The sequence below is a fragment of the Mesoplodon densirostris genome, chromosome 8 (genome assembly GCF_025265405.1).
Source record: "Mesoplodon densirostris isolate mMesDen1 chromosome 8, mMesDen1 primary haplotype, whole genome shotgun sequence".
NCBI classification, from domain to species: domain Eukaryota; kingdom Metazoa; phylum Chordata; class Mammalia; order Artiodactyla; family Ziphiidae; genus Mesoplodon; species Mesoplodon densirostris.
The window spans coordinates 105,793,424-105,865,512 of record NC_082668.1 but is presented as its reverse complement, the minus strand read 5'-3'; positions in this window follow the sequence as shown (position 1 = coordinate 105,865,512).

Here is a 72,089-nt window from a genome sequence, read left to right as displayed (position 1 = left end):
GGCTAATTTCAGTATTGTTTTATCTAAGGGAAGAGGAATGCCTTAGCAGAGGGAGAGAGACAGGGGAATAGCCAATCAGTGGAACATTCAGAACACACACAATGTTTATAGATTAAGTCTGCCATCTTATATGGATGTGGTTTGTGGGGCCCCAAAATAATTGCATAAGTAACATCAAAGATCACTGATCACACATAATAAATAACAATAATATAGTAATAATGAGAAACTTTGAAATATTACCAAAATGACCAAACTATGACACAGAGACACAAAGGGAGCAAATGCTTTTCAAGAAATGGCACCAACAGACATCCTTGAAGTAGGGTTGCCACATATTTTCAATTTTTTAAAAAACACAGTGTCTGCAAAACACAATAAAAGTAAAGTGCAATGAAAAGAGGTAAGCCTATAAATTCTCTTCCAGGTAAGAGTTGACAACTAACTCGGAAAAAGAAAAAAAAAAAAAAAAAAGAATAGTAAATGCAATGGCAGGTTAGGTAACCTCTAAGAAAAAGTCTGCAATTCTGAGGATTTAGGCATGAAGAAAAGGGGAGAAATAAGAGGGAGGTGAAAAGTTGCCAAATAAAGATGATTTACTTTATCTTTATAACTGTGCCAATGGTGAAACCTGGAATGTTGGGATTTGCATACCCATTAGGAGACTCCTAACAGCCTGTCTTGTAAAAATGGATCTCAACATCTGGTTGTCACCCATTTAACACCCAAATATGCAGAAATACTTTCGCTAAGAATTTTGATGCTGCCAACAAACACATGAAAAGATACTCAACATCACTAATTATTAGAGAAATGCAAATCAAAACTACAATGAGGTATCACCTCACACTAGTCAGAATGGCCATCAGCAATATATCCACAAACAATAAATGCTGGAGAGAGTGTGGAGAAAAAGGAAACCTTTTGCCCTGTTGGTGGGAATGTAAATTGATACAGCCACTGTGGAGAACAGTATGAACAGAACAGGTAGTTCTAAAAATAGAACTACCATATTACCCAACAATCCCACTCCTGGGTTCTCAATCCCCCTACCTGGAGAAAACCATAATTCAAAATATACATGCACCCCAATATTCATTGCAGCACTATTTACAATAGCCAGCCGAAATAGAAACTTAAATGTTCATCAGTAGAAGAATTGATAAAGAAGATATGGTACATATATACAATGGAATATTACTCAGCCATAAAAAGGAATCAAAAATTGTGCAATTTACAGAGACGTGGAGACTGTCATACAGAGTGAAGTAAGTCAGAAAAAAATATCGTATAATATCACTTATATGTGGAATCTAGAAAAATGATACAGATGAACTTATTTGCAGAGCAGAAATACAGACACAGACATAGGGAATGGACATGGATACCAAGGTGGGGGAGGAGTGATGGGATGGATTGGGAAATTGAGATTGAAACATGTACACTACTATGTATAAAATAGACAACTAAGGAGAATCTACTGTATAGCACAAGGAACTCTACTGAATTCTCTATGGTTACCTACATGGGAAGGAAATCCAAAAAAGAGGAGATATATGTATATGTATAGCTGACTCACTATGCTGTACAGCAGAAACTAACACAACATTGTAAAGCAACTATACTCCAAAAAAATTAATTTAAAAAATATCACTGATCTAACACACATTTAATTTACTACTAGGAAGACACAAGGACATATAAAACAGTGTTTTATATTTCCATAAACATTGAATATACATAAAATAAAATAAAAAGAATAAAATTTGTACCAAAAAAAAAAAGAATTTTGATGCCATCTCTCTCACTTATTTTTCTCCCGGCCAACGGTTAAAGTGTCTTATAAGCATGGTATTGAAAAGGAGTCTGCAAACTCTGGCCCCTCTCTTATACTGTATAAGCTGTGCTAAATGATGGTTTTTACCAGGTTGTTTTTTATCTGTTACCAAAGTATAACACATCGTAAGACGTATGTGAGGCATTCAAGATTAGTGAAAATGTAATCAGTGTCCTCTTGCCCCTGGCCTTCCACAGGATCAGAGCACTCCAGCTCTGCCTTGGAGAGACACAAATGCAACTGAAGGAAAGGCTTAAATAGTTTTATGTATGTAAAGATATTATAGCTGATTTCATCTGCTACTGAAACATCATTTGTTTCGTATCTTGCTTGCTCCTGGTTGCTCAGAGTACAAATTAATTCCCTATGGAGAAAGGCTGATATTATTTAATACTGAGCACCTATCAATAACTCACATTGGGATACATAATTAATTATCTAACTCATTTGGGGGGGTAATAAAATTGTTTACTTTTAAATGTCCTTTGGTAAACTATGAGTATAACTTCACCATGTTTTTAATGGCCCTCAGTATTAGAGGCGATCATTTAAAAGTTCTATTTTTTTCCTATATCATACAAGTAAAAGGGTTTCTTAATTTTAATATTTTATAAACATATGATTTAAGACTTTAGCTGAATTATCTAAAAAGGGGAAGACTTGACTACATCAAAACGTTGGAAAGAGAATATCTTGATTGTATTTCTAATGTTGTTACATATGATTATTAATAGCTTCTCCTCATCAGATGCTGGGTTTACCTAGTTAACTAAGAGTGAAATGAGTGTGCTATTCTACTGTTCATCAGGTGTAAAACTCTTGGTTACTGCGTTCTCGAAACAGTAATGCTCCTCATTGTACATAAACGACCATGAGTAGAATTCAGTTTTGCAAATAAACCAGAAACACTCCTGATTTGAGTTTCTTAGCTTTCCCATTTTATTCTTAGTAACAGCTCATCCTGGATTCCACTACTCCCTCTTCTACCCAACCTTTTAAATTTCACTATGAACCTCTACCACTGTTGCATGCTGAGAGACCCTGGGCTGGGAAAGACCTCCTGGAGAAATTAAACACTGACCACTCTTTTCTTAAATATTCTCTTTCTGCCCTTTCTTGTCTTTCCTCTCCTTCTTGGGCTCCCATTATGGTATGTTGATATGCTTGACGGCACCCCACACAATTCTGAAGATTATTCAGTTCATTTTTCTTTATTATTTTTTCCTTATGTTCTTCAGAATGGTTGATCTCTGCTGACATACCTTCAAGTTTACGGATTTTCTTTTTCTTCTAACTGCTCAAAGTCCCGCAGGTGATATTTTTTTCAGTATTGTACTTTTCAATTCCAGAATTTCTATTTGGTTCTTTTTATAATAACCTATATATTTTTTTATCTATAGTCTCTATTTGCAGAGACATTTTTGTATTTCTCTTTTGTTATTTAGACATGATTTCCCTTGATTCTTTGAATGTACTTAATATAACTGATTTATAGGTATTTTCGATTAAGTCCAAATTTTACCTTTCTCAGGGACAGTTTCTGTTAATAAATTTTGTTTTCTGTATGTGACCTTGCAGTTTGTGGGTGTATGTGCAGGTCTGTGTGTTCGCATATCTCATAATTTTTGTTGAAATCTAAACCTTTTACAATGTATTGTGAATTAAATATGAAACTAAAATTCTTCCCTCGTCCCAGGGATTGTTGCTGTTACTATTTGTTTTTTTTTTTTTTTTGCTTTATAACAAATTTAATCAGTTATACATATACATATGTTCCCATATCCCCTCCCTTTTGCATCTCCCTCCCACCCTCCCTATCCCACCCCTCCAGGCGGTCACAAACCACCAAGCTGATCTCCCTGTGCTATGCGGCTGCTTCCCACTAGCTATCTACCTTACGTTTGGTATTGTATATATGTCCATGCCGCTCTTTCACTTTGTCATAGCTTACCCTTCCCCCTCCCCGTATCCTCAAGTCCATTCTCTAGTAGGTCTGTGTCTTTATTCCTGTCTTACCCCTATGTTCTTCATGACATTTTTTTTTCTTAAATTCCATATATATCTGTCAGCATACAGTATTTATCTTTCTCTTTCTGACTTACTTCACTCTGTATGACAGACTCTAGGTCCATCCACCTCATTACAAATAGCTCAATTTCATTTCTTTTTATGGCTGAGTAATATTCCATTGTATATATATGCCACATCTTCTTTACCCATTCATCCGATGATGGACACTTAGGTTGTTTCCATCTCTGGGCTATTGTAAATAGGGCTGCTATGAACATTTTGGTACATGTCTCTTTTTGAATTATGGTTTTCTCAGGGTATATGCCCAGTAGTGGGATTGCTGGGTCATATGGTAGTTCTATTTGTAGTTTTTTAAGGAACCTCCATACCGTTCTCCATAGCGGCTGTACCAATTCACATTCCCACCAGCAGTGCAAGAGTGTTCCCTTTTTTCCACACCCTCTCCAGCATTTATTGTTTCTAGATTTTTTGATGATGGCCATTCTGACTGGTGTGAGATGATATCTCATTGTAGTTTTGATTTGCATTTCTCTAATGAGCAAAGATGTTGAGCATCCTTTCATGTGTTTGTTGGCAGTCTGTATATCTTCTGTGGAGTAATGTCTATTTAGGTCTTCTGCCCATTTTTGGATTCGGTTGTTTGTTTTTTTGTTACTGAGCTGCATAAGCTGCTTATAAATTTTGGAGATTAATCCTTTGTCAGTTGCTTCATTTGCAAATATTTTCTCCCATTCTGAGGGTTGTCTTTTGGTCTTGTTTCTGGATTCCTTTGCTGTGCAAAAGCTTTGAAGTTTCATTAGGTCCCATGTGTTTATTTTTGTCTTTATTTCCATTTCTCTAGGAGGTGGGTCAAAAAGGATCTTGCTGTGATTTACATCATAGAGTGTTCTGCCTATGTTTTCCTCTAAGAGTTTGATAGTGTCTGGACTTACATTTAGGTCTTTAATCCATTTTGAGCTTATTTTTGTGTATGGTGTTAGGGAGTGATCTAATCTCATACTTTTACATGTCCCTATCCAGTTTTCCCAGCATCAATTATTGAAGAGACTGTCCTTTCTGCACTGTACATTCCTGCCTCCTTTATCAAAGATAAGGTGACCATATGTCCGTGGGTTTATCTCTGGGCTTTCTATCCTGTTCCATTGATCTATCTTTCTGTTTTTATGCCAGTACCATACTGTCTTGATTACTGTAGCTTTGTAGTATAGTCTGAAGTCAGGGAGCCTGATTCCTCCAGCTCCATTTTTCGTTCTCAAGATTGCTTTGGCTATTCAGGGTCTTTTGTGTTTCCATAGAAATTGTGAAATTTTTTGTTCTAGTTCTGTGAAAAATGCCACTGGTATTTTGATAGGGATTGCATTGAATCTGTAGATTGCTTTGGGTAGTAGAGTCATTTTCACAATGTTGATTCTTCCAATCCAAGAACATGGTACATCTCTCCATCTATTTGTATCATCTTTAATTTCTTTCATCAGTGTCTTATAATTTTCTGCATACAGGTCTTTTGTCTCCTTAGGTAGGTTTATTGCTAGATATTTTATTCTTTTTGTTGCAATGGTAAATGGGAGTGTTTCCTTGATTTCACTTTCAGACTTTTCATCATTAGTATATAGGAATGCCAGAGATTTCTGTTCATTAACTTTGTATCCTGCAACTTTACCAAATTCATTGATTAGCTCTAGTCGTTTTCTGGTAGCATCTTTAGGATTCTCTATGTATAGTATCATGTCATCTGCAAACAGTGACAGCTTTACTTCTTCTTTTACAATTTGGATTCCTTTTATTTCCTTTTCTTCTCTGATTGCTGTAGCTAAAACTTCCAAAACTATGTTGAATAAGAGTGGTGAGAGTGGGCAACCTTGTCTTGTTCCTGATCTTAGTGGAAATGGTTTCAGTTTTTCACCATTGAGGATGATGCTGGCTGTGGGTTTGTCATATATGGCCTTTATTATGTTGAGGAAAGTTCCCTCTATGCCTACTTTCTGCAGGGTTTTTATTATAAATGGGTGTTGAATTTTGTCAAAAGCTTTCTCTGCATCTATTGAGATGATCACATGGGTTTTCTCCTTCAATTTGTTAATATGGTGTATCACGTTGATTGATTTGCGTATATTGAAGAATCCTTGCATTCCTGGAATAAATCCCACTTGATCATGGTGTATGATCCTTCTAATGTGCTGTTGGATTCTCTTTGCTAGTATTTTGTTGAGGATTTTTACATCTATGTTCATCAGTGATATTGGCCTGTAGTTTTCTTTCTTTGTGGCATCCTTGTCTGGTTTTGGTATCAAGGTGATGGTGGCCTCATAGAATGAGTTTGGGAGTGTTCCTCGCTCTGCTATATTTTGGAAGAGTTTCAGAAGGATAGGTGTTAGCTCTTCTCTAAATGCTTGATAGAATTCGCCTGTGAAGCCATCTGGTCCTGGGCTTTTGTTTGTTGGAATATTTTTTTATCACAGTTTCAATTTCAGTGCTTGTGATTGGTCTGTTCATATTTTCTATTTCTTCCTGATTCAGTCTTGGCAGGTTGTGTATTTCTAAGAATTTGTCCATTTCTTCCAGGTTGTCCATTTTATTGGCATAGAGTTGCTTATAGTAATCTCTCATGATCTTTTGTATTTCTGCAGTGTCAGTTGTTACTTCTCCTTTTTTATTTCTAATTCTATTGATTTGAGTGTTCTCCCTTTTTCTGTTAATGAGTCTGGCTAATGGTTTATCAATTTTGTTTATCTTCTCAAAGAACCAGCTTTTAGTTTTATTGATCTTTGTTATCGTTTCCTTCATTTCTTTTTCATTTATTTCTGATCTGATTTTTATGATTTCTTTCCTTCTGCTAACTTTGGGATGTTTTTGTTCTTCTTTCTCTAATTGCTTTAGGTGCAAGGTTAGGTTGTTTATTCGAGATGTTTCCTGTTTCTTAAGGTGGGATTGTATTGCTATAAACTTCCCCCTTAGAACTGCTTTTGCTGCATCCCATAGATTTTGAGTCGTCGTGTCTCCATTGTCATTTGTTTCTAGGTATTTTTTAATTTCCTCTTTGATTTCTTCAGTGATCACTTCATTATTAAGTATTGTATTGTTTAGCCTCCATGTGTTTGTATATTTTACAGCTCTTTTCCTGTAATTGATATCTAGTCTCATAGCATTGTGGTCAGAAAAGATACTTGATACAATTTCAATTTTCTTAAATTTACCAAGGCTTGATTTGTGACCCAAGATATGATCTATCCTGGAGAATGTTCCATGAGAACTTGAGAAAAATGTGTATTCTGTTGTTTTTGGATGGAATGTCCTATAAATATCAATTAAGTCCATCTTGTTTAATGTATCATTTAAAGCTTGTGTTTCCTTATTTATTTTCATTTTGGATGATCTGTCCATTGGTGAAAGTGGAGTGTTAAAGTCCCCTACTATGATTGTGTTACTGTCGATTTTTCCTTTTATGGCTGTTAGTATTTGCCTTATGTATTGAGGTGCTCCTATGTTGGGTGCATAAATATTTACAATTGTTATATCTTCTTCTTGGATCGATCCCTTGATCATTATGTAGTGTCCTTCTTTGTCTCTTCTAGTAGTCTTTATTTTAAAGTCTATTTTGTCTGATATGAGAATTGCTACTCCAGCTTCCTTTTGGTTTCCATTTGCATGGAATATCTTTTTCCATCCCCTTACTTTCAGTCTGTATGTGTCTCTAGGTCTGAAGTGGGTCTCTTGTACACAGCATATATATGGGTCTTGTTTTTGTATCCATTCAGCCAATCTGTGTCTTTTGGTGGGAGCATTTAGTCCATTTACATTTAAGGTAATTATTGATATGTATGTTCCTATTCCCATTTCCTTAATTGCTTTGGGTTCGTTATTGTAGGTCTTTTCCTTCTGTTGTGTTTCTTGCCTAGAGAAGTTCCTTTAGCATTTGTTGTAAAGCTGGTTTGGTGGTGCTGAACTCTCTCAGCTTTTGCTTGTCTGTAAACGTTTTAATTTCTCCATCAAATCTGAATGAGATCCTTGCTGGGTAGAGTAATCTTGGTTGCAGGGTTTTCTCCTTCATCACTTTAAATATGTCCTGCCACTCCCTTCTGGCTTGTAGAGTTTCTGCTGAGAGATCAGCTGTTAACCTGATGGGGATTCCCTTGTGTGTTATTTGTTGTTTTTGCCTTGCTGCTTGTAATATGATTTCTTTGTGTTTAATTTTTGACAGTTTGATTAATATGTGTCTTGGCGTATTTCTCCTTGGATTTATTCTGTATGGGACTCTCTGTGCCTCCTGGACTTGATTAACTATTTCCTTTCCCATATTAGGGAAGTTTTCAACCATAATCTCTTCAAATATTTTCTCAGTCCCTTTCTTTTTCTCTTCTTCTTCTGGAACCCCTATAATTCGAATGTTGGTGCATTTAATGTTGTCCCAGACGTCTCTGAGACTGTCCTCTGTTCTTTTCATTCTTTTTTCTTTATTTTGCTCTGCAGCAGTTATTGCCACTCTTTTATCTTCCACCTCACTTATCCGTTCTTCTGCCTCAGTTATTCTGCTATTGATCCCATCTAGAGTATTTTTTATTTCATTTATTGTGTTTTTAATCGATGCTTGATTCATCTTTAGTTCTTCTAGGTCCTTGTTAACTGTTTCTTGCATTTTGTCTATTCTATTTCCAAGATTTTGGATCTTGGAAATAGAATCTTGGATCATCTTTACCATCATTTTTCTGAATTCTTTTTCAGGTAGACTGCCTATTACCTCTTCATTTGTTAGGTCTGGTGGGTTTTTATCTTGCTCCTTCTCCTGCTGTGTGTTTTTCTGTCTTCTCATTTTGCTTATGTTATTGTGTTTGGGGTCTCCTTTTTGCAGGCTGCAGGTTCGTAGTTCCCGTTGATTTTGGTGTCTTTCCCCAGTGGCTAAGGTTGGTTTAGTGGGTTGTGTAGGCTTCTTGGTGGAGGGGACTAGTGCCTGTGTTTTGGTGGACGAGGCTGGATCTTGTCTTTCTGGTGGGCAGGTCCACGTCTGGTGGTGTGTTTTGGGGTGTCTGCAGATTTTTTATGATTTTAGGCCATCTCTCTGCTAATGGGTGGCGTTGTGTTCCTCTCTTGCTAGTTGTTTGGCATAGGGTGTCCAGCACTGTAGCTTGCTGGTCGTTGAGTGAAGCTGGGTGCTGGTGTTGAGATGGAGATCTCTGGAAGATTTTCGCCGTTTGATATTATGTGGAGCTGGGAGGTCTCTTGTGGACCAGTGTCCTGAAGTTGGCTCTCCCACCTCAGAGGCACAGCACTGACTCCTGGCTCCTCAATTTGGGATGATTTGTTGTCTATTCATGTATTCCACAGATGCAGGGTACATCAAGTTGATTGTGGAGCTTTAATCCACTGTTTCTGAGGCTGCTGGGAGAGGTTTCCCTTTCTCTTCTTTGTTCTCACAGCTCCTGGATCTCAACTGTGGATGTGGCCCCGCCTCTGCATGTAGGTCGCCAGAGGGCATCTGTTCTTCACTCAGACAGTACAGGGTTAAAGGAGCAGCCTCTTCGGGGACTCTGGCTCACTCAGGCCGGGCGGGAGGGAGGTGCACGGAGTGCGGGGCGAGCCTGTAGCGGCAGAGGTCTGCGTGACGTTGCACCAGCCTGAGGCGTGCCGTGCATTCTCCCAGGGAAGCCGCCCCTGGATCCCGGGACCCCGGCAGTGGCGGGCTGCACAGGCTCCCGGAAGGGCGGTGTGGACAATGACCTGCGCTCACACACAGGTTTCTTGGCGGCGGCAGCAGCAGCCCCAGCGTCCCACGCCCGTCACTGGGCTCCGCGCTTTCAGTCGCGACTCACGCCCGTCTGTGGAGCCCCTTTAAGCAGCACTCTTAATCCCCTCTCCTCGCACACCAGGAAACCAAGAGGGAAGAAAAAGTCTCTTGCCTCTTCGGCAGCTCCAGAGTTTTCCCGGACTCCCTCCTGGCTAGCTGTGGCTCATTAGCCCCCTTCAGGCTGAGTTCTCGCTGCCAGCCCCAGTCCTCTCCCTGTGCTCTGACCAAAGCCGAAGCCTCAGCTTCCAGCACTTCCCACCCCGGCGGGCGAGCAGACAAGCCTCTCGGGCTGGTGAGTGCCGCTTGGCACCGATCCTCTGTGCGGGGATCTCTCCGCTTTGCCCTACCCAGGTGTGGGGAGTTTCTTGCCTTTTGGGAGGTCTGGGGTCTTCTGCCAGCGATCAGTAGGTGTTCTGTAGGAGTTGTTCCACGTGTAGCTGTATTTCTGGTGTATCCGTGGGGAGGAAGGTGATCTCCACGTCTTACTCTTCCGCCATCTTACCCGGAAGTCTACTATTCTTTTTTGATGTTATTGATACTGTAGTTTCTTTGTTTAGTGGATATTCTGAATTAATTCTATAATATATGTAGTCTTAATCATGTGTGGCCACTGAAATTTCTGCTCAGTTAACTTAGTGGTCAGAGAGAGATTTCCTTAAACTCCTGGAATCAGTGAGTCTCCTTGCTTTTGCTGAGGAGTTCTATGTGCATGTTGGACACACCTTCACCAATGACACAAGCAGTTTACCACTCTTCCTTAACCTTCTCACTCTGTTTACATAGAAACTCAGAATCACACAGGATTAAGAGCTTAGATATCTCCTAGCTGTTTAATGGTTATGCATACAGCCCTACACATGTGTGTGGCTTTCTAGATTACAAGGAATACATTGGAAATGTTCCAACCTTCTACAAACAGCTTGTTGCTCAGATTTTAAACATTTTGGTTAATGTATTGTTCTTCCCAACTGTTATGCCCTGCCTTGAGCATCTGTGAAGTTAAGATTTCTGTTTCAGTTGCTAACAAACATTCCTGGGAAAAAGGCTTTTCTCACTGAGCAAGTTCCAAGTGAGGTAAGATAAAGGTAATCTTGAAAATGTGCTCTTCCAGTGAAAAATCACCCAGGGTAAATAATGACAATTCTCTGAGAATGAGGCTATAAAGGAGCTCCAAACTCAGTTTTCCTGCTCTGGTTGGCTGCTGCTGGTTTTTTCCATGGTGCATTTGTTGGTTTGCAAGGTTACCTTGCAGTTGAAAAGAAAAGGGTGAGAAGACAGCAAGTTAAAATGCCATAAACTTACTCTCCTTACCAAGATTTAGCTGTTTTCCTTGAACAAATGCTGCAAACCTGTAGTTGGCATGTTTAGTTGACATCCTACAGGCTCTCATGCTCATTGAAATGTTTCCAGCCAGTGGTTTGTGTGCACAGGGGTGTGCAAAGCACTGTGCATTCATGGCCCTTGATCTATCCACCATTCATACATTTATTCATCTTGTCTACAACAAGACAACAACAAGATCTGACCCGTCAGGCCCCAGGTTTCACAGCAAGGAGGGCTGGGCTCCCAGTAGGCCCATGATTCAGGCCTTAGCCTTCACCCAGGTGCCTCCAAGAATAACGACATCTTTTTCTAAGGCAACAGAAGCTGGGACTAAGTGGGTAATTAACCTTTAAGTCTCTAACCTCAGGTGGACAGGGCAAGCCTAAACCTCAGCCTTTGAATACCCTGAGACAGGCAAAAAAAAAAAAAGACAAATTTTAGAATGCTGAAATGCTGATTGTTTAAATTTTTGCAAGTTTTCTCATTGCTTTTATGAAGAAGAGATTTTCTGGAGGTCTTTATCATTTCCAATTATATTCCCTAGGATTTAATTATAAAGAAGGGAAAAGAAGAAAGCAATACAGGTGAAGGCATCTGCCTAGGTGTAAGCATAAAAGCAGGAATTAACATAGAATATGCTAATTAATGAAACAAGTAGTTGGGTAGAAGCAGTGGGAACTTGTGGTATGTTAAGGTAAGTTGGTTATAGCCAGTGACTGAGGGTTTTGAAAAACAGGATGGGGAGTCCAGCTATCATATTGAGACAATAAGAATCTCTTTTTTGGTTTATAAGAATTCCACTCAAGCAATCCCATCATGAAATCCCAAAGTCTAATCTCTCACATATAGTGAATTAAACCACTTCTCTCAAACAGGCTTTCTTGGTAAATTATAAACAAAATACTATCATTTTTCCATTGTTGTTTCCTCGTCTTCATTATAAACAAAGATTGTTGAGATCCACTTTATTCAGGATAGGCAGGTTGAATTGGGGTAACAATAATAATAGCAACAACAATAATAGGAAAAATAGGGAATTTAAATAAAGATTTGATCCTTATTCATGTCATAAGAACATAATGGTTTAGGAGGTCTACTTTGCCATCATCTTGAAGTTCTCCAGTTTCTTTCATAGTGAGAAGAGAGTTCCCTGGAGAGCATTACACCAGGAATTATATGATGTTTGTCACAGTTACTCAAAACTCCTTGACCCAAACTGGTCAAATAACTTCTCCCTCACGTGGGATCCCAAACATGAAATACTGCCATCTACCAGGGAGGCAGAGAGAAAGAGATTCAGAGAATATCCCAAGTGGTTACCACAAGCTTCTCAGGCATGCATGCTTCCAGGCACTGATCTTAGCAAGGCTGTTGTTGTGTTAACTTTACGATAATGGCTATAGGATCAGAACAGACCACCCTGATCCTTTCATTCCTATTACACCTTTGGGACACGTCCTGTAGGGAGACTTACTGACACTTTAACTGAAATCCTTTGATTACTATTGCTGAGAACTTGGCACCTGTTAGACAAATGTGTGTCTGTAAATTTTCACCAACGTGGACCAGGATTTAAACCATAAAGTTTTTGTGCAGAACATGTTATAATATTTCCTCCTCTAAGAAAAAGATACAGTTTTTTCTTTCTTGGAAATGGAAGTAAAACAGAACAAACAAACAAAAAATATGAAGGTAGCAACAAAAGTCAAACAACAATATTTACAAAAAAGAATGAAGAGATAATTTAGTTCAGTAAAGCAAAGAAGTAGTATTTGATTTGTGTCTCTGTGGTGGTAGTAGTGGGAAATATATTTCAAAAATTAAGCGGTATAGTGTCATTCTTAATCCTACATCCATCTTTATAGTTCCAGCAGTGCCCCTCTAAACACACACAAAAATCCAACCTAGATTCTACCCTTGGAACAACCAAGAAACATGTAAAATTTCCTAGTTTTTCCAAACAATGTGATCTTGGTTTAAATATGTGGTAGCATTTACAAAACAAAGAAGACCAAAGGATGTTAAAGGAGAAACTCACACGGTAAAACTGGTTCAAAACAATTTAATAAACTTTTATTGAGGCTCTATTCTGTACAAGACTTTTGGTAGGCTTTGCAATATTTACAAAGCTCAATAAGATAGTTTTTCTTTCAAACTCAAGTTCCCTTTATTTGTTACTGGGACCAATAGTTGTCCCCATATTCTCTTCTTCTGCTTTAGGAATGGAACCCTAAATTGTACTCATGCACATTGTTACCAAATAAAGAGTCTGAGCATATAGTGTACCTAGGTGAGGTGCTACAACTCGGATCTGATGAAAGAGATATATAACTAGAAGAGTTACATGAGATTTTTAAGAAATATCTTTAAAAAGGAGGAAAATGGTGTATCCTTTTTTTTTCCATTTCTCCTCATTCCTTTGTTAGCCTAGAAAATAGACACAAAAATTTAAATTCCTGCACTGACTCTTAACTATAAGGTGACCTCATAGCTGGAAACAGCTTACAGAAGGGCTAAGTGAAACAGAAAAGGCATAGATCTCTGATGAAATCGTTGTTGAACCCAAGTTTGTATCCGTGACCCCCAGTGAGGCCAAACAAACCAAAATGTCAGAGTTTGGAGCAGAGAAAGGTTTACTGCAGGGCCAAGCAAGAAGAATGGGTGGCTTGTGCTCAAGAGACCCAAATTCTCTCATGGGTTTTGGGGAAAAGTTTTAAAAGGCAAATTTGGGGGGAAGGGCTGTCGGGTGTGCGACTTTCTTCTGATTGGTTAGTGGTGAGGTAATAGGATGGTGTTCCAGGAATCTCAGTCATCAGCCTTCTTGTTCCAACCAGTTTGAGGACTACATTCTCATGGTCATCGGGAAGTTAAATTTTTCCACCTGGTGAGGGTTTTAGTATCTGCAGAACAACTCAGGAATGTGCATTATTATCATTGTTCCTCCTTCAGAGAGGGACTAAAGACTCTGTAACTGCTATGTGGCTGATTTATTATTTAAATTTTTACCAGTTTTCCTGGCCCAACTGCTATTTTTGTTACTACATTTTTACATTCTTTCAATTATCAACTCTTGAGCCAAACTTTAGTGACTCAGGGGAGGCCTGGGAGACTAAAGCTTTTCTACAAACAAGAGGCAAGCAGAGGCCATCAAGAGGCCTGTCCCAGAAAGACCCCACAGAGTCTTGCTTTGTTACAATTTCTTGGATCTATTATACGTGTCATGAACTCTAAATGTGGAAATCTTTTATGTAAAGAGAAAACAACATATATTTGCCAATGTCCTCAAATATTTGTTCATAGAAGATGAACATAATCCTTTACTAGTAGACTTCTAAACACACTAAAGATTTCACACTGCCACCCGAGCCAGAAACCTAGAATCAATATTGATTATTTTCTATTCCTCATTCACATCACCTAACTGATCAAGTTACTCTCCTTCTCTATTACCGAATTGTCTGTAATCCATTCCCATTTTTCAATCTCTGGAGTCTTCATCATCTCCCACTTGACTATATCAATAGCTTTCTTTTTTTAAATTTTTTTATTCTTTTCAAATTCTTTTCCCATTTCAGTTGTTACATAATATTGAACAGAGTTACCTGTGTTATACAGTAGGTCCTAGTGGGTTATCCATTTTAAATATAGTAGTGAGTACCTGTCAATCCCAAATTGACACATCCCCCATCCCTTCCCCCCAGTAACCATAGTTTGTTCTCTAAGTCTGTGAGTCTGTTTCTGTTTTGTAAATTAGTGAACAAAAATTTAGCTTCATCTCCCACAGAGCCTTCTCAAAAAGTAATACTCAAATTACTTTTTTAAAGTAATTATGTGAGTAAAAGAGAAAATGGTTTGAGCAGGGTAAAAGAACTTAATTATAGAACCTAAAAAAACATTGTGGTAATCCTAAATAATACCTATCTTAACTTCCCACCCAGACAAAATCTCAGGCGGCAGTTGCTAGAATAACTTTAGGAAGTGGAACCTGACCACTCAGGAAAGACAGGGTAGTAAAGTGGTTAATAGCCCAGGCTCTAAATCTTGATTTTGTGTGTCCCAGTCCTAGTGCCAATATTTACTGGTTCTGTGACTTTGGAAAAAATACTTAATTGTATTGTGTTTCTCTAGACCATCTGCAATACCAGAAAGAAAAGTACATCTCCCTTCTGAAGTGTGTATGAGGATCGAGTTAATACATACGAGCACATGCCCCATATAGACCAAGTGCTTGGTAACTACTAGTATTGTAATGACATAGTCAATTCCACTGATTTACTTTCTAACAGTTCACCCTTATACTCTATTTTTTAATTGAAGTAGAGTTGATTTATAATGTTGTGATAGTTTCTGGTGTACAGCAATGTGATTCAGTTACGCTTATATATACATATTCTTTTTCATATTCTTTTCCATTTTGGTTTATTACATGATATTGAATATAGTTCCCTGTGTTATACAGTAGGGCCTTGTTATTTATCCATTTTATGTACAGTAGTGTGTATCTCTTAATCCCAAACTCCTAATTTATCCCTCCATCACCCCCTCTCCCTTTTGGTACCACAGGTTTGTTTTCTATGTCTGTTAGTCTGTTTGTTTCATAAATAAGTTCGTTTGTGTCATATTTTAGATTCCACATATAAGTGATATCATATGGTATTTGTCTTTCTCTTTCTGACTTACTTCACTTAGTATGATAATCTCCAGGTCCACACATGTTCCTCCAAATGGCATTGTTTCATTCTTTTAAATGACTGAGTAGTATTCCATTGTATATATGTACCACATCTTCTTTATCCATTCACTTGTTGATGGACATTTAGGTTGCTTATATGACTTGGCTATTGTGAATGGTGCTGCTATGAACAGAGGGGTGAATGAATCTTTTTTAATTATAGATTTGTCCAGGTATATGCCCAGGAGTGAGATTGCTGGATCACATGGCAACTCTATTTTTAGGTTTTTTTAAGGAACCTCCATACTGTTTTCCATAGTGTCTGCACCCTTATACTATTACTATTTCTTATAATGGAAATATACATTATCATAAGAATATTCCTTATAATGGGGACACTTATTTAGCCTACTCTAAACACTCACCATGCATTAGCTTTCCTTCACTGTACCTCTATTTTATTAATGAGAAAGTTATGGTACAGACAGTTTAGGTTATTTTCTCAAGACCACATCACCATACAAGGCAGGACTCAGATTTCAACATCAGATCATTTGGCCCACACTCTTGATTAAATATAACATCTCTTGATGTTCTGAGTTCAGCCTTCTGGAAAACAGAGGCAGTGTCATTTACTTCTCCCTTTTCATCCTTTTCTCCATCCAGTGCCTCTTAGTTATGAGGGCTTCCAGAACCACCACACCCAAACTGTGTTCTACTGTATGTTCCCTGTACTTTAATCAGAGGAAACACAATTAGGATTCATCCTCCTTCCAAAAACCCTGGAGAATCAGGTCAAAACTTGATCTTTACTTTTTAATGTGTTCTGGTCCTTCTCATGTATCTACTCTTTGTTGGTACTTACTATATGCCACACACAGTGCTATACCAAATACTTGCAACTAGTCAGAGAATAAAATGAAACAAAAAAAGAAAATTGCAATATAGTGTGGTAGAAAATGCAGTAAAACTATTTAAAGTATATTATGGATATGTATATGGAAGAGTTTCAAATGCAGGGAAAGCTTCCTGGAAGAGGTGATCATTTGTTGTACAACTAAAGGATATCCAGGTGTAGAACCAAGTAAAGAGGAGTGAGTATTGGAGTGAAACAGGGTATCCTGAGCAGAGGTGTAGCAGGAGGTTTCCCACTGATTTTTAGGAATAAAGAAATGAAATCATATTTGGGGAAGGCTCAATTGTGGTAGTAATTGCTGCCTAGAAAATACTCAAAGTTTTGCAGCTTAAGACAATACATACTTATGTCATTGTTTCTGTAGATCAGTACTATGGGCACGGCTTAGCTGGTCTCTGAATCAGGGTGGCTATAATACAGGTGTTGAGCAGGGATGCAATCATCTAAGTCTTGTGTGGGGAAGTATCACTTCCAAGCTCACTCACATGACTATTTCCAGGCCTCTCTTTCTTGGGCAGAGACACCACTTAGTTATTTTCCAAAAGAGTCTCTTTGTAGGAGAGCTCAGAATAGGACCACTGGCTTCTGTTGAGTACCAGAGGGCACCAAACTTGATGAGCCCTTGACTCATTTCTAAACACTGGTCAATTCTTGACATAAGACTTGAGGTTCTCAGGTGTATTCCAGTATTCAAGATAGATCCCTGATTTTCCAATTAGGAAAAGTAAAATCCAAAATGTTAGCAAAACAACGGGCAATATTAAATGTTTGTTTTATAGATTATATTCTATGGCTGTTTGTAATTTCTCTCTTTTTTTCTTCTTTTTTATTTGGTGCCGAATATGTCCTTGTAGACCTGTTTTAAGAAAACAATATGTGAGAAATGATTTAATTTTTCTTGTTGCTCTTCCTTGTGGAAAATAAAAGTGTTTCACTTTTTTCTTTTTAGTAAAAAAAGAGGGGGGGGGGCACCCAGGATGGAAGCCAGCATATTTTTGTAACAATCTTGGAAGTGATATTTCATTCTTTTTTTTTTACATTCTAATTGAACTAGTCTAGGTTTGTCAGATAAAATACAGCATACCCATTTAAATTTAAATTTTAGATAATACTTTTTAAAGAATATTACATGGGGCATGCTTATACAAAACAAAAAACAAAAAACAAAAAAACTGTTGTTTATCTGAAACAAGTTTAACTGAGCATCCTGAAGTTTTGCTTGCTAAATCTGGCAAACCCAAGCTAGTGACATCCTATGACTTTCATCACATTCTATTCACTAGGAGCAAATCCTTAGGCTCAACTTGCACTCAAAGGGGTGGAGGATTATAGAAGAACATGGGGATTAGTATGTGGGGATCATTGGAGAGCTTCTTAAAGGCTGAATACAGCAGTGACCAAAGAAAGATATTTAATTATGTCCTTTCTGGTACTTTCCTGGTCTTTGTAGAGGCATTCCAACATATTTTTCTTACATTGTCTTATACTTGCCCTCCCTACCCCCCACCAAAGAGTTCTATATTAGTCTGCTAGGAATACCATTAAAAAAAAAAAGACTAAAGCCTAGATGGCTTAAATAACAGACATTTATTTTCTCACAGTACAAGAGGTTTGAAGTCCAAGATCAAGGTGCCAATGAGGTTGGTTTCTGGTGGGTCTCCTCTTCCTGGGCTGTAGACAACCACTTTCTTGCTGACCCCTCACATGATCCCTCTGTGCTGGTTTGGAGAGAGAGAGTAATCTTGGTATCTCTTCCTCTTATAAGGACACTAATACTATAGGATTAGAGTCCTACACTTATGACTTCATTTAACCTTAATTACCTCTTTAAAGATCCTATCTTGAAATACAACCTCATTGGGGGGTAAGAGCTTCAGCATATGAATTTTGGAGTGGATATGGTTCAGACCATAACATGGTCTTTAACAATAAAAGGACAAATCAGTGCAGTTCAGGCTGCAATGTCAGAGCCCAGCCTATCTTACTATTTAAAAGCAGATAGTGTTTCCTCTCCCCATTCTGGGTTTGGAGGCTGCAATATAGGAAAGAAAACTTTAGCTTGCCTTTTGCCTAAAATCAAGCCCAGGTGCAAAATCACATGATATATATTTTAGCACCTTTGCAATATAAAGCATGTTCATGGGGAATTCTCTCTTCATGCTTCACAAGGGGTGCAATCATGTTTAAAGTCTGTTTGTTTATTTATATTTTATGGTGCATAATTTATGCAATATGATAACCTAAAGCTATTTTGTGGTACTTAATTTAGGCAATTTGATAGCCTAAAAATTAGTGTTGAAAGTCAGGCATAAAGAAAACTCCCAGCAACTTAGCACTCTCTTAGGAACTCTGTAATAAAGCAAGCATACAAAACAGAAGTATAAAAGTGATGTTGCTTGAGTTGGGAGTTAGAGCATTTTGGTTTACACCTAAGGGAGTTTAATATCATAAGCTTATTGGCTGTGCTTAGGGTTCAGGAAGGTCCATCAATACTGTTCTCTCAGTCACTCACTGCTGAATCTGAAATGAGGCTCTTCTTTTATCCCCTCCCCTTATTTAAATATACTAGCTTAACATCTTTTTAGGCAAAGCTTCCTAGAGTAATGCTTTCTCTCTGCTGAAACTCCAAATGGAACATTTGTTATGAATGTTAACTGCATGCTTGGCATTTTATTCTGAAAGAACATCACAGTCTCATTCCCTCTGGCCATCTACAAAAAATTGGGGAAAATAAACACTGCTAGGGAAGAATGATGAATAGTAAAGGTTGGAGGTCGGACTTATGGGGCTTGAAGAGTGGGATCTCATGAGACTTTGTAAAATCATACAGTTAAGTGGGTAAAAATTCTCCTTCAGGATAATTCAACATTTGAGATGACACATAGCCCATCATGATGTCAATTTTGCCTAACTCCAGTCGGTCTCCCTCCTTCTCCTTATGTATCAAACATAACTATTTTGTTAGTTTATTTTCTGGAAGTACCATATATTCTTTCTCACCTCTGTGCCTTTGAAGATAACTTTCCACTGCTAGGAATGTAGTACTCCTTTTTAATTGGCTAACTCCAAGCAACCCTCTACAATTCAGCTGACTTTTCAATATCTCTAAGAGGAATTTCTTGGTTGACACCCCTCCACCTCCCTGGGTTAAAAAAAAACAAAAACAAAAACAAAAACAAAAAAAAAACATTTATTCTCCCATAGAAATCTGTTCCTACTTAAATTTAGCATATATTATTTTTTATGATTATTTGTCTACTTGCTTATCCATCACTCCCAAATAAAATAATACATAGCCCTTTGAACACAGGGATAATTCTTCTTACGGTTGCATTCCTAACTTATAACTGCTAATGCAGTGTGTAGTACATATACATGCTCAAATTCTTTTTTTAATTTACCTCTTTATTATTTATTTATTTATTTTTGGCTGTGTGGGATCTTCATTGCTCCTCGTGGGCTTTCTCTAGTTACAGCAAACGGGGACTATTCTTCATTGCGGTACGTGGGCTTCTCATTGTGGTGGCTTCTTTTGTTGCAGAGCACAGGCTCTAAGGGCATGGGCTTCAGTAGTTGTGGTGTGTTGGCTCAACAGTTGTGGCTCATGGGCTCTAGAGCACAGGCTCAGTAGCTGTGGCACAAGGGTTAGTTGCTCCATGGCATGTGGGAATCTTCCCGGACCAGGGATCGAACCGGTGTCTGCTGCATCAGCAGGTGGATTCTTAACCACTACACCACCAGGGAAGCCCTCAAACATTTTCTTAATAAAGATATGAATAAAGGATGAAAACTTTTTTTTACATTTGATTTAATTTTTTTCTTTTTTATTAGTTATCAATTTTATACATATTAGTATATATATATATATATATATATATATATCCCAGCCTCCTAATTCAAAAGGATGAAGCTTTTAAAATTCCCAGTTCTTTGTAGTTGCAATCAAATATTATCAGATCAGTTACGTTAGTCATGATAGTAAATTGCATCATGCAATTGTATAGAAATATGTCAGTCAGAACAATTTATTGGTCTCCTAAAAAATAGTCCTCTATGTTTTGTGCTAAAAAGCTTAAGAGATTATTCTGGCCTTTAAAGCACTTACACTACATTTGAAGGTAGCCAACACATATTTAACTAGAATTATAATTAAAATATAACAGTAAAGATTTACTGATTTCCTAAATTGTACAAGTACTGTGCTAGGCAGAAAATAAACTAAATGTAACATAGGCATTGCCCTTAAGATTTTAACATTCTAGTCTGAGACATAAACAAGATGCAGATGATTAAAGTATTTTTCAAGAACTGCTTTATAGAAGTGTAAACCTTATACTAAAGGATCAAATCTAATGGCAAGGAAGGAGAGGGTTCATATTTTTCCTTGATTCCTATAGCCTAAATTCAAATGATTTGATCAGTAATTAAATACTTTTTCTTTCTAGGCAAACAGTTGCAGATATAGCCACACTTCTGTGATCTCTTCCATATTTGAAAGAACACAAATGAAGAAATTATTTTTTTCTCTACCCTTCATGGTTCTTTGCTTAGACCCCTGTAATAATAGACATATTAACAAGAGAAAAACAAACAGGGCTACATCATTTTATATTCCCATTGATAATGTATGAAAATTCGAATTTCTCCACATCCTCACCAGCATGTGTTATTTTCCTTTAAAAAAAAAACAAATTTATTCTAGTGAATCTAAAATCGTACCTCATTGTAGTTTTTACTTGTATTTCCCTAGTGACTAATAACTTTGAACATCTATTCATGTGATTTTTAGCTGCCATTTGTATATCTTTGGAGAAACGTCATTTATTTTTTCATCCTTTGTTAAATTTGAAAGTTAACATTTTATTTTATTTTATTGTTAATTTTTATTGGAGTACAGTTATTTTACAAATTTGTGTTAGATTCTGCTGAACAGCAAAGTGAATCATTTATACATATACATATATCCTCTCTTTTTTATATTTTCTTCCCATTTAGGTCACCACAGAGCATTGAGTAGAGTTCCCTGTGCTATACTGTAGGTTCTCATTAGTTATCTATTTTATACACAGTAGTGTGTATATGTCAATCCCAATCTCCCAATTCATCCCACCTCCCCTCCCCACCTTGGTATCCATAAGTTGTTCTCTACATCTGTGTCTCTATTTCTGCTTTGCAAATAAGCTCCTCTGTACCATTTTTCTAGATTCTACACATAAGTGATCTTTGTCTATTTTTAAATTGAATTGTTGGCTTTTTATTGTTCAGTTGTGAGAGTTACTCATAGTTTGGACACTAGATACTTATCAGATATATGATTTGCAAGTATTTCTTCCCATTATGTAGAATTTATTTTCACAATATTTTATTTTTCTTTTTTCTCTTAACCATTTTTTTTTACATCTTTATTGGGGAATAATTGCTTTACAATAGTGTGTTAGTTTCTGTTTATAACAAAGTGAATCAGTTATACATATACATATGTTCCCACATCTCCTCCCTCTTGCGTCTCCCTCCCTCCCACCATCCCTATCCACCCATCCAGGTGGTCACAAAGCACTGAGATAATCTCCCTGTGCTATGCGTCTGCTTCCCACTAGCTACCTATTTTACATATGGTAGTGTATATATGTCCATGACACTCTCTCACTTTGTCACAGCTTACCCATCCCCTTCCCCATATCCTCACGTCCATTCTCTAGTAGGTCTGTGCCTTTATTCCCATCTTACCCCTATAGTCTTCATGACATTTTTTTTCTTAAATTCCATATATATGTGTCAGCATACAGTATTTGTCTTTCTCTTTCTGACTTACTTCACTCTGTATGACACATTCTAGATTCATCCACCTCACTACAAATAACTCAATTTTGTTTTTTTTATATGGCTGAGTAATATTCCATTGTATATATGTGCCACATCTTCTTTATCCATTCATCCAATGATGGACACTTAGGTTGTTTCCATCTCCTGCCTATTGTAAATAGAGCTGCAATGAACATTTCGGTACATGACTCTTTTTGAATTATGGTTTTCTCAGGGTATATGCCTAGTAATGGGATTGCTGGGTCATATGGTAGTTCTATTTGTAGTTTTTAGGGAACCTCCATACTGTTCTCCTTAGTGGCTGTATCAATTCACATTCACACCTGCAGTGCAAGAGTGTTCCCTTTTCTCCACACCCTCTCCAGCATTTATTGTTTCTAGATTTTTTGATCATGGCCATTCTAACTAGTGTGAGATGATATCTCACTGTAGTTTTGATTTGCATTTCTCTAATGATTAATGATGTTGAGCATTCTTTCATGTGTTTGTTGGCAGTCTGTATATCTTCTGTGGAGAAATGTCTATTTAGGTTGCCTGCCCATTTTTGGATTGGGTTGTTTGTTTTTTTGTTATTGAGCTGCATGAGCTGCTTGTAAATTTTGGAGATTAATCCTTTGTCAGTTGCTTAATTTGAAAATATATTCTCCCATTCTGAGGGTTGTCTTTTGGTCTTGTTAATGGTTTCCTTTGCTGTGCAAAAGCTTTGCAGTTTCATTAGGCCCCATTTGTTTATTTTTATTTCCATTTCTCTAGGAGGTGGGTCCAAAAGGATCTTGCTGTGATTTATGTCATAGAGTGTTCTGCCTATGTTTTCCTCTAGGAGGTTGATAGTTTCTGGCCTTACATTTAGGTCTTTAATCCATTTTGAGTTGTTTTTTGTGTATGCTGTTAGGGAGTGTTCTAACCCCATACTTTTACATGCACCTCTCCAGTTTTCCCAGCACCACTTATTGAAGAGGCTGTCCTTTCTCCACTGTACATTCCTGCCTCCTTTATCAAAGTTAAGTTGGCCATATGTGTATGGGTTTATCTCTGGGCTTTCTATCCTGTTCCGTTGATCTATCTTTCTGTTTTTGTGCCAGTACCACACTGTCTTGATTACTGTAGCTTTGTAGTATAGTCTGAAGTCAGGGAGCCTGATTCCTCCAGCTCCGTTTTTCGTTCTCAAGATTGCTTTGGCTATTCGGGGTGTTTTGTGTTTCCATACAAATTGTGAAATTTTTTGTTTTAGTTCTGTGAAAAATGCAAGTGGTAGTTTGATAGGGATTGCATTGAATCTGTAGATTGCTTTGGGTCATAGAGTCATTTTCACAATATTGATTCTTCCTATCCAAGAACATGGTATATCTCTGCATCTATTTGTATCATCTTTAATTTCTTTCATCAGTGTCTTATAATTTTCTGCATACAGGTCTTTTGTCTCCTTAGGTAGGTTTATTCCTAGATATTTTATTTTATTTTTTGCAATGATAAAGGGGTGTGTTTTATTGATTTCACTTTCAGATATTTCATCATTAGTATATAGGAATGCCAGAGATTTCTGTGAATTAATTTTGTACCCTGCTACTTTACCAAATTCATTGATTAGCTCTAGTCGTTTTCTGGAGGCATCTTTAGGATTCTCTATGTATAGTATCATGTCATCTGCAAACAGTGACAGCTTTAATTCTTCTTTTCAGATTTGGATTTCTTTTACTTCTTTTTCTTCTCTGATTGCTGTGGCTAAAACTTCCAAAACTATGTTGAATAAGAGTGGTGAGAGTGCTCAACCTTGTCTTGTTCCTGATCTTAGTGGAAATGCTTTCAGTTTTTCACCATTGAGGATGATGTTGGCTGTGGGTTTGTCATAGATGGCCTTTATTATGTTGAGGAAAGTTCCCTCTATGCCTACTTTCTGCAGGGTTTTTATCATGGGTATTGAATTTTGTCGAAAGCTTTCTCTGCCTCTATTGAGATGATCATATGGTTTTTCTCCTTCCATTTGTTAATATGGTGTATCAGGTTTATTGATTTGTGTATATTGAAGAATCCTTGCACTTCTTGAATAAACTCCACGTGATCATGGTGTATGATCCTTTTAATATGGTGTTGGTTTCTGTTTGCTAGTATTTTGTTGAGGATTTTTACATCTATGTTCATCAGTGATATTGGCCTGTAGTTATCTTTCTTTGTGACATCCTTGTCTGGTTTTGGTATCAGGGTGATGGTGGTCTTGTAGAATGAGTTTGGGAGTGTTCCTCCCTCTGCTATATTTTGGAAGAGTTTGAGAAGAATAGGTGTTAAATCTTCTCTAAATGTTTGATAGAATGCTCCTGTAAAGCCATCTGGTCCTGGGCGTTTGTTTGTTGGAAGAATTTTAATCACAGTTTCAATTTCAGTGCTTGTGATTGGTCTGTTCATATTTTCTATTTTTTCCTGATTCAGTCTTGGCAGGTTGTGCATTTCTAAGAATTTGTCCATTTCTTGCAGGTTGTCCATTTTATTGGCATAGAGCTGCTTGTAGTAATCTTATAATCTTTTCTATTTCTGTAGTGTCAGTTGTTACTTCTCCTTTTTCATTTCTAATTCTATTGATTTGAGTCTTCTCCCTTTTTTTCTTGATGAGTCTGGCTAATGCTTTATCAATTTTGTTTATCTTCTCAAAGAACCAGCTTTTAGTTTTAATGATCTTTGCTATCGTTTCCTTCATTTCTTTTTCATTTATTTCTGATCTGATCTTTATGATTACTTTCCTTCTGGTAGCTTTGTGATACTTTCGTTCTTCTGTCTCTAATTGCTTTAGGTGCAAGGTTAGGTGGTTTATTTGGGATGTTTCTGGTTTCTTAAGGTGGGATTGTATTTCTATAAACTTCCCTCTTAGAACTGCTTTTGATTCATCCCATAGGTTTTGGGCCATCCTGTCTCCATTTTCATTTGTTTCTAGGTATATTTGATTTCCTCTTTGATTTCTTCAGTGATCACTTCGTTTTTAAGTAGTGTATTGTTTAGTCTCCATGTGTTTTTATTTTTTATAGAACTTTTCCTGTAATTGATATCTTGTCTCATAGTGTTGTGGTTGGAAAAGATACCTGATACAATTTCAATTTTCTTAAATTTACCAAGGCTTCATTTGTTACCCAAGATATGATCTACCCTGGAGAATGTTCCATGAGCACTTGAGAAAATATGTATTCTGTTGTTTTTGGATGGAATGTTCTATAAATATCAATTAAGTCCATCTTGTTTAATGTATCATTTAAAGCTTGTGTTTCCTTATTTATTTTCATTTTGGATGATCTGTCCATTGGTGAAAGTGGGGTGTTAAAGTCCCCTACTATGAATGTGTTACTCTCGATTTCTCCTTTTATGGCTGTTAGTATTTGCCTTATGTATTGAGGTGCTCCTATGTTGGGTGCATAAATATTTACAATTGTTATATCTTCTTCTTGGATCGATCCCTTGATCATTATGTAGTGTCTTCCTTTGTCTCTTCTAATAGTCTTTATTTTAAAGTCTATTTTGTCTGATATGAGAATTGTTACTCTTGTTTTCTTTTGGTTTCCATTTTCATAGACTATCTTTTTCATTCCCCTTACTTTCAGTCTGTATGTGTCTCTAGGTCTGAGGTGGGTCTCTTGTAGACAGCATGTATTTGGGTCTTGTTTTTATATCCATTCAGCCAATCTGTGTCTTTTGGTGGGAGCATTTAATCCATTTACATTTAAGGTAATTATTTATATGTATGTTACTGTTCCCATTTTCTTAATTGTTTTGGGTTTGTTATTGTAGGTCTTTTCCTTCTGTTGTGTTTCTTGCCTATAGAAATTCCTTTAGCATTTGTTGTTAAGCTTGGTGTGGTGGTGCTGAACTTTCTCAGCTTTTGCTTGTCTGTTATAGTTTTAATTTCTCCATCAAATCTGAATGAGATCCTTGCTGGGTAGAGTAATCTTGGTTGTAGGTTTTTCTCCTTCATCACTTTAAATATGTCCTGCCACTCCCTTATGGTTTGCAGAGTTTCTGCTGCAAGATCAGCTATTAACCTTATGGGGATTCCCTTGTGTGTTATTTGTTGTTTTTCCCTTGCTGTTTTTAATATGTTTTCTTCGTATTTAGTTTTTGACAGTTTGATTAATATGTGTCTTGGTGTGTTTCTCCTTGGATTTATCCTATATGGGACTCTCTGTGCTTCCTGGACTTGATGAACTATTTCCTTTCCCATATTAGGGAAGTTTTCAACTAAATATTATTATATATTTATAATAATAAATACATAATATTTATTATTATATATTTATATAATATATATTAATATTATATAAATATAATATTTATATTATAAATATATAATATTTATATATATTATATATATATATATATATATATATATATTATATATATATATATAATCTTCAAATATTTTCTCAATCCCTTTCTTTTTCTCTTCTTCTTCTGGAACCCCTATAATACAATTGTTGGTGTGTTAATGTTGTCCCAGAGGTCTCTGAGACTGTCCTGAGTTCTTTTCATTCTTTTTTCTTTGTTCTGCTCTGCAGTATTTTTTTTCCACCATTTTATCTTCCACATGACTTATTCGTTCTTCTGCCTCAGTTATTCTGCTATTGATCCCATCTAGAGTACTTTTAATTTCATTTATTGTGTTGTTCATCATTGCTTGTTTCATCTCTAGTTCTTCTAGTTCATTGTTAAATGTTTCTTGCATTTTGTCTAGTCTATTTCCAAGATTTTAGATCATTTTTACTCTCATTATTCTGAATTATTTTTCAGATAGACTGCCTATTTCCTCTTCATTTGTTAAGTCTGGTGGCTTTTTATCTTGCTCCTTCCTCTGCTGTGTGTTTTTCTGTCTTTTCATTTTGCTTATCTTACTGTGTTTGGGGTCTCCTTTTTGCAGGCTGCAGGTATGTTGTTCCCATTGTTTTTGGTGTCTGTCCCCAGTAGCTAAAGTTGGTTCAGTGGGTTGTGTAGGCTTCCTGGCAGAAGGGACTTTTGCCTGTGTTCTGGTGGATGAGGCTGGATCTTGTCTTTCTGGTGGGCAGTTCCATGTCTGGTGGTGTGTTTTGGGGTGTCTGTGGACTTTTTATGATTTTAGGCAGACTCTCTGCTAGTGGGTGGCATTGTGTTCCTGTCTTGCTAGTTGTTTGACATAGGGTGTCCAGCACCATAGCTTGCTTGTCATTGAGTGAAGCTGGGTGCTGGTGTTGAGATGGCGATCTCTGGGAGATTTTCATCATTTCATATTATGTGGAGCTGGGAGATCTCTTGTGGACCAGTGTCCTGAAGTTGGCTCTCCCACTTCAGAGGCACAGCAGTGACTCCATGCTGCAGCACCAAAAGCCTTTCATTCACACAGCTCAGAGTAAAAGGGAGAAAAACTAGAAGGAAAGAAAGAAAGAAAGAAAGAAAGAGGATAAAATGAAATAAAATAAAGTAAGATAAAATAAAATAAAATTATTAAAATAAAAAATAATTAAGAAAAAAAAATGGACAGAGAGAACCCTAGGACAAATGGTGAAAGCAAAGCTATACAGACAAAATCTCTCACAGAAGCATACACATACACACTCACAAAAAGAGGAAAAGGGGAAAAATAATAAATCTTGCTCTCAAAGTCCACCTCCTCAATATGGAATGGTTTGTTGTCTATTCATGTATTCCACAGATTCAGGGTACATCAAGTTGATTGTGGTGATTTAATCAGCTGCTCCTGAAGCTGCTGAGAGGGATTTCCCTTTCTCTTCTTTGTTCACACAGCTCCTGGGGCTCAGCTTTGGATTTGACCCCACCTCTGCGTGTAGGTCGCCTGAGGGCGTCTGTTCTTAGCTCAGACAGGAGGGGGTTAAAGGAGCCGATGATTCAGGGCTTCTGGCTCACTCAGGCCAGGGGGAGGGAGGAATGCGGTTGTGGAACGAGCCTCAAGTAGCAGAGACCAATAGGACGTTGCACCAGCCTGAGGCGCGCTTTGCATTCTCCTAGGGAAGCCATCCCTGGATCACGGGACACTGGCAGTGGCGGACTGCACAGGCTCCCGGGAGGGGAGCTGTGGATAGTGACCTGTGCTCGCACACACCCTCTTGGTGGCAGCAGCAGCAGCCCCAGCTTCCCACACCCGTCTCTGGGGTCCGCGCTGTTAGCTGCAGCTCGCGCCTGTCTCTGGAGCTCCTTTAAGCAGCGCTCTTAATCCTCTCTCCTTGTGCACCAGGAAACAAAGAGGGAAGAAAAAGTCTCTTGCCTCTTCGGCAGATCCAGAATTTTTCCCGGACTCCCTCCTGACCAGCCATGGTGCACTAACCCCTTCAGGCTGTGTTCATGCCGCCAACCCCTGTCCTCTCCCTGTGCTCCTACTGAAGCCCGAGCCTCAGCTCCCAGCCCTGCCCGCCCCGGCAGGTGAGTGGACAAGCCTCTCGGGCTGGTGAGTGCCGGTCGGCACTGATCCTCTGTGCAGGAATATCTCTGCTTTGTCCTCCACACCCCTGTGGCTGCGTTCTCCTCCGTGTCTCTGAAGCTCCCCTCCTCCACCACCCGCAGTCTCCGCCCGCGAAGGGGCTCCTAGAGTGTGGAAACCTTTCCTCCTTCACAGCTTCCTCCCACTGGTGCAGGTCCTGTCCCTATTCTTTTGTCTCTGTTTATTCATTTTTCTTTTGCCCTACCCATGTATGTGGGGAATTTCTTGCCTTTTGGGAGGTCTGAGGTCTTCTGCTAACGTTCAGTAGGTGTCTATAGGTGTTGTTCCACGTGTAGATGTATTTCTGATGTATCTGTGGGGAGGAAGGTGATCTCTGCGTCTTACTCTTCCACCATCTTCCCCAAATCCCCTATTTTCACAATCTTGATAATGTCCTTCAATAAGCAAAAGTTGCTTACTTTTGAAGTTCAATTTATGTATTTTTGTTGTTGTTGCCTGTGCTCTTATCATATGTAATAGCACATTTCTTAATCCAAGTTCATGAAGATTTACTCTTGTATTTTCTCCTTAACAGTTTTGTATATTTTGTGTCTTGTGCTATGTCTCTGGTACATTTTGAGTTAGTTTTTGTAAAGGTGTAAGGTAATGGTCCAAGTTCATTATTTTGCATGTAGATCTATTTCTAAGCTCTCAGCTCTAATCCATTGATCTATATTTCCAGTCTCATGACAGCACACTTTTCTGATTATTGTAGCTTTCTTATACATTTAGAAATCAGGAAGTGTGAATATTTACAACTTTGTAAATATTTTTAAAGAATCTTTAGGCTATTCTGGTCCTTTCAAATCCATAAGAACCTTAGAAGGTGCTTTTCCACTTGCCAAAAAAAATGCTATTGGGATTTTAGTAGATGTGTTAAATATGGAGATCACTTTAAGGAGTATAATTATTCAAAAAGATTAACTCTTTCAGTCCATGAACATGTGATATAGTCCATTTATTTTGGTCTTCTTTAATTTATTTCAGCAATGTCTTGTGTAATTTTTAGTGTAAAAGTTTTGTACCTCTTCAGTGAAATTAATTTCCAAGTATCTTATATCTTGATGTTGCTGTAAATAAAATTGTTTACTTAATTACATTTTCAGCTTGCCTGCTGCTAGAATACAGAATTATTGCTAATTTTTTGCATGCATCTTGTACTGTGCAACTTTGCTGAATATTTATTTATTTAGTTCTAACAGTTTTATTAGAGGCCAAAACAAAAGAATATTATTTTCCAGACTTAAAATATAATAGAATTTGTCCTGCTAGATTTCAGACTTGCTTGGGACCCATGAGTTCCTTCTTCCAACTTGCCTCTTTTGGAATAGGAATGTCTATCCAATGCTTGTCCCATAATTGTATTTTGGAAGCAGATAACTTCTTGTCTAGGTTTATAGTTTCACAGATAGAGAGGAATTTTGCACAGAATGAGTTGTACCTGGAGTCTCAAAAACTGGGAAGCAACACAAATGCCCATCAATAGCTGAGTTGTTAAACAAATTATGATATACATGTACAATAAAATACTACTTAGCAACCTAAAAGAAGGATTTACTTATACATACAATAACATGGATGAATCTCAAAATAATTAGACTGAGTAAAAGAAGCAGGGTTAAAAAATAATGTGTATTGGACAATTTCTTTCATATCAAATTCTAGGAAGTACAAAGTAATGTATGGTGACAAAAAAGCAAATTGATGGTTATATGTGGAGTAGTGGGACATGGAAGAAGGAGAGGCAGGGAATGGAAAGGTCAATAAGGAAACTTTTAGGGGTAATGTATCTTGGCAATGGCTTCGTGAGTGTATGCATATATCAAAACATCAAATTGTATATTTTAAATATGTGCAGTTTATTGTATGCAAATCATTCCCCAACAAAGATGTTACATTTTTTTTCATTCAGTGTACTTTGTGAATAAATAATAAAATAAAATAATAATAATAATAATAAATAATAATAAAAGAATAAATACAATCAATTCTATCTTTGTACACTATCAGCAAAAAAATAGAAAATAAAATAAAAACACATTTTATGACATCAAAAGCATAAGGTACTTAAAATACATGTAACAAAAGGTTTGTAAAATTGTACATGAAAAACAACAAAGTATTTTGAGTAAATATGAAAATCTAAATAAATGAAGATATAAACTTATTAAGATGTAGTTCTTCCTAAATTCAATGCAATCCCTATCAACACTCAGCAGAGTGTGGTTTGTTTGGTTGATTTCTTTGTTTGCTTGTTTTGATGACAGTTAACAATGTAATTCTAAAAATTTACAGGAAAATACAATAGAAATAGGTTAGCCAAAACAATGAAGAAAAATAAGAATAACATTAAGAGGACTTACACTACCTGATTACAGCACTTACTACAAAGCTACAACAATGAAGATAGAAATAAAGACTAATGAAACAGAATAGAGAATCCCAACAGACCAATTTATTTTCAACAAAAGTGTCAAGATAAATCAATGGGGAAATTCTTTTTAACATATAATATTGAACAACTAAATAAATGTGTGGAAAATAATGAACCTTAACTTTTACTTTACACCATTCACAAAAATTAATTTGAAATGGATTGTAAACTTAAATGTGAAAGCTTGGATTATAAACCTTCTTGTATAAAACAGAGTATAATGTCCTTATACCTTTGAGGTAGAAAAATGCAAAACACTAACTAAAATTAACACACTAACATCAGCAAATATTGGTACAGATATAGAGAATCTTAAAGTCTCAGATATCACTGGTGGGAATATGTACAATTCCTTTTGAAAATGGTTTGTACTTTCTTATACAATTAAACACAACATACAGTCAGTTGCACCTCAACCCAGATATTCCCCTTTTTAAATTTATTCAAGGGTAATAAAAGCATATTTTAAAATCACACACATACAATTTTGGTAGTGGCTTATTTCACAATAGTCAAAACATGAAATAACCAAGAGTAGAATGGATAACTAAATTGAAGTATAGTCATACAATGAAATGTTACTCAGCAATGGAAAAAAAAATAAGGAACTGCATAGGTAATAACATGAATGAGCTTCATAAACATGATAAATGAAAGAAGTCAGGCACAAGGGTACCTACTCTGATTTTATTTATAAAATATTTAAATATAGATGGAAATGATTTATACTGGTAGATATCAGAAGAGTGGCTCTCCATCAAGGGGGAATTGATTGAAAGGGTACACAAGAAACTTTCAGGACTGATGAAATGTTCTATATTACAACTGAGGTGTTGGTTCTGTGGGGTGCACATTTGTCAAAGTTATTTGAATAATACACTTAAGATCTGCTCATTTAATTTCACCTGTAAGTGAAAAATAGACAAAACTATGGCAGCAATATTTATATTTTAGCAATGACCAAAAACTAGATACAATTCAGATGTTTATCATGGTAAAATAAATAAATTGAAATATACTCATTCAATGTATATTCATACAAAAATAAAAGTGAGCAAAGTACATTTCCAAAGTATAAGAATGAATGAATCTTAAAAATAAAGGTGAATAATAGAAGCCAGTCATGAGATAAAAACATGTGCTACAAATATTTTTATTAAGTTAAAAAAAGAAGGAAAAACTAATATTTGATGTTAAAAATAAGCATAGTGATTCCCCATGAAGGGGATACTGAATGGAATGAAAAACAAAAGGAGCTGCGAGGTTCTGATCCTGTTTTGTTTCTTGAACTGAGTGGTGATGGCATCGGTGAGTTTACAAAAATTTAATGAGACGTGTATACTAATATTTTGTATAATTTTCTGTTTGTTAGTTATCCTTCAAAATCAGTTTGCTTTAAAAATAGAAAAATAAATGTTTATTTTCTAATTTAAAGCAAATGACAAATTTGTAAATAAATTGTCATGAAAATTAATGAATTTTAAAAATGCCAAGTAAGATTCACTGAAGGAACAGAAAATAGTGGTTTACCATTTAAAAATATATTAATGTAAAGCCACATCAATATACTTATGAGGAATAATTATACAAGTATTTCAATGGATATATAAAAATAATTCAATAAGAGCCAACACCCATTCACAGTAAAAATTATCCTTAGCTAAGTGGGAATTGAAGAGAAAAATCTAAACCTACTTAATTTCAAACTTCTGAATGTTCTTTAAGTAAATAAACAAAGAAAAACAAGAGATATAAAAATGGAAATGAAGAAGCTATATCACTTTACCTTTACTATACCTAATATAATATTTACATTAAAAATCTGATAGAATTTATAATCGATTAGAAATAATCAAGGAGTTCATGAGAATTGTTATATAAAATCCACATTTAAAAATTTGGGCTTCCCTGGTGGTGCAGTGGTTGGGAGTCTGCCTGCCGATGAAGGGGACACGGGTTCGTGTCCCAGTCCGGGGGGATCCCACATGCCACAGAGCAGCTGGGCCCGTGAGCCATGGCTGCTGAGCCTGTGCATCCGGAACTTGTGCTCCGCAACGGGGGAGGCCACAACAGTGTGAGGCCCGCGTACCACAAAAAAAAAAATTAATAAAAATAAATAAATAAAATTTTAAACAATTAATGCCATCTGTATACAATACCGCAAAGGGAGTAAAATCTCATTATAAAAAGGTAAACTATTCAAAATAGCAACAAAACTTTAGTATTTAAAACCAATCTGAAAAGATAGAAACAAGATGTTCTTAGAGATGATGGTACAACCTGTTGAAAAAAATAAAAGAACACCTGCATAAGTGAAATAGTAGGCAATGTGTATGAATAGAAAGGCTCAGTGTTGCAAAGATGTCAATTAATCTACAAATCCAGTGGCATTCCTATTAAAATCCTAATAGCACAGTGCAGTGAAAATGAGAAATTGACCTTGCATTCATATGAAAAATTAAAGGCTCAAGAATTGAAAAGGTAATTTTGAAGGTGAAGACTCTATTGATGATATATGCTATCAGGCATCTTAAACCTACAGTAATTAAAACAGTGTCACATTTGTGACAAGAAAAACATGTAGATAGATGGATCCACACATATATGGGAGCTTGGTATATGATATATATATATATATATATATATATATATCAGTGGTTTAAATTTTTATTCTTCAATAGACTAAGTCCTATAGATTGTTTTACGTTCAGGAAAAGTAATAAAATAAGATTTGTACTTGGTGAAGACATTGTTATTACTCTGCCCAAATCCCCTATGATCCTTTTATCATTCCTGTACATGCTTCCTGAGTGCCTGTGTAGTTTTGTTCCCTATAGCCAGCATCTGTGACTCTTCTAGGTGTACTGACCTTGGCCTCCTGAAGACGCTTTGCCTTTTTCACCTCCTCCCACAGCTACCAAAATTGTGCCTGGTCATTTCTGCTTTGAGACAAAGGCAAAAACAAAAACAAGTGTGCTTAAAGTCCAACCTACTGGGAGGATTTCTTTTCATTTCTGTCCTTCAGGGATGTCAAAGAAATGGGCACCACTTTGGGGTGGTGCTGACCTATAGTGCAGAACCATCTGTAAATAAAACCCATGTTCTCTTCCTCTGTCAACAGACTGTGGGAAACTCCTCATGAGGCCTTAGGACAGGCTGGGAGAGAGAAGATAAGGGGAAATTGTGCCACTTCTTCATGAAATTTAACAGGTAACTCAGTGTCTGTTCAAGTGCTATTGGAGTGCTGATGTGCATGCCCAAACTGATAGTTTGGTGGATCAGACAACACCCTGTTCATGAAGGGCAACTCAGATCACACAGTTACTTGGTGGCCCATGGTTAAGTGTTCAATCACTACAATGGTCCAGTAGGAACCCAAGAGCTGTTTCTCAAAAGGAGAGTAGTTATCCAGAGTATGTCAAGGCTTTGATCCAAAATACTAAAGGAGTATGCTGTTGTTCACCCATAGGGACCTGCAGAAAGCACCATGCAATATCCCTAACTGTCATTGTCCCTTCAAACACCATATGACCATATGATCTACTGGATCATATGACCCAAGTAGAGGCCATCTCTATCATATACCAAGTGGCTCCATTAAAAACTAGCAGGTTTTTGAGTTACTTGGTAATGGACCAGAGTCACACACCCTAATGAGAAATATGGTGCCTCTAAAATCCAAAGAGTTTCACTAGATGTTTTGTCTTGTTTTGACCTTTAGAAGGGGCCAGATGCCAGAAGATTTCTTCTTCACCTTAGAAGAAATACCTTGGCGTGCTCTACCTCACTGGATCCTTAGAAATTTCACTGAGGAGGAAGCCCCTTGAATTTTTATGGAATTTATTTCCCACTTTCTTAGAAGCAAATATCTTACCACTATGTCTAGAAGTGTTACTGCTTTCTGCTCACCAGGTTCAATCAGCCTAATATCACCAAGGTGATGAACCAGCATGATGTATTGTAGAAGGAAAAGGAAATCAAATTTCTGTGGACTGTATTATTACAGAGGACTGACGAGTTGATATACCCTAAGGTAGAAAGTCTGAGAGCTAAAGAGAAAAGATACTACTGAAAGAGAGAATACTGTGTCATAAAGTTGGGGAATGTTAATACCTATACTAGGTAGGGAAAATAAGTTTGAATTACCAAAGAGGAAGAGCATGAGGAATTAGAGAAGTAGAAGGAAATATAAGAGAACACTGCTTTATAAAATGTAGCAGTGTAAAAAATATCAACAAAGGGGTGTGAATAAGCATTTTGGTGCCTAAGGTGAAGGGGGCTGTTAGAAAGGTGGAGGAGTGGGGGATGGTGAGGGGTCTCAAAGAACTTGAGAATTAGTTGATGAAAAATCTTAACAAATTTTTTAATGTAAGTAATCATAATTTTAATTTCTCATTCTCTGATTTTTCATAGAAGATTATTTTTCTTCTGTTTATTTTAATAAATTTATTTATTTATTATTTATTTATTTTTGGCTGCTTTGGGTCTTCGTTGCTGCATGCGGGTTTTCTCTAGTTGTGGCTAGTGGGGGCTACTCTTCGCTGCAGTGCACGGGCTTCTCATTGCAGTGCGTTCTCTTGTTGTGGAGCACGGGGTCTAGGCACACGGGCTTCAGTAGTTGTGGCACGTGGGCTCAGTCATTGTGGCTTATGGGCTCTAAAGCACAGGCTCTGTCGTTGTGGCTCACAGGCTTAGTGGCTCCGCGGCATGTGGGATTTTCCTGGACCAGGGATCAAACAAATGTCCCCGGCATTGGCAGGTGGATTCTTAACCACTGTGCCACCAGGGAAGCCCCTTTTCTTCTGTTTTTAAAGTTTTATTTTACTATCTAGAAAATAGTAAAATAAAGACTTTTGAATCTTTCTGAAGGTATAATTTGATTTTTATAAGTGTTCTTATGTTCCCTGGATTTTCTTTCTTTGTTCTTGTTATGTTTATCTGTTGTGTTGCTTTACTTATGATTTTCCATATCTACATGTTTCTGTAGTTCTATCATAAAAAATAAATATATTTTAAATAACTTGGAACATAATATTTAATTTTAAAGCACATACGTATAATTTATATCTTCTTTATTAGAAAAGTTACTCTGAATTACATTCCAGAGATATTAACTAGAGGATATTTTAGTTACCAAACAATTGTGTAAGCTGCTCTTTTTAGGAAACCACCCTCAGCAGGAAACCCCTTTTCTTGTCATTTTAAGCAAAGATACATTGTAACTTTTAAATCAGGCACCCCCTTGCTCTACTCATCTCTGGCCCTAGTACACCTTTTACATCTTTTGATCACACAGTACCTTGCCCAACCTGTTGGTTCTTCCCATAGATCAAAGAAGTAGGAATGAAGAATATGTAATGAACAGATGACCAGATCTCTTCCCTAGTTTCCCCTTCAGAAATCTCCCAAACAAACTGTGTGAACAAGACAACATCTAAAGAAAGGTCACAAGGAGTCAACAAGCCTGAACACAGTGGGGGACGGTGAGGACTCTGACCCCCCACCATCTCAATGATTGAGGTTACTTCCCTCTTTCCTTTTAAAATCTTTCATTGCTGAGCAGAATCTTCAGAGTTGATTTTTGGGAGACATGAGGCTGCCTTCTCCCCAGATTGCCAGCATTCTGATTAAAAGCAAATTTCCTTTCTACCAGCAACTCCCTCTCTCTCGGGTATTGATTTTCCAGCCGTGAATAGCCACACCGGAGTTCGTAACAACTGGAGTCTTAAGCTATGGGAAAATGGAATTGTTTTGGCTCACAAACCAGATGAAAAAAAATTGTAACCCTTTAAAAATATCAGTGACCCAAATAGCATTCCTAATTTTTATCTTTGCTTCTTCTCAAACCATTTTTATTTCAAATCATTATTTCTGAACATACTTATTGCAGGAACTTCCTTCATTTCCTTGCCTCAGTCATTTCTCCTCTGTTTTTCCTTTATTGATCAAATTAATCTTAATGTTGGGTTCTGAAACATGTGGCTTCTCTGTTTCTACTTCATAAAGCTCATCCTTAACTAGGTATTCAAAATTCCAAAGTGTTATCAATCAATATTTCTAGGACTACAATGAAATTTTAAATATTGTAGGAGTCAGAAATATTTGTTTTTTGTCCCAAATCCCCAATGTAATCTTCATCCATATATAACCAGATTAAGTAATTGTTGATCACATACACTCTAAAATGTTTCTTTGGATTGTACCCTATAGAAAACCACCTGCACTGAATATTAATAATCATCATTTGAACAAAAAAGCAGGAGGAAGGTCTGTGGTCAAATAAATTTAGTAACTTCTATAAACTTAAAAATGCTAATGTACATTGTAAAGGAAGGGGATGCATTATTCACATAGCATTTCCAAAATTTATAAGATAAGGAAAATAGTTTCATGTCTTTTCATCCCTTTGTAAAAGGGACAAGTGGTGGTCTTCAAATCTTTTTGTTTTACTACCCCCTAATTTTTTGATAGTACCATATTCCCTTACAGAAAGGAAGTTTATACCTAAAATGTTTCAACTATAGTTTAATTAGTTGCAAGGACATAACATCTACACTGTAAAAATTGACACTGAGAAAAAAAAACAAAGAAAACTTGTTACATCACTTTTTAAAATCCATGTAATAGATTCTGAATATCATAGTAATTTGCTATCTATACATTTAAAATATGATATGCTTTTCTTCATTAACAGTTAGAAATTTTAAATATCTTGATGCCTTTGAATTTGTATTTCTCTTCTACTTTCCACGGAGAATTTTAGCCTAATATCCTGTGTCATGTCTAAAACTCTTTTATCTCAATACATAAAGAATGAGTTCACTCACCTTCTCAGAAAACTGAAATGGCTCTTAATTGTTGTAATGAAGGAAATCATTTTTTTTGGTTGTTTTAAACTAACAATGCTGGGATTGTCAATCAATATTGCCATCTTTGTCCCATGATACTTTTATTTATTCCACACACTAGCACAAGTAGAATTTTCATTGAGTGACTTCCCTTGAGCTTTTTTTTTTAAGGTATCTGTCTATAAAAGCCCTTCCATTTTTCCAGAATGTCTAGTCCCATCCTTTACAACATTTATTTTATTTCTGATTGCTGAAATTCTGTCTGCTTTCAAAGTTTCACTCAGGTGCTTTCTTATAGTCACAAAAACTTCCTTAGTCACACTGTAAAATTTGACTGGGTGGAATCTCATGACACATTTCATTCTTCTGCACATTTTATCTACGTACATGTATGGCTTTTGTGTCCTACCTGACAATTAAGATTCTTGAAGACATAACACATATGCCAGTCACCTTTATATCCATCACAATGAGAGCATCATTATTTTACTTAATTCAATTAACAGGAATTTATCAAGGTATAGGTAAATAAAGTATCAACTGAGTTCTCAATCAATGAGGGACATTTTATCAGTTGAGTTGCCATAATAAACCTGGTTTACAATAACCACAATATATCAAAGAATTAACACAACCTACATTTATTTATTTCACTCCTCAGTGTGTGTGTTAGTTGGGGGTTAGCTGATCTAGGCTTGGTCCAGCAAAGCTTGGATCCAGACTGCACATCAGCTTTTGGTGTGCTTCGTGTGTCCTATCTGAGATCTGGGTTGAAAGGCAAACGATGATCCAAGGGTATGTCTCCTCATGGTGATGACAGAGCATGAGAGGGCAAACCCAACTACACAAGCACATCCCAAGCCTCTACTTGTGTTAAGTCTTGGTAACATTCTATCGGACAAAGAAGGTGCATGGATTCATAAAGTAAAAGGCACTGCGGAATAACACCAACACTTGGCAACACTGTGAACGTATAACATTACAATGCAGTAATGAACTCGGACCAAGAACTCAATCTATCATGGCCGTTTTGAATATAAGCATGAATGAACGGCCAGTCCCTCCTTCCCTCCCTCTCTGACTGCTTCTCTCTCTTCCATCCCCCCTTCCTTCTTCCTTTCCTTCCTTTTGAAAAAACACTTTCCCTGAAAAGATGATGATGTTCCTTAAAGAGATAAGAAAATGCAGTAGAGTAATAAATTATTTAGATAAAAATTGATGCAAATTGTTAAGATACAGAAAAGAAAATAAATGCTTGCTGAAGCAACAGAAGCGGAATTGGCTCAACTGGTCACATTGACTCTGACTGCACCTCAGACAATTTATTTGCCTTTAGAACGATTCCAGGAGGGGCTGGCAGGAGCATGATGGCACTCGTCTCATTTAGCAGGGCTTTCACACACCCCTCTGCTGCCGTGACCATCCTGGGGCTCTCAGGGCTGCAGCACCAGGCTTGTGAAACTGGAACAGCAAAGGCTGCTGGCTTCAGCTTAGTCCTCTACTGCCACCTGTGTGATGGCAGCGGCCAACACACTGTTTTGGCAAGAGCAACGTGCTCTTCCAGCCCTGGATGCATGATTGGGAATGGCACCTGAGGAACAGAAGGGAGGGAGAGGGAGCATGGGTGAGACTGGGTACTAGAGTCCTAGAGAACAAGGCTCATTATCTCCCCACATTGCAAAACTTTCCTCTGTGAACAAATTCAGAAACCCTTTGATAGAGTGTAAGAGAAGGAAAAGCATTACAGGTTGGCCCAGCATTTATCTAAAGAAAGAAAATGTCCTGAGGTCTTGGATGAATTCACACTGTGAAGAGACTTTGAGGGTATTCAAATAGTTCCATCAAAACAGAAAGGACAATTTTAGAAGTGATAGTGCAGGCTCTTCTCTGGATCATTAAGTCTAAATATTTATCTCTACCATATGCAGAATCAATAACAGAAAAAGAAACCAAGTCACAGAGAGGTTAAGTCATCTGGAAATCTTAAATATTCTGGGCTTGGTAACTATAGGTTAAAAATCAAAGTCTTTTAAGAGAGTTTTTGTTTCTAAACTGAATTTATGTTTGGAAAACAAATGTTTTGAATGTATTGGCTTAATTCAAACTGCAAAACAAGCATCTATAATTATAGCAACTGTTGGTGAATTGCTCTTTCAGGAAAGTTCTAATTTCAAATATTCTGTCTTGTCATCACCCATGTCAGACAATATGTTCTGATTTTGGAGTCAGGGGAACAATATTGATTTTGCTAAATTAATAAGTCTATCTTTTGGGTAGAATATAGAATCTTTGTATAATGCAGATTCAGGGATCTAGGGAGGCATAAGCCTCCTAATCCAGGGGCAAAACAAATGGTCATGTGCCTATAGGGTTTCAAGAAACCCAGGGAGGACTTCTGAATCACAAACACCTCGCCACTAGAGGAATGGCCCATAATAAGAAGTGACATATACACAGTCAATTTAAAAGGATTCAACTCACATCCTAATATATATTCTTGAGAGTGCATTTTTTAATTGTTTATTTCATTTTTCTAGGGGTTGAGTAGCGTGCCATCATTGGAGTAAAAGTTTAAAGTTTAAAAAAAATGTTTCAAAGAGCCACAGATAGAAAATGCTGGGGCCTGAAGTTTCCCACTGGAACACGACAGTTTGACATGAGAAGGTCTGCCACATCATGACAGGCTGTGCTGATTTGTGTGCGGGTCACCAGGTGTACTTGGCCTTGTACAAGCGTGCCCAAATTAATGCAACAGGAATGAAATTAATGCAATACACGGTTTTTGTTTATTTGTTTAAAGGTAGTGGTTGGAAACATGCTGTGGATTCAATCAGCCTGGGCTACAGTCCAAACCCTGTCAAATACCTTCCACTTAATCTCTGAGATGCAGTTTCCTCATATCTAAAATAAGGCTAATACTAGTTGGTTAGTTATAGGGTTTTGCCATGAGAACTAAACTGCTTCTTGCAAGGGTCCTTATGACCCCAAATAAATAATCAATTAATAAAAACTATTTTATATTACATAAAATGTTTATATAAAAAGCCAAAGGTGCTAATGGAATTCAGGTACTATTCTCTCTCTAATGGAAGCAGAATAACATCCATATAAACTTCAGTGATAATAAGACTAAGGTAGGGAATATACTAGAAGAAATTCCATGGAGTTAGTAAGGCATCTTAATATTGTGGATAAGGTTACAAAGAATAGTTTGTCATTTACAGTTTGTGCAATACTTGTTGTAGTTCCTTAACTTCTCTGGGAATTGCTTTCTTTGTATTTTGTTTGTTTGTTTTTTTTACTGAAGTATAGTTGATTTACAATGTCTTGTTAATTTCAGGTGTACAGCAAAGTGATTCAATTATATATATATATATATATATATATATATATATATATATATATATATATATATATATATATAATTTTTCAGATTCTTTTCCCATATAGGTAACTACAAAATATTGAGTATAGTTCCCTGTGCTATACAGTAGGCCCTTGTTAGTTATCTATTTTATATAGAGTAGTGTGTATATGTTAATCCCAAACTCCTAACTTATCCCTCATGCCCTTTCCCCTTTGGTAACCATAAATTAGTTTTCTATGTCTATGAGTCTGTTTCTGTTTTGTAAATAAGTTCATTTGTATCATTTTTTTTAGATTCCACATATAAGTGATATCATATGATATTTGCCTTTCTCTGTCTGGTTTACTTCACATAGCATGATAAGCTCTAGGTCCATCCACATTGCTGCAAATGGCATTATTTCATTCTTTTTATGGCTGAGTAATATCCCCATTGTGTATATGTATCACATCTTCTTTATCCATTCATCTATTGATGGACATTTAGGTTGCTTCCATGCCTTGGCTATTGTAAATAGTGCTGCAATAAACAAATATCATAGAATTTTTGTATCACAATGAGTGAACAAGTTAAAACAACTTTTAAACCAGAAAAATATTACAAATTGAAATTTTCTCAGAAGAAAAAAGTAAGAAAACAGGAGACATCTTAATATCTACATATAGAAGGTGGGATTTCAGCTAGATCTTAAAGAAAGGAAAGTTTTCAAATGACAGTTGACAGAGAGGAAAGGAGCTGGCACTCCAGCAGAAAGCAGCTCCCTGCAAAACCAAATAATTATCCACCTCCAAATTATTTTAAAAATATTTATTTATTTATTTACTTGGCTGTGCTGGGTCTTAGTTGTGGCATGCGGGACCTTCACTGCTGCATGCAGGATCTTTAGTTGCATCATGCAAACTCTTAGTTGTGGCACATGGGATCTAGTTCCTTGACCAGGGATGGAACCTGGGGCCCTTGTATTGGGAGCTCAGAGTCTTACCCACTGGACCATCAGGGAAGTCTCTCCACCTCCAAATATTAATACTGCTGAGTTTGAGAAAACCTTCTACAGATAGATGAGATACTGGCATAGCAGACGTAGAAGTTCAGTTAGGGAATGTTCGTGGATAATGAATGCCAGGATGGGGAACTGGGACTTCTGTGTACAGTGAGAAAGTCAAGAAATTTGCTTGTCAAAATTGATGTTTTTTGCGTGGTAATGAAAGACAATCATTATGGATATAATCATGTGGATATAATTTAACAAATCACTCTTATGCAATTGTTATAGCAGACTAAATATAAAGATAAATTAGATACAAAATAAATTTTAGTTGATTCACTGCATGTCTGTAATGTTTTCTCACTTATAGTGGGTCTCAAACAGTCTTTCTCATCACCCGCATTTCCAGCGAGATTTTATTATCCGTTCTGAGTAGACAGAGGAGGTGTTGAAGTTATTTATCCCCTTGGTTGAGACCAAATGGTAGTGTTACTTGTTTTATCCAATGGAATGTGAGCAGAGTGAGGCATGCCTGTTCAATAGAAAGGATGTAAGAACTGTTACATTAATTCACTCTATCTCTTGTCATGGCATAGATGGGTATGTTTTCCAGGTGTTTCAGATAAGAGAGAGTGGAGCTTCCTAACTAATACAAAACATGCCTTGTTCTATCTTACTGGACCATTAAATATGTGGGATATGGGGTCAGTCATCTTTATCTCTAGATTTCAATCTCCATACATTTAAAATGAAGAGTTTAAGATAAATAATTTTTGATATTTCCTTTAGCTCCAACTTTCTAAAATATATATTAACAATGAGAAGACAGTCTTTTTTCCACTTTTTTACCTAAACCCTTGGTTTTATGTAGGCATACTGTTGGAATGGAGATTAAATATACAAATACTCAACAATTTAGAGCATTAGTGTCAGATCACAGCTTCAATTTCCCTGAGGTATTATTGCTCCACTATGAGTAGACATATCATTAGAAAGTTTAGAAGATGGGAAAGATTTAATTACTGAGGAAAACTGAAATGTTTAGGACTACGATATAATTTGGCTTGTGTAATCCAGATAACTGAAGAGCAGGTGGATAATTCTTCCACATATGAGGAAAATAAATTCCAAATAGGCTAAAGGACTTGGCCAGGGTTGCCAGTCTGTAAAAGATGAGTCATAATCTGTATCCCAGCTCCTGTGCACTGAAGTGACTTGATAACTTCACAGAACAGTCTATATTACTCTAGTAAATATCTCACCTCACATTTATTTGTATTCAATATCTTTTATGCACATTTAACCTCTTTCCACTTTATTGCACACTCCAGAATGAAAAGACCAGGGCCTGCATTTCCTCCCATTCTGTGTTTTTATTAATAGTAATAGTATTATTAATCTTTTTATTTTGAGATAATTGTAGATACCTATGCAATTGTCCAAAATAATATAGACAGATCATGCGTTCCTTTTAAGAAGTTTACTCAGTGATATTTTTTAAGCTATAGTATAACATGATAATTAGATTATTGATGTTAATAGTCATAATACAGAACTCTTCCACAACCAAAAGGCTTCTTCATGTGGCCCTTTTATAGCCACACCCACTTCTCCTGCCCTTTGTCTCCTTAACTCCTGACAACCACCAATTTGTTCTCCTGTTCTACTATTTTATTATTTCAAGAATTTTATATAAGTGAATCATATGAGATGTGAATTTTGGGATTGGCTTTTTTCACCCTCATTAATTCCTTGGAGAGTATAGTTGATTACCAGTGTTGTGTTAATTTCAGGTGTACAGCAAAGTGATTCAGATATACATATAAATGTATTTATTCTTTTTTAAATTCTTTACCCATTTAAGTTGTTATGTAATATAGAGCAGAGTTCCCTGTGCTGTACAGAAGGTCATTGTTGGTTATCTATTTTAAAAACAGCAGTGTGTACATGTCAATCCCAAACTCCTGAACTATCCTTCCCCTACCCTTCCCCTCTGGTAACCATAAGTTTGTTCTCTAAGTCTGTGAGTCTGTTTCTATGTTTTATAAGATACTGCAACCTGAGAAGCTGTACCATTTTACATTCCTACCAATAATGTATGATTGAGACAGTTTCCACACAGAATCATCAGCATTTGGTGTAATAACTATTTTTCATTTTAGCGATTGTGATAATTATGTAGTGATACCTCATGGTTATTGTAATTTGCATTTCCCTAGTGACTAATAATATTACGCATATTTTCACATGTTAACTTGCCACTGAAATATTTGTTCATATATTTTACCCATTATCTAATGAAATCCTTTTTTAATTGAGTCAAGTTTTTACGTATTCCAGACATTAGTCTTTTGTTGGATATGTGGTTTGCAAATGTTTTCTCTCCATCTGTAGCTTGTCTTTTCATCCACTTAACAAGGTCTTTCACTGGGCAAAAGTTTTTAATTTAGATGAAGTCCAGTTTAAGGGCTCATGCTTTTGCTGTCAAATCTAAGAAATATTTTCCTAGTCCTAGATTCTGAAGATTTTCCCTCATATTTTTTTCTTTTTCTAAAAGTTCATAGTTTCCCATTTTACATTAAAGTCCATGATGTGATTTGAGTTAATTTTCACACAGGTAAGATATTTAGGTCAAGGTGTATTTATTGAAACGACTGTACTTCCTCCACTGCATTGCTTTTGCATCTTTGTCAAAAATCAGTTGTTTTAAAATTAGATAGTAGTGATGATTGCAAACTCTGTGAATATAATGAACACCACCTAATTGTAAACTTTAAAGGATGAATTTATGGTATATAAATTATATTTCATTAAAGCTGTTATGAAAAGTCCATGCAAAAAATGCACTGTGCAAATTAGTGTGGGTATATTTCTGGGTTCTCTATTCTGTTCCATTAATCTATGTGTCATCACCTTTGCCAGTACCACACTGCCTTGGTTACTGAAGCAATACAATAAGGCTTAATTTTATATGGAGTAAATCTTCATTTTATTCTTCTTTCTCAAGATTGTTTAGTTTAACCTGTAAATCTCAGAAAAAGCTTGTTGATGTCTCCAAAGCACCTTAATGTAATTTGATTTTAATTGTGACAAGAACACAACATAAGGTCTACCCTTTTAACAATATTTTAAGTGTACAATCTATTATTGTAGACTGTAAGTACAATGTTGCACAGCAAATCTCTAGAGCTTAATCATCTTGCTTGACTGTAACTTTATTCTTGATTAGCAACTCCCCATTTTTACCTCCCCCCAGCCCCTGGCAAACACCATTCCTCTCTTTGATTCTATGAATTTGACAATTTTAGATACTTCATAAAAGTAGAATCATACAGTATTTGTCTCCTGTGCCTGACTTATTTCACATAGCGTAGTATCCTGAAGGTTCATCCAATTTGTCACATAATCCAGAATTACCTTCTTTTTAAAGGCTGAATAGTATTCTATTATATGTACATGCCACATTTTCTTTATCCATTCATCTGTCTATGGACATTTAATTTGTTTCCACATTTGGATTATGGTGAATAGTGCTGCAATGAACAAAGGAGTGCCAATATCTCTTTAAGACCCTGGTTTCAATTAGTTTAGATAAATACACAGAGAGGGATTGCTAGATCATAGGGTAGCTCAACTTTTAAGTTTTTGGGGAAATTTCATCCTGTTTTCCATAGCAGCTTCACCATTTTGCACTGCCATTAACATGGGCTAGGGCTCCAATTTCTCCACATCCTCACCACCACTTATCTTTTGTTGGTGTTAATGTAGTTATTTTGATAATAGATATCCTTACAGGTATGAGGTGATATCTCATTGTAGTTTTGATTCACATTTCCCTGATGATTAGTTACATTGAAAACTACATGTCTTCTTTGGAGAGATGTCTATGCAAGTCCTTAGCCCTTTTTTACATTACATTATTAGGTTTTTATTTGCTACTGAGTTGTAAGAGTTTCTTATGTTTTGGAGATTAGCCTCTTCTTTGTTATATGGTTTGTATATATATTTTTCCCATTCTGTTCTATGTATATCATTTTCTTTGGAGGAATTGTTTATGGTATTGCATTTTTATTTTGGTTTCCTTATATCCATCGCTAGTAAATAGAAATTCAATTGATTTATCTTACATGCTGGATCTGTCAGACTCACCTGTTTTTAATGTTTTTTCTTGATCTAGGTTAGGCATGAGCCCATCTGGACCAACTTTTATTGCTAAGTTGGGAGTGGGGAAACATCAGACCTGGATCACCATCTTCCACTGGATGCATCATAATATAAACTTTCATAGTGTTGGTCTTCCAATCCTGGCACCCAGATCAGCTGACTTTCCTCCTCCTCCTTTCAGAGTTCTCTGCTGCTTCCTGAATTATTACCAGGGTTTATTATTGAGCTTAGCTGGGAGGAGGAGGGGGAGATGAGTCCATTTCATCTTGTCCAGACCAGGATTCACTCTGTGCTTTGTTATAAAAATTAAAATATATTGCCTAATGAGAGTGATATGTATGTAGAGTATAGATAATATAAAAAAAGTAACTATTTTTAGGAATAATGACACATATTCTTTATCAGTACATATCAAATTTATCTTTCATATTCCTTTCATATCAAATGTTGGTATATTTTTATGTGTATTTTATATTTCTATCTACACATTATGTGGGGTCTTATATTTCTGTCCTATATTAATTTAGTTCTTATGCTTATAAAGAAGTGAATCCATGGGTGTAAATAAACGCTGCTTCACTGAGTAGTACTATCAAGGCAAGTCTGTCTTCCTTTGATGCTTTAATGCCTTTTTGAGAAAAATAATGCTAGGAGAATAATTTCTCCTCCTCATCCCTGTTTCCCAGTCAACAAGGTCCATTTCCATTCACTGTACTTTCAAGCTTAAGTTACCTGTTATCTTCCCTGAGAAAACTGAGAAATAAAGCCATTTGAGATTAGAAAAGTAAATGTGCTCAGTATCAAGAACTTCTTCCTGCTTCTGGGTCCTGCATTTAATTTATCTCTCTTCTGGGTCTCTACCATCTATCTAACTCTTTATCAGTTGCAGATGAGTCTTTCACTCATTTTCACTGGCTTTTCTTTCACTAGATTTACCTGTCACTAAGCTCCATTATCTTTGGATGACTTCCCCTTTGTTACCTTGTTACACTAACTTACCACTGAGTAGATATGTTTAGGGGTTAACCAAAAAATATATTAGATGGAGTTTGTAGAATTTCAAAAATTGCTTCAAGGCCACAGCTGTCATCTTTGTTCATCTTGAGTGTAACTGAAACTCCTCTGCTATTTCCACAAAACTTAGTGTTTCATTTCCACTTTCAAAGCCATACCTTAAAATCAACATTCCCCAGGTTGGTTAGAGAAGATGACAACAAAGCTACATGAATTTTATTATATCAACATAGGCACTTGCAGCTGGAAAATGTGAGGTATCTGGAGCCTTACCTTTTGGGAACTTGGCTTCTTTCTCATTCTTCTCTTTACTTTTAAAGCAAAATCATTTCCTCTGACATTCTTCGTTTTGTGTTTTGTCAATGTCATATTCTTTAATATTGACTTCTTGATAAATTACAATATTAGTTGGTCCTTCTGATTCCTCCATTGTGATATAAATGTTTCTTCAGTCATGTTTTGCTCCTTGCACCTGGTATTGTTGGCAGAGTTTTATGTCTCTTCTTACAATCAAGTGACCTAGCCTAGTAATCTGATGACTCCCTCACACATAGGAAACCATAGGAGATTTAGTCTCATGCTGCTTTTGTTAGACAATGAGTGTTTGAAATGCTATCTCGAAAACTGTGAAGGATGTTGAAATCCTTGTTGTTCTTTCCTGACCCGGATTCCGTACTGCTTCTCACAAACTCATTTTGCTTATTATGTTTTCCTTCTGGTAACGTGCTACAGGCACAATTCTCCAATGGTAAGTGTTTTACAATGTCTTAAAAGTAAAGTAAGGCTTCCCTGGTGGTGCAGTGATTCAGAGTTCGCCTGCCAATGCAGGGGATGCGGGTTCGTGCCCCGGTCCAGGAAGACCCCACATGCCACGGAGCGGCTAGGCCCGTCAGCCATGGCCACTGAGTCTGTGTGTCCAGAGCCTGTGCTCCACAACGGGAGAGGCCACAGCAGTGAGAGGCCCACGTACCACACACACACACAAAAAAAATAATAATAATAAATAAAAAATAAAGTTCTTTCCAACAGACAATAAGATGACTTCTTTTAGTGACAAACATCATCTGATATTTACCAGTGGTGTGATGAACTTCGCACATCATGGGTCATGAGGGTTTAAAAACATCACAAAATATACATATATGCAATGGAATATTACTCACACCACTGGTAAATATCAGGAATGAAATTGGGTCATTTGTAGAGAGGTGAATGGACCTAGAGTCTGTCATACAGAGTGAAGTAAGCTAGAAAGAGTAAAACAAATATAGTTTATTAACACGTATATGTGGAATCTAGAAAAATGTTACAGAAGAACCAGTTAACAAGGCCGAAATAGAGACACAGATGTAGAGGATAAACGTATGGACAAAAAGGAGGAAAAGTAGGTGAGTGGTCATGGTGTGATGAATTGAGAGATTGGGATTGACATATATACACTAATATGTATAAAATAGATAACTAATAAGAACCTGCTGTATAGCACAGAGAACTCCACTTCACTGTATTGTAGAAACTAATACAGCATTGTAAAACAACTATACCACAATAAAAATTTTTTTTTAATCACAAAAATTCTTCCAGATTTTATATGTACTAGACAATTGTCTTAGCATGACAAAAATGCACTTTCTAGGTTATTATTATTATTATATAATAATAAATATAATTATTATTTAGTTTATTATCTTGATTTCAGACAAGACAATGAGAATTCTATTCATGTATGGTTTAGAGAAGAATACACGAGGAGCATGTATCAGGGCTCACCAGTCTTTACCAGTCCACCTAACTAAACTGGTTTTGTAATCTGTTTTTAACCTGGTAAAACTGGTTTTAAAATCAGGGAGGTTGAGAGGTACATACACGAGTGTATGTGCATGTGCACACATGCACGTATACATGGAACTTATGTTAATATAAGCATACAAAGAAAGAACAAGTCCTCACGACATTATATTTTTTCCACAAACAAGTGTTTAGAGAATTTTAATACTTATAGGGTCGTAGATTATCCAGTCCGAAACTCTTATTTTATAAATGAGAAAACTGAGACCCAATTTGAATAAATAATATTCCTAAAGTCACACAATCTATTCAAACCTGAATTCACTTAAGAACTTACCTAATACTGATTGTTCTCCCTGTCCGGCCTTCAGTCTTTTTCTCTCAAAGCTGCTGTTACAGATCAGACTGGTGTTTCTAAAAAAAAAAAAAATATATATATATATATATATATATATATATATATATACACACACACACACACACAGGGACAGAGAGAGAGAGAGGGAGAGATTGTGTGAAAACCTTCTGGTGTCCACCTTTGCCTGTAAATTTCAAATTGTTTAGCACAGTCTATAAGGCTTTCTGTTATCTCCTGCTCTGTGGAATATTTTCAACCATGCCTCTTCTTTTGCACCAGTTCTATTTCCTTACATTTTGGCTGTAAATCAGGATTTCTGAGCCTTGACACACTTGTCATTTTTATCAGATCACCCTTTGTTCTGGGAAAGAGGTCTATTCCATTCATTGTATGTTGCTTAGCAGCATCTGTGGCCTCTACTCACTAGCTGCCAGTAGCAACCCTGCACTCAATCCCAGTTGTAACAATCAAAAATGTCTCCAGAGATTGCAACTGTCCCCTGGGGGAGGGGGCAAGTTCCTTCCCTCCATTTTAGAAACACTGCTTTGAGACATTAAACCATGGATTGGAACAATTTACAACTTTTAGAAACCTGAGAAGGTTGTCAACCAGAATCCCATTATTCATTCTGCTCCTGCAAGGGACACCTTTGACTGTCTTGCCCTACTTTTAAACAACAACTCGTATTTCAAGATTTCACATCAACAACAACCTCCTTCATGGAATTTCTTTTAGAATAATTTCCTTAGGAAGGGTTTCCCTTTTTTGAGGAATCAGGATAACTAGTGTGAATTTCTAACATGGAATCCTTGACACTTCATTGTTCTCATTAGTAAATGTGTGCATGTCACTTATGAACTGTGAACCAATTGAGGGCAGAGACCACTCAGATCTATATTTAATGTCTTATCCAGTCTTTCCACATATTAAATTTCAAAGCATTTTCTCTGGTTGGACAAGTCAATGAGTGAGTAAGTTAATGGATGAATAAACAAATCAGTGAGTGGATAAATAAATGTCCCATGTAGCTAACCTGATTTATATGAACTCAGTTTGTGTTAAACAAAATGTTCTTCCCAAATTGCCAAATCAGAACCTAATAGGTTATGTAAAAATCAGTCATGAAAGTGACTCACAAATCTAACTGGAAAAAATAAAAAAGGATTCTGTCACCCTTTGAAGGTATAGTGACATTCTCTTCTGCTCCAATTCAATCTGACACATATGCTATATTCTCATTTAATTAGTGGTCAAAAAAGATTTTATGAAAGCTATAATGTAAGCAGTGCAAGCAATGGCTTTGCCAGAAGGATTTTCTTGGAAAAGAAAAGCATACATTTTGAACTCTACACCACTTATCACATCTTTACATATGCAAACGATAATGAAGGGCTTAGTATGCAAAATAGCCATATCATTCATTATAACCTTCCGTTACTTTGATTAACCCAACCCAAGTCCCATCCCAATAACTTTGGGGCAATTTTCAATATCTTAATAAATGTTTTATTTTTACTAATAATACTCAATATATTATTCAGATATTTATGGGGTGTGGGGTTGCAAATATCTTTTTCTTCTCTCTGCTCACATATATTTATTGTTTCATTTATGTGTTGGCCTTAAATGAAACACATGTCAACCTTAAAGACTGAAGACAATTAAATGTGGAAATACACTTTGGTTAAGCTGACATTGTTTAGCCAACTACCATTTATGTGCAAGAAAAAACTTTCAAATTTCCTATGGAATTATTAAAGAAACATGGTTATTTTTTTATAAATACATAAGAAAAATAGAAACAATACACTCTTTCCCAGGCTTTATGTACATTTGACTTGTTAATCTACTAACTATTTTTTCAAGCAAGGAGGGTTGGATTAGGGTACCCAGAGGATTTATTGTGCTTGTGTATAATTGTATGGAACTACAGTCACATATATATCACATGTATATTTATATGCAGAGAGAAGTGAAGCAAGTGAAATATAATCATTGAAATACATTGGAATAATTATCAATATTAGTTACAGAGGAAAGTAACTTATGAAGAAGAAAGGTCAGTAAATGAAATGCATTAATTTCTTAAACTTGTTCACATTAATTTCCCATGCTAGTTAACAATCATTATTCAAAAGTGATGTGATTGATGTCTTAACAGTGTCTGTAGATGGTGTTATTTCAAAGGCCATTCCGCAGCCCTTTATACAGTAACAGACAGTATTCTTCATATAGTAAGAGACACACTATAGGTTCTAAGTATGCAAGTCATAATTATTCTCTTTGGTCTGAATTTTATAGTATTTTATTTCTGTGCAGACACCATTCTTAGACTCTGTGATACTCACAAGGGTTCTGTGACATGGATAATAAAATGGCAAAAAACTTCTACCAAGACATACATACAGGGTGTTCACAGAGGTGGCCACCCAAAAACTTAGTCTCAGATAACTAACTGTAACAGGGGTATATTTGATTCACATAATGCTCAGGAATGCATGAATCACAGAGTGAGGCACAAGCCTATAAGATTAATTGTTTTATGCTAGTTCATTCAAATTCATCACATAGGTGTTAATCACTATTTTAATAAATTTGTAGTAGGACACAAACAAAGGCAGACTATTCCCTTAATTAATCAGCAACAGTTGTAAAATAAACGAGAATGTTTCTACAGGCTAACAGTCAGAACATAATTTATTCTAAAAAATGTAGTGTTTGCAGGGCAGTAGTGTGCTTTGAGCAAGTTAATCTTGATAATAGATTATAGTTCCTGAATTTGCTTAAAAAGATGTTTTAATTAAAAAAAAATTTCTCCTAGTCAGTCCTTCAGAGACATAGAAACATATAGCTTGCCAGGTCAACTTTAGTGCTGAGGAAAGAAAAGAATCAATTAAAATTTTAATTGGGAGAAACCATTAACCATATTTTGGGTAGGTCTAGTCTGAAGCATGGGTAGAATTACCACACTCTACCTGGAATGGTGAGAAAAAACATCATATGTTTTCCTCTCCCAGGCCTAAGATCCAAAGGAACAAAGTAGTTGCAAATTTTAAATAGATGCATGGTATTTTAGAGCTGTCAAGATCTTACAGATCACCAGGACACTCTCATTGCTGATGGAGAAACTAAGGCTCAGAGATTTCAAACACTTTCTCCACATTGCACCATCAGATAACTGAAAGCTCAGGACTCTAGTCAAAGCATCTGGAATTTTCGCTTAGCAGCAGAATGATTTAAGTTGTGAGAAAATTAGAACAAAATAATAAGGCTTAAATTTCCCAGCTTTTGAATTGAGTGGAAGAAATATAAAATCATTTGGAGTGGACATTTTTAAAACATAACACAAAAAAATAAACTAAACTACTATAATCCCACAAAGAGCCAGTTAAGGGAGAAAGTGAGTAGATACATGAAGTAGAGAAAATTGATTGGAGAAAGAAAATACAAGATAGAAGTAAAAAGAAGGGAAAAAAAAGATCAGGTAAGAAATGAGATAAAGTGAAAATAAAAAGAAATAGGAAGTAATAGTTTATGCAAAACAGAGCCATAATTATGGTAGAAGAAACTGAGGAAAAGATGTAGGAAAAAAAAGCATTTTTCTATTTTTATACCACCCTGCCATGAAAGCATATATTTTTTTGAAGAGAAAAATCAAAGTTTTATTTATTTCTTGCCAAATCCATTCAGTTTGGGGATATGGTGAAAGTCACAATCATTTGAAACTTATTAGACAGATCAAGGCAATCAAGAAGAAATTGAAACCCAGATAAAAAATGGATCAATCCCACTGGACCATTGGGTAACATATAAATATAAATGTATATATTTAAATTATGTTTGGACTAAACCATGTTCTGAGTGTTACTGAGTACTATTATGGTTGCTCTTTTAAGCATCCATTGTACATTTAAATGATACCAAGATATTTCTAAATATTGTATCCTTCATTCTTTAGATGCTACTTAGAGCTGTCCAGCAACAGCAGGTCATCTCACAGGAGGAAGGTAAAAACAGGCACCAGTGTCTTATCATTCTAAGAATCAGATAAATTAAAGCCAGGAGTCCCCTCTGGCCAGAGGTTTTCTCCAACTAATTTACACAAATCAGTGAATCTGATGTACATCAGTTTACTATCCTTATCCTTAAAAATGTTTTACCAGGGATATGAAAATGATCAACAAATTGCCTGTGTATTCAGACTTTCACACTGCTCACTGCTAGATGAATCCAGGAAAAGTTGAACAAGAAGAGAGTTGAATTATTATTACTCTGAAAGTTCCTTGAAGGTAAAGATTTAGTCTTAATTATTTTTAATCTCTAAAGTTCTTACTCATCAAATGTTTTTTGGAGAAGTTAATAAAAATGTTTATTTTTTTCAAAACAGCGTTTTGGGTGTTTTCAAACACACAACTAAGATATTCAATTTAGTTTTACAAAGTCTTATTCATTCTATTGCTGTTTGATATCCACAGGGAATATAGTTGAGTAAAGCGGTTTCTACCCAGTTTATCTCAGAGAAAATGTTGAGAGTTCAAGTCATATTTATTTAATGTTTTGGCACCCTTAGGGAAACAAGAGATTTCTAGTTAGACTATTTTAGTGAAAACTTTGGTGTCTGAGGGTGTTTATCAGTATATCTGGTAGCAAAAACTCCAGGAATTTAAAGGCCTCTAGGTAACATGACTCACAAGAAAAAATTTTACAATATTCCACTAACAGTTTAATTCTAATGAAACAGTGAGGTTCTTTGCCTGAAAATCCCACTGTAAAATCACAATTTCAGGATAATTACAGTGCATTAACCTTTGTTTCCCTTTAATTGCCCAAGTCATACAGAAAAAGCAGAGAGTGGAGTTTAAGTATCATAGTCCTCTACAAATGGGCTTTGCGTGAATGAAGTTTAAATCAGAGTCCCAAAACCTTATTCTAAAAGCATCTCTGTGAAACCAGCCTCTGTGTCTATTGTAAGGATGTCCCTAAAGATGTCTTCATGAAATTGGAGCATTCCTCTTTGTCAGCAACCTTAGAATAAATAACCTGCTTCACCACTAAGAACAGTTATTTATCCACTGAATAGTTAATTTCTGTTTAATTTTATGATCCCAATGAAAAGTGTAACTTATCAGATTTTTAGGTTGAGTTCTGGAAAGATTAGAATCAAAACTGTGACTTACATATAGAAAGACTGTTGGTATACATTTTTAAACTCATTTTTAATGTCACTATTCTTGTCCTTTGCATTTTCTTTAGCTCTTTGACTATCCTGTATCTTACATAGCCTTGTAATAATTACAAAAATACACATATACACCTACAGAGCACTATGTGCCTGATGCTTTTATGAGACAACTTCTGTCATCTAATCCTCACAACAAGCCTTTTGGGAAGATAAAATACTAAGCTAATCCCCATGGTCCTAAAGACAAGAGAACTAAGTAACTTGCTAAAGATTACACAACTAAACAAAAGCAGAGATGGGATATAATTTTAGTCACTCTAGTTCCAAAATTAGTGTTCTGAGCCAGTACTGTGTGTTGCCTTATGGTGTGCTATACATTGTAGAGTCCGATTCTTTAAATTAATTCTGAAATAAGACAGAATTTAGATGAATAAATGAGTAGACTGAGGATGACCAAGTCTCCACATCTTAATTAGTACGTGTAAAGACATGGACATCTGCAGCCCGTTGTTTCTCTAACTATGTTTTCAATGTTTGTTAGCCAAGTCACAATTTTGGCATTCTTCCTCACATTTCAGGAAAGAGTGGTTGCATAGAAAACAAAATTTTAATTAAAATTCCACAGCTTATTTTTAAACAGTTTTAATCCTCAATTTGGTTTTGGTTCTTCCATAGAGGAAGTTCTTAACATTTATTCCTGAGTCTTGGTGTTGCTGTCTATCCTCAAGATTTTTCATCTATGTGCATGATGAGTTCTAACTTAGTGCACACTTATTTTCTTTGTGTGTCTACATATTTATTGAGTGATTGACTTGGCACACAGGCCACAATGCTCTACACCTCAAATTAACTTGTTTAGTCTACACCAGTATTTGAAAAATAATTGAAATATTTACGTTCTAATAGCCTCAGTTAACACAAGCATCTGGCAATTTAAAATTGGATATTTCTCAGATTCCTAAAAACTCCAACTAGAAGTGGAAAACATAGCTGCTTTTCTAAGTTGTCTTTTAACCAACATCTTTACCAACCACGTTTGACTACAATTTGGATAATTTATGATTTTCCATTTCCTTCATCACCAAAGCTGAATTGTAGTCACCAAGTACCAGGCACTCTGCTAATTATTGACAATATGGGGGTGAAAAAATATATCTTTACCCAAAGAAGGACATAACTTACTGAGAAACAACAGGTATTTCTGGGAAAAGGTGGCAAGATTTATAGGTGCCTAGAAGTTATTGAGTGTCTATAGAATAGGTGTTTGAAAGTGTTGTTTTTATATAAATAAATGCATAATTCAAATATGTATAGATGGCATAAAAAGAATTTTATCTAGATTATTGGCCCGGTGGGCTCTTCTTCTTTCATATATGTTTGGTCTTGGAACTTCCTTCCTATGGATAAATCATATACTTTTTTCCATTATTTTTCAGGAAAAAAATTATGTAATCTCTAGGTGGGATAGTTGGCCATCTTTTCTTATGGTCTACACCATGTACTTTTAGTGAATGGGTTTCTTTCCTAAATGATTCTCCCCGAGATATTGATGTTTGGCTGTAACTCAAGGACTCGAGGCATTCACTTGCAAGTTGTGTCACTATAATGCTAAAGCAAAGCATTGAATAGTGGAAAAAATCAACCAATCAACTGTTTGTATCATCTTTATGGTGAGAGACAATTGGACTGATTTTTCTAATTGATATTTTTGTTCATTTGTATAACTATGGTTTCTATTCATTCAATTATTCGAATGAGCCAGATGTTTTGGTGTATTGAAGACATAGTCTTGGTTAGTTGTGTAGTAGAAAAGCAAAATTTAAGTGGAGAAAAATGTCCAGTGGAAATGTCCAGTATGTTCATTTCATATCTCTTGTTGTGGAGCTCAGGCTCTAGGTGCACAGGCTTTGGTAGTTGTGGTATGTGTGCTCAGTAGTTGTAGGTCACAGGCTCCAGAGTGCAGGCTCAGTAGTTGTGGCGAACAGGCTTAGTTGCTCTGCAGCATGTGGGATCTTCCTGGACCAGGGATCAAACCCATGTCCCGTACACTGGCAGATGGATTCTTAACCACTGTGCCACCAGGGAAGTCCTTTACGTGGTTTTTGTAATCAACCAAGATGTGAAGGTAAAGGGTTTTTCAAAAAAGTCAAGATCATGAAAGACAAGAGAAGACTGATAAGTGTCACAGATTAGAGAGATTAAGGAGACATGACAAATAAATTCACTGTGGGATCCTGGGTAGGATTCTGGAACAGAAAAAGGACAATAGTGGAAAAAGTCATGAAATCCAAATAAAATTTATAGTTTAGTTAATAGTATTGTACCAAAGTTAATTTCATAGCCTAGATAAATTTCCCATGATTATGTAAGATATTAACATAAAAGGAAACTGGATGATAGCTACCTAGGATTTGTAAATCTCTGAGTCCAAAATTATCTCAAAACAAAACAGAAACAGAAAAACATTTAAAAAAAACCATTACACCAGGGTTAAAATATTTTGTATTCCTCAAATATATTCCTCCTATATTAACCCATCTTTTTTTTTTTAAAGACCTTATTCTTTTTGGTTTAAATTAATTTATTTTTGCTGTGTTGGGTCTTCGTTTCTGTGTGAGGGCTTTCTCTAGTTGTAGCAAGCGGGGGCTACTCTTCATCGCAGTGCACGGGCCTCTCACTATCGTGGCCTCTCTTGTTGGGGAGCACAGGCTCCAGACACGCAGGCTCAGTACTTGTGGCTCACGGGCATAGCTGCTCCACAGCATGTGGGATCCTCCCAGACCAGGGCTCGAACCTGTTACCCCTGCATTAGCAGGCAGATTCTCAACCACTGCACCACCAGGGAAGCCCTAACCCATCTTTTTAAATCATATTGTATGCTATGGTAGACTAATGAGGTCTCCTTCACGTGTGTGCATGCATGCGCACACACACGCACACAATACACATAGAAGGTGCCCAAGTTCTGATCCCTGGAACCTGTGAATTTGTTACCTGATACAGGAAAGATGATTTTACAGATGTCGGATCATAAGATGGGGATATTATGCTGTATTATTCATACAAGCCCAAATTTATAATCACAAGGGTCCTTACAAATTAGACACAGGAGGGTCAAAGTCAGAAATAGGAGGGAGAAGACCATGTGATTATGGGAGCAAAATTTTGATGTTATAGTGCTGAATTTGAAGAGGGATGCAGCTCTAGAAGCTAGAAATGGAAAGGAACTAAATTCTCACTCAGAGCTTTTAGAGGGAGCATGGCTCTGCTAGCACCTTGATTTAATTCCAGTAAAACTGATTTTGAATTTCTGATCTTCAGAATTCTAAGAAAAAAAGTTATGTTGTTTTAAGCCACTAAGGTGGTGACAATTTGTCATTGCAGCAGTAATACAGACACATACTTTTTAGTCACTGTGCATCTGTTTATGAATGAAGTGGGTTAAAAATTGATACATTCAATTATATTTTAAACAGCAACAACAAAAATGTATTTGATTCCAATTATAATGTTACATGGACACAGTGAGAATTCTTAGCCTGTGAATGGAAATTTTTAAATGAAGTGGCCATAGAACATCTCCCAGAAGACCTAGCTTTCAAGTTTAATTTAGTATTCACAAACAGTATCCAATGACTACTGCATTCTAGGCACAGTCATGATGATGTCACATTCTATAGTAACAGCACAATGCTTTTGTTCCTCATATTATAGATAAGACTATTGAGAATTAGTTACCTATTAAAGATCTATGGCTACATCAGTAAAAACATTAGATGCAATTTCTTCTGTATCTTTGGTCTTGCCTGATTGCATGAATGCACTGCCGGAGTCATTGTGTCCAAGGTGGAATTGCAGAGAAATAGAAGAAACCATTCTCAGTGTCCTTTTAGCAACAATGCTGGCTTCTCTCCACTTAGTTTTGTCTGGAATTCCATTATTATTACTTCCTTGCAAAGGCTTAAAAAGTCATTTAGCACTTGAAATCTTTATAAGCTCACTCCTTCAGGGGAACTAGAAGACTGTCTACTGAACGCAAGACCCTAAATAATTCAGCATTGAATTTCTTTGGGGGAAGGTCCTATAGGAATATCACATGAGGTCAGTGAATGTCTATCAGGTAGGAGAAGAAAGATGACAATGATATTAGGTGGACATGATATTAGCCATTTTTCTTAGGCCTAATAAGGTCCATGCATTCTGACAGGTGCTTGAAGTTATCAGATTAGAGCAAGTTTCAATGTCCGTCATTTTTTTCAGGGCAAATTCTTTCCCAAACCACATGCTTCCCTGAGAGCTTTTCTCACCACCCCGTTGGATTGTGCAAGAGTAGGAACTTCTACATGGACCACAATGTCTCACATCTTAAGGTACTAAACTATTACCAGACTATGATTTTATTTTTAATGCAAATAAAAGAGATTCAGATGCCATATCCTTCTTTAAGGCATCTTGTTTACCGTATAGGAAAAAAAGTAAAATTAATAATTTAACTTAAAAATGTATAATCTTTAATACAGGGATGTCTAAGTATTACCAAACTCAGACTCATCTGCTTGCCACACAAAAGCCAATGATTTGAGAGGCAAGTGTCAGTGGAAAGGAAAGTTGCTTTAATCAGAAAAGCCAGCAATCTGGGGAGAAGGTGGACTTGTGTTTTGAGACCAACTCCCAGGATTCGGCCCAGCTATGACAGTTTTTAAAGGGAAAATTAGGGGGTGGGGAGAAGAATCTCAGTGAATCACTGAAGCAGGAGGGTGAGTTCTGCATCCTTCACCATTGTGTGCAGATTGGCTGACTCTCTCTTCAGATGTTATCTTTTCTGTGTGATCTGCCCACAGGATTACTAAGGGGGCTGGTAGGCGTAGAGAGCTTGTCATTTTTTTTTTTAACTGCTTCATTCTTACTTCTTTTTATCTGAGAAAAGAATCAACAGTTTAGGCAAGGCATGGTGTGCATTCAGGAGAGCATATGTCAGGAGTTAGGTTAAATTGCTTAGAGTTCTCATTCCTATAATTAGTTTTTTAAATTAGAGGGGAACAGAAATGGGTAAATAGAAAAAGGGGCAAAAAAGCTGCTTTCATAAGGGCATCTCCCTTTGCAATAGGTAAAATTTAAATCCAGAAAACTTTTATTGAATTAATTTAAAACAATTGGATTAATTTGAAAGCCATTGATGATAGTGGTAAAGGGAATTGGAACAGGAAAAATTCAAATTGTTAAATGTGTATGAATATGTGGGTGCTACACAGTAATATGTGTACATGTTTTGGCCCCATATCCTGGATCCTCTGGTTAAGAGCTGATATTTTGATTGATGTATTTACTTAATATCTCATTCCTTTTTCCCCCTTATTGGTAAACTAGATAAAATCTGCATCACAGAGTTGTTGTGAGAATTCAGTTAAATGAGGCAAAAGTTATTATAAAAAATAGTGAACTTTATGGGTAGTATATAAGAGATAAAAAATTTTGCTATTGCCGTTATTTAGAACTTTACTTAAAATATATCATCTATTCCTGTTATGAAATTAGCAGTAAGAAAGATGATGAAAAATTTCCCAGTGATAGTAAAAACTGATTCAGCATTTTCTGAGTTGAGTAATGAATCATTATTCCTTTGCTGAGTTATACATTTCTAGAATATCAGACACTCCAGAGTCTAACCTAACACACTTTCAGTAGTTAGATTATTCAGCTAGAATCAAATTTGAAATTTTAAAAATTTACTTTCACAGATGCAGTTTTCTGATTTAAAAGTTATACAATAATTTGCACTAAACAAGGAGCAACCAAGTAGGGGCTCACAGGGAAATTCCTTCAGTTCCTAGGCATGACTGATGTATATTGAGTAGAAAACTGCTCATATAAACAGAAGCTTTTAGTCCTTGAAAAAGGAAAGAACTAAGCTAAATTATTTATGTTGTTCTTTATAGTCTTTTAAGATAATGACTTTCTTTGTCAACCCTTATATCTTAAAGCACTTTGGAAATAAAAACTCTGTTTTCTGATTTCTGTATTTCTAGCTTAGTGGAATATGAATTTTAAAAGTCTTGTAGGGCTTCCCTGGTGGCGCAGTGGTTGAGAGTGTGCCTGCAGATGCAGCGGACACGGGTTCATGCCCTGGCCCAGGAAGATCCCACATGCCACGGAGCAGCTAGGCCTGTGAGCCATGGTCACTGAGCCTGCGCGTCCAGAGCCTGTGCTCCACAATGGGAGAGGCCACAACAGTGAGAGACCCACGTAACGCAAAAAAAAAAAAAAAAAAAAAAGTCTTGTTGTATATGTAACATCCTTTCCCATGAAAGCATAAAAGGCATTTACAACAGCCATGGTTTGGTGACATAAACAATGCTTTACAGTAAATACTAGTATGGCTAGAGAATTCAAGTTCATGACAATCTACAAGCTTCACACTTCCATTCTTGGTATACATACCCCCATTCTACAGATGAGGAAGCTGCAGCTTATTTATTTATTTATTTTCTAAAATGATATAGTTCCTAATTGGTAGAACCTGTTCTTGAACACAGCTCAATGACTTTCTCAGTATATTTCATGTTTTCAGTTAAAACCACTAAAATGATGACATTGACTCATCTCTATGGTTTTAATTTTCAAGTCTCTAAACAGTGATGAACTGGAAATCAATTCTTCTGCCTCCATATCTTCTGCCTATCCCTCACCTTCATGTGGCTATTGCAGGTGACTATTTTGTACTAAGCATCTTCAATGTGGTGGACCAGTGATGAGAAACAAAATGACAGCTAGCTTAGACTTATGTCTTTTGTACAGAGATATTTCCAAATATATCACAAAACAGGAAGAAATTCAACTTCCAGCCAATAATTTTGCATTAATAAAGATAAAGTCAGTACATCTGATTTATTGGGAAATCTTTCCTTACCAGGACAGAAAAGTGTTCGTGTCTGGGGTTTTATTTTCCACTGAATTACCTATTGGAGATGTTCTTTTGGATCACCAGAAATGAAGGGTTCTTTTTAAAATAAATGATTAACAGAGTACCAGTGCTAATGGCACAATAAAATTGACAAGTTGAAAATAAAATGTCAGAAATATAAAAAAAATAAAGTTCTCATAGCAATATGAGCCCACCATACAGCACACAATGTTTAAATTATGGGGGAGTTACTGACTTGAGTAGCAAGCTAAAATCTCTGAAAAAAAGAGAATAAGGGGCTTCCCTGGTGGCGCAGTGGTTGAGAGTCTGCCTGCTAATGCAGGGGACACGGGTTTGAACCCTGGTCTGGGAAGATCCCACATGCCGTGGAGCAACTAGGCCTGTGAGCCACAACTACTGAGCCTGCGCGTCTGGAGCCTGTGCTCCGCAACAAGAGAGGCCGCGATAGTGAGAGGCCTGCACAACGCAATGAAGAGTGGCCCCCCCTTGCCACAACTAGAGAAAGCCCTCGCACAGAAACAAAGACCCAACACAGCAAAATTAATTAATTAATTAATTAATTAATTAATAAACTCCTACCCCCAACATCTTCTTTAAAAAAAAATAAAAGAGAGAGAGAATAAGAAATTTTGATCCAATTTTCATTTCTTCATGCACATGTCTTGATAAAGTATATGTGTTATTGATGTATTATTATTGGTGCTTTAGTTGTATTTGTGACAGAAAAAGAATCTGTTTGATGTAGGGGAAACACAAATCCAGGTTCTTCTCCTTTCTTAACTCTCAGCTTTGACCATGCTGTTTCACCTCTTTGTCCATCAATTTTCTTATCTCTAAAGTGGGGAAGATATTTATGTCTTGCAGAGTAAGAAAAAAACTTAGAACATTAGCTAATATAGTGTGAGCTCTGGATTAATGTTAATCCCATTCCTATGGGAAAGAATTCTAAAATTAAGGCACAATGATATGGCATGATAAAAAACAAGGACATTAAACACATATGGTCATTATTCTCACTCAGCAGGCTTCTAATTTCTCACTATGCTATTGAATTTATGTTCAAATTTCTTAATATATTTTAACACATTTACCCCATTTTAGCCTAGCAGAATTTAAGACGTACAATAATTTTGGAAAGATAGTAAAGTGGTGTCATAAAAATTCTGAAATAACATAATCAAAAAACACATAATGATTGGTAATGAAGCTACTAGGTGTTGTTTTGGCAGGGGGACTCTGAGGATGTCTGGTTCTTTATGTCTCAGCACAGAAAGAATTCAGCGAGGGGTAAAGTGATAGATAAGAAGAGCTTTATTAACATAGGATGATTGTGAGACTTACAGCTGGGCAGGCAAGAGGGTGCTGTGCCCCAAGAACTTAGTGTGCTACAGTTTTATAATCAAAGGAAAAGTGGGGAGGGGAGAAGACCACTTCTTCCTCAGTCTTGAGTAGACATTATGTTTCCATCATCAGCCCCTCCTCCAGGTTGGACAGGGGGTTTTCTTGTCTTTACACTATCAAGCTAGGACTGTCATGGCACTATGGAAAAGTTATTTCAGGTCTCCATACAATGAGTGTCTTTCACTTTGAAATGTCACCTTTCCATAACTTATTGTTTTTTATGGGTGCAGAGATCATGTCCTACGGGTCATTAACTCACTGAACTCACTGGGCAGGATGTGGGTTTCATGCCACCACTGTTTTATTGTTTTGGGGCATGTCTTGTGCTTCTGTTGCTTGGTTTTGTTGATAAGCAAGCCTGCTTGGTTTTGCGGTTAAGCAAACCTGCTTTCTTGAGTACTTATTTACTTACAAAAGTACCCCATGCTTTTTCTTCTACTTACAGTCCCCTAGCGGGATTAACTATTTAATCAGTTACTTTGTCCCTTTCTTCTGTCCCTATCAGTAAGAATTAAAATATACTTGATAAGTGAACTTCTATTTGGCAGCAAGGAGGGAGAGAAGAAGGAGGGCAGTGAGATGAAATTGTTGAGCAAGATAACTTGAAGAATTTAGGAAGAAGAGCAGCAACTCAATTTTTCCTGCATGGGCCTTGATGTCTTTATCTGCAAAGTGAGAAGATTTTCCTTAGAGTGAGTGTAAAATGAAAGCTATTCTGACTCTAAAGTCTCCTTCTTTTTATCACAGAAAAGACAGTTTGGCTTTAGGATGTAAGAAGTCCAACTAGTATTTACAATCTCATTCATGTTTCTTTTTCCCCTCCCCCCCTTCTCCTCCTCCTTTTTTTTTTCTTTTTTTTCTTCTTCAAGATTGATAGAAAATGCGCCATCATTTTCTGTTAATCACCTAACAGAGGAATGGTAACTCAGTCTCACTAATGCTATTTTTTTTCTTTCTTTATGTTAATTTCTTCTCTCCTTAATATCACTCTACTCCTACTGGAACAAAATATCCCTATCTAGTACCATGCATTGCATTGAACTCTGAACTCTCTCTGGCCTGTCTAGAGCTATAATGAGTTTTTTACAGGTCCATGCTGATAGTCAACTTTTCTCACACTCATATTTAGATTGACCCCTACATCTCACATTCTAAACTATGAAATCCTCTTAGGATCTGTAAACTTGTTCTTGTCACATTTATATTTGTAGCACATCTTACTATTTTATTTATCCACTTCTTTGCCAAAAGGGTTTGAGGCAGAATAAAAAACATGTCATAAACAATAAAGCTATAAAATAGGACTAGATTTTTTTAAATTAGAAATTGAAAAGGAAAAAAAAAATATGTCTGCCACAACATATTTAGTTTACTCTGTGCTCCCTGGCAGCCCAGTCATAAAGGGTTATGTGTTGCTTCATTGTATTTCCCTATCAAAGAAAAGAAAACTGCTAATTTAAAAAATACTCCACTTTATTCTGGCAGTATATTGAATGGAAATGTCTCACGTGGTAGCTTATATAGGGAGTATTGCAGTAACATTATTGATCATATTATCTTTGAGCAAATAAAGCATTTTTTCTTTTAATAACTTTATTCTTAGAAAAGCATGCCATCTTATCATAAGTAACTCATTGAAAGCAATTTTGCAAATAGCAAAATGTGTAACTCATATTGTGTAGCTCTTTTTCTTTTTTAATTTTTGGTGTTTATAAATGATCACCAGAAGAATGCACCCATGTTTTTAAATGAAATAATACAGAAGATCTATCTGCTTCAGCCTACACTTTACTTTCATTCCCAAGTCACAATTTGTTCAAGTGAGATGCTTTGTCTGTTAGTGACAATCATATCTCCAAATGCTATGCTTCTAGGGGCAGTTAGCTCTATAATTCATATGCACACACTTTCACTTTCACACTTTTCCTCCTCCTAGAATATAGTTTGTCTCTAATCTGAATAAAATAGTCAAATATTATAGCAATTTAACTAAAAATTAGTTATCATTGCAGTATAAAATTGTATTATACTTATATTCCCTAGTGGATAAGCTCTGTGCTGTGATTCCTTTGTTGTTGTTTAACCTGGAAGTCCAGAGTCTAAACAGTTCCTGATCCATTGTCAGTATTCAATAAAGAGCTATTGAACATATACATTTTCTTTCAGAGCATCTCTGTTTCTTCAATTAATAATCTACTCATTTTTCCTTTGCAAATTACCACTTATGTCTTTATTTTTTTCTTTTTCCAAATGTACTTTTTGATTATTTTTCTATTTTTAAAAAAATTATTTTATTAAAGTATAGTTGATTTACAATGTTGTGTTAGTTTCTCTGTACAGCAAAGCAATTCAGTTATACAAATATATACATTGTTTTTCATTTGGTTTATCACAGGATACTGAATATAGTTCCCTGTGCTATACAGTAAGACCTTGTTGTTTATCCATTCTCTATACAATAGTTTGCATCTGCTGATCCCAAACTCCCACTCCATCCCTCCCCCACCTCTTGATTATTTTTCTATTGAAACTCTGTTTGCCTAGACTATCACAATCACAGACCTTTATCTGATTAAACTAGCTATTTTCAAGCTTATATTAACAAGTTATAATAAGCAAAGAAAATAAAAGCTTTTAGAAACTTGTGAAAATGACAACCATGCATGAGAAGTGAATAGAGACACTGCTTTTTAAATTTTTCATTTCAGCATAAATTCAGCAACATATTTTAATGTATTCATACAATCATGCACTCATTAAACAGAAAATTTTGTACAGTTAGTGTATGGCAGACACTGCTTACACTGAGTGTCAAAGATACACTCCTGAAGATCTTTCCAAGCAGGTAAGTGAGACATACAACAAATTAAGTGGTTGCTCTCAGAATCTGATTAGAAGGTAAAGTAGGCATACAAAGGAGAGAAGAGTCTAGGGTCACAAGGTAGAAGATCATCTTGGACAGTCTTCACAGAACTTATGACATTTGAGCAAGTTTATAAAGGACAAATGAGCAAATAGGTAAATAGAAGAACATGGTCAAAGCAAATACTTATGAAATTTGAAATTGATGGCATCCAGCAAAGATAGATAGTATAGAATGCTTACAGCATAGCTTACAGGGAAGAAAGGCCAGATAATAAGGACCTTGCAGTCCAGTTAACACAATGAGTGGCCTTTTTAAGTCATTTAAGGAAAAGATATGGGTTTAAGGAAGATAATTTTGACAGCTCTTTGTAGGATGCATTGGAGATCGAAAGACCTAAAGCAGAGAGACAACTTAGGAAGCTATTGTACTAGGTTAGAAGAGGGCTTTGAAGCCCTGAACTTAGAAATTGTCAGTAGGGCTATAGAGAAGTGGGTATAACTCAGAATTAAATAGGAGCTTGAAAGAAAAGGATTTATAGCTGAGAACAGATCAGTTCAAAAGTCACACATTTAATAAGACCTGTCCTGATACAATACTAGAACTGAAAAGTTCTTAGCCAAGTCAATAATGTGCTTTAGAAACTGAGACACAGAAGTTGTCATATTTAACTTTTTATTTTGGTGAACAAATACATTATTCACTTCCTAATACATATATACACATATCTATTATTTATGTATATACTATTTATGTGTATGTATGTTTAGATGTATGTGTATAAATTATATATATATAAATTATATATATATAAATCCTGGCCTTCACAAATATAATTTTTTTTCAAAGGAAAAGCATACTACAACTGAAACAGCTGAGAACATTATAATTAGAGACAGATCAAAAACATAACAGCAGTACACAGAGGGGAGAGGGCAGTGGAGGTCAAGCTTAATAATGTTTCCGACACAACCCTTATTCTGACTTTTCCAACATATCAAACCAAATAGGTTTCCAAAACCAAAGATAAAATGCAAAGTGATCATTAACACTTCTTCTACAATAATAACAGCTATCAAGTAAGCTCACACTGTAGCAGACAACAGAGTAAACTGATCTTTGCAAATTATTATTTCCAAAAAACAAATGGATGGGAATTAAGTTAAAAGAATCAGAAGTGAAAAAGAAAAGTTGCTTTAAGACATGTAATTTACATACCTACTTTACAATTTTTTCCTTGTTTTGAACATTAGATAATACATGTGATACAGTATATATGTGTATCACTGTGCCAGCTTATTCTGATTTGGTGAAATACTAAAACTCTTTATCTTCAAAAAAACTGCCACCACAGCAAGTCTCATGTCAATTAGTTTCATGATAGAAAATTGTTATTAAATGATAAACCCCAGTGTACATATTTCAAATTAAAATATTTAATGATTGAAGGAAAGACATCAGAAAGAGGTGGTTGGGGGTATTTACCAACCAAACAGGAGTCTGCAAAATTAGGTTACATGCTCCACTCAGGGCATCTTTTAATCCCCATTATTCAGACTATTAATATTAATGGATTCTGGGAGAGAAAGTTAGGTATGTAGTCTTCAATCTTACTGTGTAGAAACTGAATATTGGATGCTACAAAATAAATGGAGTGTTACTGATGACAATTTGTCTCAAAACCATCTATGCCAAAGAGCAATCCCTTATCCTCACTCTTTTATGGTTAGAGTCAAAGCAAAAAGTAACTTAAAAAAATAAACAGGACAAGGAGTGAAGGCTGCCCCTGCCTGCCATGCCCTACACATTCTGGCTTGTTGCCACTAAGACCTTCCTTCAGACATGCAACACTGCAAGATTTGGAACAGAGGCACCCACAGTTGGAAGAGCTTATTACTGCTACCTAGAATTTGAAAAACAAGACCAGCAATCAAGAAGCTAGGACAATCATTACTGATCAAACCATGTGGTTGACAGGGACTTGGTGCTCTGGCAGGGTGTCAAGCCTGAGCCTCTGAGGTGGCAGAGCTGAGTTCAGGACATTGGACTACCAGACCTACTGGCCTCATGTAATATCAATTGGCAAGAGCTCTCCCAGAGATCTCCATCTCAATGCTAAGACCAAGCTCCACTCAACGACCAGCAAGCTCCAATGCTGGACACCCCATGCCAAACAACTAGCAAGACAGGAACACAGCCCCACCCATTAGCAGAGAGGCCTAAAATCATAATAAGTTCACAGACACTCAAAAGCACAAAGCACACCATGGGCATGGTCCTGCCCACCAGAAAGACAAGATCAAGCCTCATCAACCAGAACAAAAGCACCAGTCCCCCCACAAGGAAGCCTACACAACCCACTGAACCAAACTTACCCATTGGGAGCAGACACCAAAAACAATGGGAACTACAAACCTACAGCCTGCGAAAAGGAGACCCCAAACACTGTAAGTTAAGCAAAATGAGAAGACAGAGAAATACACAGCAGATGAAGGAGCAAAGTAAGAACCCACCAGACCAAACAAATGAAGAGGAAATAGGCAGTCTACCTGAGAAGTAATTCAGAGTAATGATAGTAAAGATGATGCAAAATCTTGGAAATAGAATGGAGAAAATACAAGAAATGTTTAACAAGGAACTAGAAAAACTAAAGAGCAAACAAATGATGAACAACACAATAAATGGAACTAAAAGTTCTGTAGAAAAAATCAATAGTAGAATAACTGAGGCAGAAAAACAGATAAGTGACCTGGAAGATAAAAGAGTGGAAATAACTACCACAGAGCAGAATAAAGAAAAATAGAAGGAAAAGAATTGAGGACAGCCTCAGAGACCTCTAGGACAATATTAAATGCACCAACATTTGAATTATAGGGGTCCCAGAAAAAGAAGAGAAAAAGAAAGAGACTGAGAAAATATTTGAAGAGACTGTAGTTGAAAACTTCCCTAATATGGCAAAGGAAATAGGCAATCAGGTCCAGGAAGAACAGAGAGTCCCATACAGGATAGATCCAAGGAGAAACATGTCAAGACACATATTAAGCAAACTATCAAAATTTAAATACAAAGAAAAAATATTAAAGCAGTAAGGGAAATGCAACAAATAACATATAAGGGAATCCCCATAAGCTTAACAGCTGATCTTTCAGCAGAAACTCTTCAAGCCAGAAGGGAGCGGTAGGACATATTTAAAGTGATGAAACAGAAAAAAACTACAACCAAGATTACTCTACCCAGCAAGGATCTCATTCAGATTTGATGGAGAAATTAAAACCTTTACAGACAATCAAGAGCTAAGAGAATTCAGCACCATCAAACCAGCTTTACAACAAATGCTAAAGGAATTTCTCTACACAGGAAACATAAGAGAAGGAAAAGACCTACAAAAGCAAACCCCAAACAATTAAGAAAAGGGTAACAGGAACATACATATCCATAATTACCTTAAATATAAATGGATTAAATGCTCCAACCAAAAGATACAGACTCGCTGAATGGATACAAAAACAGGACCCATATATATGCTGTCTGCAAGAGACCCATTTCAGACCTAGGGACACATACAGACTGAAAGTGAGAGGGTGGAAAAAGATATTCAATGCAAATGGAAAGCAAAAGAAAGCTGGAGTAGCAATACTCATATCAGATAAAATAGACTTTAAAATAAAGAATGTTACAAGGGACAAGGAATGACACTACATAATGATCAAGGGATCAATCTAAGAAGAAGATATAACAATAATAAATATATATGTCCCCCAACAAAGGAGCTCCTCAATACATAAGGCAAATGCTAATAGCTATAAAAGAGGAAATTGACAGTAACACAAAATAGTGGGAGATTTTAACACCTCACATACACCAATGGACAGATTATCCAGAGAGAAAATTAATAAGGAAACACAAGCTTTAAATGACACAATAGAACAGATAGATTTAATTGATGTTTATAGGACATTCCAGATAAATACAGCAGATTACACTTTCTTCTCAAGTGCACATGGAACATTCTCCAGGATAGATCACATCTTGGGTCACAAATCAAGCTTCAGTAAATATAAGATAATTTAAATCATATCAAGCATCTTTTCTGACCACAATGCTATGAGACTAGAAATAAATTAAAGGGAAAAATAAAACCCCGGAAAACCCACAAACACGTGGAGGCTAAAAATACAACAATAAATAACCAAGAGAACACTGAAGAAATCAAAGAAGAAATTAAAAAATACATAGAGCCAAATGACAAGTGAAAACATGATGATGCAAAAACTATGGGATGCAGCAAAAGCAGTTCTAAGAGGGAAGTTTATAGCAATACAACCCTACCTCAAGAAACAAGAAAAATCTCAAATAAACAACCTAACCTTACACCTGAAGAAACTAGAGAACAAAGAACAAACAAAACCCAAAGTCAGTAGAAAGAAAGAAATCATAAAGATCAGAGCAGAAATAAATGAAATAAAAACAAAGAAAACAGTAGCAAAGATCAATAAAACTGAAAGCTGTTTCTTTGAGAAGATAAACAAAATTGATAAAACTTTAGCCAGACTCATCAAGGAAAAGAGGGAGAGGACTCAAATCAATAAAATTAGAAATGAAAAAGGATAAGGTAGAGTGGACCCTGCAGAAATACATATATCATAAGAGACTACTACAAGTAACTCTATGCCAATAAAATGGACAACCAGGAGGAAACTGACAAATTCTTATAAAGAGATAATCTTCCAAGACTGAACCAGGAAGAAATAGAAAATATGAACATATCAGTCACAAGTAATGAAATTTAATCTGTGATTAAAATTCTTGCAACAAACAAAAGTCCAGGACCAGATGGCTTTAGAGGTGAATTCTACCAAATATTTGGAGAAGAGCTAAAACCCATTCTTCTCAAACTCTTCCAAAAAATTGCAGAGGAAAGAATACTCCCAAATTCATGCTACGAGGCCACCATCACCCTGATACCAAAACCAATGAAAGATACTATTAAAAAAAAGAAAACTAGAGACCAATATCACGGATGTATATAGATGCAGAAATCCTCAACAAAATAGTAACAAAAAGAATCCAGCAACATATTAAAAGGATCATACACCGTGATTAAGTGGGATTTATCCCACGGATGTAAGGATTCTTCAATATACGTAAATCATTCAATGTGATACATCATATTAACAAACTGAAGGATAAAAAACATACGATCATCTCAATAGATGCAGATAAAACTTTTGACAAGATTCAACACCCACTTATGATAAAAACTCCCCAGAAAGTGGGAATAGAGGGAACCACCCTCAACATAAGAAAGGACATATATGACAAACACACAGCAAACATCATTCTCAATGGTGAAAAACTGAAAGCATTTCCTCTAAGATCAGGAACAAGACAAGGATGTCCACTCTCATCACTATTATTCAGCATAGATATGGAAGTCCTAGCCACAGCAATCAGAGAAGGAAAAGAAATAAAAGGAATCCAGATTGGAAAAGAAGAAGTAAAACTGTCATTGTTTGCAGATGACATGATACTATACATAGAAAATCCTAAAGATACCACCAGAGATCTACTAGATCTAATCAATGGATTTGGTAAAGTTGCAGGATAAAAATGATACACAGAAGGGCTCCCCCAGTGGTGCAGTGGTTGAGAGTCCACCTGCTGATGCAGGGGCCACGGGTTTGTGCCCTGGTCCAGGAAGATCCCACGTGCCATGGAGCAGCTGGGCCCGTGAGCCATGGCCACTGAGCCTGCACATCCAGAGCCTGTGCCCCACAATAGGAGAAGCCACAACAGTGAGAGGCCCATGTACCACAAAAAATAATAATAATAATAATAAATAAATAAATAAATAAATCATGCACAGAAATCTCTTGCATTCCTATACACCAACAATGAAAGATCAGAAAGAGAAATTAAGGAAACACTCCCCTTTACCTT